The following is a 59,135-nucleotide window of genomic DNA, read 5'->3' as shown; positions in this document are numbered from 1 at the left end:
CACGTGCATTTGGAGGACCAATTGTAGATATGCCAAGAGAAAGATAAAAAATAAAAAAGATAAGGTTATCTCATTGGTGTAAAATTTATAGGTTTTTTTTTACTAAATTAAAAATATTTCGGGGAATTCTCTTCTACCAATGAACTGGATGACCAATCACTTAGTTTAATTTACATGGTGAAAATATAGCGGGATATTTTTTGCTGTTTGGAATTTATTTTTAACTTTCTTTTTTTTAGAGTAAGAGATAGTTAAAATGACTAGTTTTGATGCTTATTTGGCAAAAATAGAAGACATTAGCATGGTGACGTGTCACTTAACAACAAAAATTAACTATAGGTTGAATTGTTAACGAAATCCAACTTCAGGGAAAATTATTGTATACTCTTGGTCCTTCAAAGTATCATAAATACGTACTTCATTCTCTCATATGAATAGTAGGTCTTACTAATTAAATTCATGATGTGACCTACCATTCATATGAAAGGAAGAGTTACATATTTATGGTACTTCGAAAGTACCTAACAATTTTTCCAACTTCGTATGTAATATCATGCTTTTGAAATTTTGGGTTGGTAATTTACAATTAAAAAAAAAAAATTGTCAAAAAAAAAAAACAAAAACAAAGTTCATAGTAAGCCTACAGCCCTAATTGGCGTGCCAAATGCTAACCAAACACCAAAATCACTCTTTGGATTTCGAGTTGATGTGTTACTAACAACATTAGTTGCACCCCAAGGCGTAGATAATGTCATAGCCGGAACACTGTTTCATCTTCACCGTCTCTGCCGGACTGAAATAACACTGCCACTGCTACAGCTTCATCTTCTACCTCAAGAGGTAAAGAAGTTTTCTTCTTTTCCTCACAACTCCAACACATTTTTATATTTGTTCATCCTAGTTAATACTACTACTATGAAATTTCATTGTACACTCAAAATGATCACAAAAACACTGTTAAACCCTCACACCAAGTCTTATACCCATATCCCTTCTGATATTTATGCTCTCAATGTTTACTTCAAATTCAAGCTCTTTTCTTCAATGCCAGCTCTTACTTCTTCACGCACTCACATAGAAACCCAATTAAGGTCCCTCTGTGAAAAACCCAATTCTCAATTCTCTGAGGCTGTTTCACTCTTTCACCGTGCTGTTGATTCTAGCCTACTGCCTTCTGGGTCAACCTGCAATTTCCTTATTGATGCCCTTACAAAGTCGAAAAATTTTGACTTGGCCTTTTTGGTTTATAGTAAGATGACCCAAGTTGGTGTTTCGCCGAGTTTTATATCTTTGAGTGGTTTAATTGAATGTTTTTTGAGTATCCGTAAGCCTGAATTTGCGATTGGGGTATTGGGGTTGATGGTGAAGCGTGGTTATAGGGTTAATGTGTTTGGTGTGAATCTTATATTAAAGGGGTTGTGTCAAAATAATAAGGTTGGGAAGGCGATGGTTTTGTTTCGTGAAGTGGGGAGAAATTGCGTATCACTGGATATTTTTAGTTACAATGTTGTTATAAGTGGACTTTGCAAGGCGAAGAAATTGAAAGAGGCGGTACATTTGTTTGTTGAGATGGAGGCAGTGGGTTGTCACCCGAATTTGGTGACATACACGACATTGGTGGATTGTCTTTGTAAGGATGGTAGAGCTGATGAGGCGGTGGGTTTGTTGGAGGAGATGAAAAAGAAAGGTTTGGATGCAGACGTTGTTTTGTATAGTGCACTTATAAGTGGCCTTTGTAATGAAGGGAGTTTTGATAGAGGGAAAGAGCTTTTTGATGAGATGTTGGCAAAGGGAATTTTTCCCAATGTAATTACCTATACTTGTTTGATGCATTGCCTTTGTAAGATGGGGCGATGGAAAGAAGCCATTGCAATGCTGAATGACATGACAGAACATGGAATTCGCCCGGATGTTGTTACTTATACAGGGCTAATTGATGGGCTTTGCAAAGATGGGAGAGCTACACAAGCCATGGATTTGTTGGATTTGATGCTTAAGAAGGGTGTAGAGCCTAATACTGTAACATATAATGTTATGATTAATGGACTATGCAAGGAGGGCGGGGTTGGAGATGCTTTTAAGATACTGGAAATGATGACTAAGAAGGGGAAGAAGCCAGATGTGGTTACTTACAATACATTGCTGGTAGGTCTTTGTGCTGATGGGAAGGTTGATGAGGCAATGAAACTTTTGAAGTTGATGTTGAAGGATGAGAACTTTGTTGAACCAGATATTACGATATTTAACTCATTAATCCAAGGATTCTATAAGGAAGGCTTCCTTGATGGGGCTGTGGAGGTCTATCATATGATGGTAGAAAGGGGGATCTCAGGTAGCATTGTAACTTATAATTTCTTGATTGGGGTTTATCTGAAGGCAGGAATAATTGACGACGCCTTGGAACTCTGGAAACATGCACTGAACTTGGGATTTGCTCCAAACTCGACTACCTATAGTATTATGATTAATGGGTTCTGCAAAATGCATATGCTTAGTTTTGCTAAAGGACTTTTTAGTAAAATGAAAGCTTGTGGGCTTAGTCCTATGGTGATTGATTACAATACACTGATGGCATCCTTGTGCAAGGAAGGTAGTTTGGGGCAAGCTAGGGTGCTGTTTCAAGAACTGAGAAATGCAACTCAGGGACCAGATGTTGTATCATTTACTACAATAATTGATGGAGCTCTCAAAGCAGGAGATTCCCAATCTGCCAAGGAATTGCTAATGGACATGCTTGGAATGGGTTTAGCTCCTGATTATGTGACCTTTTCCTCATTGATAAGTAGATTGTCAAAACTTGGTCAATTGGATGAGGCTAAAAGTGTTTTTGAGAAAATGATAGCTAGCGGTTTTACACCAGACACCTTTGTATATGATTCTTTACTAAAGGGCTTAGCCTCAAAGGGAAAAACCAAGGAAATCATTGACTTACTTCGTCAAATGGCAGATGAAGGTGTTGTTCTTGACTCAGAAATCATTTCTACCATCCTGACATGCCTTTGTGATATGTCAGAAGATCTTGATGTTATGGAGATTCTGCCGAATTTTTCCTTAGAAGCATCAAAAGAAGCAAGCATTTCATGTGAAAAGCTTTTATCAAAACTGAATAAGGCTCACCCAGAACTTAAGTTATGTGCTGCATGATATTCTCCATCTCAAGACAGGTTTGCTGATGCCAAAATAGATCTCCAAAAATGCTCTATTAAGTAAGTCTTTATGCAACCTTTTCCTTTAAAGCACTTTTTTTTTGGGCAGCATGCACTCTACATTTTTTTATAAGTAATAAAATTTATTGGAATTAAGGATCTACCTCATGTACATAGGTTGTATACAAAAAGTTAGCTTAAAGAAGTATGACAAATGTGAATTACAATTGAAATGTGAGGGAATCAGTGAATTCTACACAAAGGAATGAGTATCACTAGGACCCAAAGCATGTGATCATTCAAACAATGATCTAATGAAATATATATACAGTCGAACCACCAAGTTTTCCCCCATCTTCAAAAGTGCAGTGGTTATCCTCTCTCAACAATGTCCACAACAAGCATAGGGGGGGGGGGGGGGTAGATTCCAAACTAAAGAAGCATGCCAAACCAATTTCTCCAACCAAACAAAAGATCACCAACACTTTTTGATTAGGAGGTGGTATCTCATGAGACCACCCTCTCACATCATGTGTGGGTTTCATGAGATTGTTTCATAAGAGATTATTTCATAAAAAAAAATTCCCCTTAGGTAGATCCATAGGACTCCAAACATGAAGAAAACATGTCCACAAAGCATATGCAATATCACAATGTAATAGCAAGTGATCCACAGTCTCATCACTGCATCTACACATGCTGCACCAATCTACTAGAGTAATTCCTCTATTCATGAGATTATCACATGTTAGAATTTTCCCCCAAGCTATTGTCCACACAAAGAAAGCAACCCTTTTTGTTGTTTGAAACATCAAACACTTCCAAGGGAAGTATATATCACTCAATCCTCTCAAGGCCTCAAGATAAGAGCGAACGTCAAACCTTCCATTACCATTCAACCTCCACCTCATTTGGTATATTGTTTTCTTATACATAGCCAAAAGCTTTCTTATGAAGGATTTCTTCTGAGATGCAAGATTTATTAAAATGACATATAAATTTATAGTAGGTCACAAATATTTGTTTTGTTTTTCTACCTTTTTTTAGTTGGGATATATTTTGAATGGTATCATTATATTGCATTTGGTTGGCTCAGGTTGTTTTGTTTCTTCGCATATTCAATCATTTGTGCCTCCCTGCATTGCTTCTTTCCATCCAGTTTATACCAGATAGTGTTGAAAGGAACTTATTCTGTTTATTTTGTTGTCTAATGCATTGGTTAAGCAAATGATTTTGAACTTAAAAGGAAGAAAAACAAACTCCAATGGTTCTGTGAATTAAATAGTAGCATTACATCCTCTGCAAACCATTATGACCTAATTGAGTAGATTCTGCTCTCATTTAACGTATGCTAGTGCTGCTTTACCCATTACATTCTATATATTTTCTGTGACAGGGTCTTAGAGCTCTGAGAAGGTTCAGTTGTGCTGTAGTGAGAACTTTGGTTCTGAACGAGAAATAACTTGGTATCCTCTTCATATCTGAGTGTTGTGCATTGGAAGGTTCTAAATGAGGTTTAGCACTTCAGTTCAACAGATAAAAAAATACCATACGTCAATCCAGGATTTGCATGCAGAGTTGCTAAAACTAAGGGTAAGAAGGAAGAATGAGGCGGTAAACACCAATGTTTAAAATCAGATTTCTGACCAATATATATAGCCAACTGAGAGAGAGAGAACTTTTATTGTGGTTGGAACATAATGCACTACTGAAAGATGGAATTTTGAGTAGATTCTTATCCATATGAAGCATTAAAGATGAGATATCAAGAATCTCAAATGCAGTTTCCATAGCAGGAAGACAGCTTACTGAATATCAGGCTGCAAAGTTTCAAGGTGAGGTTCTCAACATAAAACGGGAGAACAACAAGGTTTCCAAATTAGCTACAAGCAAGCCTCAATTTTGTGAGAGTACTGAAGGTTGACATTGCAAAGATACTAGTGCAATCAGATGAGGCACTTAGAATTTCAGTGTCAAGTAAACTCTTAACAAGTCAGGCTTGAATTCCCTTGTGTTTCTTTACCGTTGGGGGTTAAGTTGAAGAAGTGCAAAGCCAATAATATTCTCATGTGTGGATCCGGCATTGCAAAAACAATACAGCAATCTAGCAGCTGGAATATGTGGATTAGACTTTCTGGTCTTGTTTTGCATTATGTTATTTATTTTTTGTGTTTCAGAAATTATTGGTTGGAATCCTTCTTGATTCTGATAGTACTTTTGTTTATACAAATTAGAGGTTATTGTTGCTCTTGTTATTTTGGTGTCTAACCAAAGAAAATACGCTTCCTTATAGCGTGTTTGTTGTATAAATATATGGTTTATCAGTAAAGTTCTTCTTCCTTATGAATATATGGTTTATGAGTAAAGATCCTCTTCCTTAATACGATCTCCACTTTCGTTTCAGTGAAATGAACAACTTTGCATGTCTTGTTTTTTGTATGCTGATATTTTTATCTTCCCATGGCTTTCCAGAAGTGTATATTCATATGCGAAAAACATGATTATGCAGTTCACATGACTCGAGTTTGGTTCTACCATGCCCAAAAAGTTTAGGAAGAGGATAAATTTGAATACTCTTTTAACTGTTGATTGATAACAGGTCAAAATTGTTATAACCGCTAATCTATCTGTGACTCTTTGAATCGTAAACATGAAATCTTGAAGGTGAGAATCCCTTGCACATGTTTGCACCACCTTGAAGTGCATTTAAAGGCACTAGAGTTTTTATTCTTGGTTACTAAATGAAAGATAGAAGGATGCTACCTTACTATGCAACTATATATGAGAAATGCTTAAAATTAAGACAAAAAATTATGCATGTAAACATATCTGAAAAATAGAGTAAGGCACACAATTGTAGGCCACGATTAAGGAGGTCTCAGAATCAGGAGGAAGAGTGAGATCACGAGTTTAATCTAGTAACGCTGTAATGGTGCCTATCTAACCTAGGCATTTATTTCTTTCAAAATACACAACACCAGGCTCTTTTTTTTTTTTTTTTTTTTTTTTTTTTTTTTAAAAGCATTCCAAATTGCATTGCTCTTGTGTGTAAACACTTTTGTCCAACATATAAACACCTCAACCGTTTGAAGAGTAACCAACATAATCCCAAAAAATAAAAGCCCGTATCAATCTACAATAACAGATGATCAACTGTGTGATCGCAAACCCTTTTAGAAATATAAATAAATCAACATTAGTCTTCTTATAAATTCTATTTATAACAAAATGTCATGTTTATTATTGGTGCATTTCTAATTGGAGATTGCAATTTGTAAATTGTAACTCCTGCTTCCTGCAATTCCAGGTTCATGGCAATTCTTTAGGGCCTAAATTCCAGCTATTTACTTATTTGAAAACACTAGTTTCACTATCAGCTTCTTGCAGAAAGGTCTAAAAGGATATTCCTGTTGACTGTGCTCAAATGCATCCCCAGCAATACCATCACCCTGAACATAATGGGGGAAAAAAACTTGCACCATACAGATACTCGCCCATAATTTAATTTCCACAATATAATTTTGACGTTTAAATTTATATCAACAAAATTTCCTAAAAAAAGCAAAATAGGACCCAAAACAATTCTGTCAATTTGCACAAGTTACTTAACTTTCTCTTCAATCTCATTGCCAGACTCTTCTTTGATTAAAACCTCCAGCTTTTCATTGCATCCATCTGCTACCATGCTTGGCAAATCTGCCTGTTTCTCATTTGTGCCTTCATTCTCAGATTTCACCCTAGGGGCAGATTGATTGTCATTTCTAACTGGTGAACCCCTCATTTCATTATCATTTGCATTTTGTCTAGCTTCAGCCTGTCTCTCAATGACAGCTTTGTGATTGCTTTCAGCTGTCATCATGTCCAAAGAACTACTATTACTCTTAATCTCAGTCGTTTGTTTTTTGAATTCCACTTCCATATCTGCTGATGCTGCTTTATCTTCTTGAATTTGCTCAATACGTGCATTTGCTGAGACACAAACTCCATCTCCTTCAAGTTGTTCTTTAGGTGCACTACGTGACTCAGAAACTTCAATCTCTTCTGCCCTCTTTATTTCTTGCTTTACCAAAAGTTCAGAGGGCAGACCAGAGCTAACAGAATTAGTTGGTTCGGATGATGTATTTGATGATGTGGGGAAAGCAGATGCAGTACGCTGAACTATTGGTGAGGCAGCTTTCACTGAACTAGGATGTGAAACGGTAGGTGCAACAGTAACAGCAGTAGAGGAGGAACATTGTGTGGCTTTTGGGCCAGTAGAAACATAATGTACATTAGTTTGGGTCTCTGAGTGAGTTGACACACCAGCAGGCATGGATGATTTGGTTGAAGAACCACCTGTGGGTTTGAAATGGACAACATTTTTTGTCTGAGTAGCCTTGAAAAATGATGCAGCAGCTGATGGAGAAACAATGCGGGCACCAGCTGCAACTGCAGTTGCTCTTAACACAGAATCTGAACCAACAGTAGGCTGCATTGAAGACTTTTTTGAAGATACTTGAGATTTTGCTGTGGGGCCCAATGATCCTATGGGAGGTGGCTTTGTAGGGATCGGGCCTTGTTGAGAGCAGCCTTGGGCTTGTATAGAGCTGCTGCCAACCTTAGCAGCTTCAGCTGTTGCAGTAGGAAGCACAGATTTACTTGCTGTATTTGTGACAGCTGTTCCAAATTCAAGAAAGAGTCATCCAAATATGGAACAAATAAGTATCAAAAACTAATTGCGTTAAAAAATCAGAAAGAAAAACATAGTAGACAGTCAATCATGTAAATTAAGATAATCAAATTAAATAAACTTTGTAAATCTGTGAGTTCAGCTAAAGTAGTAATATTAGAGCTTTAAGAACCATGCATAAATTATCTGATCCTCTCAGGAATCATCATCCGGTCACCTTGACAAAATCTTATCTAATCAGTCATTGTGGACATTTATTAAATCCAAAATACTTGATCTTTCTCCAATTGGAAAAAAAAGGTAATTCAAACACAGCTAATTGTTGAAGCTATCACCAAAGAAGCTTGAAAACATTGGCCTTAACTGGACAAAAAAGGCTATGATGAGAAAACTATATCAATTGTTATTGTCTATTGACCTTCCACCACAGCCTTAGTGTCAAGTAACAGCTTATGGAGGTTTTCAAACACACTGTCCCCCATGAAAGATGTGATGTGCTCACCAAGTAGTACCGCAAATGGATCCAACAAGAATGAAAGACGGAAAAATCAATAAATCATGCAGTGCTAGAATATTTCATAATTTTATTTTGGCCAGGCATTTCAATAAACTAAAAACAGAATACAATGGAGAAGAAAATTACCAGGGCGTGTTGATGTTAAGTTTTTAGCTGGCATATCAAGGGCCAGGGACATTGCATGATGAGCTGCTCGCCGTGCCTCGGAAAGTTGTGAGCCAGCGGAGTTGGGTTCCAAATTCAGGTTGCCCTTTCGCTTCCTTATAATGTTCCACCTCTGCATATGTTGCAAAAATCCATAACAAGCACTAGAAAAGAAAAAAATAAAAATAAAAACCCTAAGAGAGAGGGAAAGAGATAGAGATCAGAGGATTGACAGAGGTTGAGTTTCACTGGTATGACCTAAACCCTACCACAGGTTCAGATAATTACCTTGATCATTAGTAGAAAAAAGGTAAGGAAAACTATGACTGCAAAACTATCACCAAGAGGTAAATGCACAACTTACCTTATTCTTAAGATCACCAAATGGACAATTAACAGTATCCACTAATGAAAATCAAACAAAACTGAGAGCAGATGCAAAACATCCATTGCCGGGATTTGAACCCGGGAAAACTGGGTGAAACCCAGACATCCTGACCGGACTAGATGACAACGGATTTTTGTCGTATAGTAACTAAATTTCAATCAGTGCAATTGACAAAACTCATCAATGACAAAATAAGGAATGCGAAAAAGAGAGTCACATTTGCAAATAATAAGTTCTGCTATTACATTATCCAACTACATACTAAAAATATTAGTTTTAAGACTACAATAAAAATACATTGTTAAGATACAGCCTAACTATTGGAAATAATAAAAAGTGTCTAGAGTCAAGACCCTTTAAAATCTACACATGATATTTTCAAATCTAATGATAGCAACAATAATAAAGATGATGATGATGAAAGACAAAACCAATCATTTTATATCTTATTCTAGAATGTCCCAGACAGCACAGTTGTTAAATCCTCGATATTTCTCATTTCCTTTATATATACATATACACTTTGTATTTCATAATTTATAGCCACCCAAAAGTGTGAATAAATTCATTTATATTTGCCAGTCATACACACAAGTTGAAAGTCTATTTATCTAATTTGATGCGGAGAACAACAAAACTGCTCTACAATATTATTATTTATCTATTACATGACATGAGATAAAGGGATCCTTAAAATCCAATGCACTGCAACTCTTTTCCCATGATCTTTTTACGGACCTGATTTTGAACAAAACAACGACTATATACAGATAGGAAAATTCACAGACCAATAAGTATGAGAGCAAAATTCCAGTTTTTATAGCACGTACTCAATTCCTCCCTAGCAATGTTGTTGCTAGTGGTAATCAGTGACCAAAACAAAAAGTACTTTTTAATTGTGTATAGATTAAGTTAACGTAAATATACACAAGTATTAGGGTATTGTCGGCTGTCAAGCCATCACATGGAACTTTGGTGGCTTATTAATACATTACAAAAAAGTCAAAGGACAGTAATTGAAGAAATTTGATGTCATCATCAAAACATATAGGCAGGAGATAAATTCTAGGATTCCATAAAAAGCCACAAATTTGAATATGAAAGACCAATTTGTGTGGCAGATTCCTAGGGCCCCATTAGAGAATTAGTTTGTACTGAGGTCTATTGTTTAAAACACAACAGGGAGCTTTAAGTTTTGTAAGTCTTCCAAATAAACCATCAAGTTAATACCGATTTATTGTAGTTTGTTTTGAATTTGAGATCCTGATCACCCTAAACTTGGGGCAGGTGGGGGGGAGTCCCTTTTATTTTTTCCTTCAAGGAACACGATTGACACTAGTCTAACTCAAGGATCATTCAATACAATTTAATTTGTTTTTCCTTTCTGTGGAAAGTATGAGAAGTGGTGGGTGGATGATACAGACCATCCACCTACTCTTCAATAGCAATCCATACACAAAAGATATTTTCTAAAATTAAAATTGAGGACCAGGGCCTAATATTATTAAAAATTAAACATTCATATGGTGAAAATTAAAACTGCAACTTGTGACTCATTTTACAAAGAATTTTCAAAGTGTTAAAAATATGTATTAACATATCATATGGCCCTAAATTGTCAAATCGGGTGAGTCCCAGCTTATGCAGTTTATTAGCAAATGATATTTACGGACAGGCAGGAACCACTGTAAATGCATCCAGCTGAAGTAAAGTGCTTAGTAGCCTATCTACCAGCCAGCACATCTCAGTGATTTCCTTAGAAATGAAACAACCATCATCCACCCCTCGGCCAAAGTGGTTCAGCAAAACCACATAGAGCAACTAAATTGGAAATAGGTATACCATAGAAAAATTCAATTAATTACTAATCTAATGGTTACTAATGCACGAGGAGTGTTCATTGATGTCTATGTAACACAGTACTCACTGGGATAAAGAAAAGGCATTGATGAAAAATACATAGAAATGGTTAAAAAGGGTTAGGTGGGCTAAGGAAAACAACCTGAGACAGCTGTGAAGCTGTTCTATCGCCCTTGAAGTCTCCCTTTAAAATATTTGCCCAATTTCCTTCCCCACATTTCTGCACGGCAGCAATCAGTTCCTTATCCTCTGCCTCTGACCATGGTTTTCTTTTCCTTCGAGGAGGAAAGTTGCCACTGGCTGGTCCATTTCCATCCAAAACTTCAGCAGGTGTAGATGTAGCTGCAGGAAGTGGCATTTTCTGAACGAAAACAGGAACAGTAATGTTTGTACCCTGCATTGAACAAGTTGCTTCTGAATTTTCCAGAGGAGCTCTAGATGACAGCCCATTAGGTATATTTATAGTTATTGGAGCCTCAACTATTGAGCTGTTTGGGAGACTAGAGTCACTTAGTAAACCAGAAGCAATCAGTACCTGTACAAAGCAACCACCCTTAGAAAATAAGCAGAAGGGAATTAGAAGAAATGAAACTTTAATATCAGAAAATAATTCAAGTGCTACGATTATTCAGAAACATCAAACCCGTATCAGAAGTGAAATATGATAAGCCAGCCAATGTATTTTATCTAAATTACTGAACAGATAAATGATATTCTGCCTTCTTGGCATACTCCAGAAGTTAGTCAGATGGATCAGAGCTGAACTATAGAGTTAAGATAACCATGCTCAATAAAATGCAATCAATCAAATTGTCATAAATACCTATAATCAAATCTTTTTTGAGTAAAAGCTCAGCTGTAGCCCCATCCACTTAAGGCAGATTGCCAATAAGATAATTTACAATCTACAGAAGACAAATTTCACCCTTTATGCATGGTACAGATTTGGGAGTGGGTTGGGTTAGAGGGAACATTTGTGGCTTGTTCCTTGGCCCTTAATTGATGTCACATACCCCGGTCTCTGGCCATAATTTATGTACCGTCTAAGCTTGAATTTTTTTGCAAATATTAAAACCTCTCCGAAGAATATGTGCATATCAAAATTAGCAAGTCATTGGCAGTTATTTAGAACCTACTTGGGCTAGTATGTATACCTTAAATAAATTTAAAAAATTACTCTCCTACTGTAATTCCAAACACTGATATTTACTACATCAAAAAGGTTTCTAATTACTTCTAGAAACATACACATGTCTAGATTGGATGCTAGATTTTTTTTTTTTCAAGAAAGAATAATTCCAAACAAAGAATTGCTAAGGCTATTTGGCCATCAACATAAGTGCAAATAGAAAAATGAAATTCATCTAGCTGACCCCACTCATTAGAAGAGTTTACCTAGAAAATGCAAATGAAGAATTCTAAAGCCAATAATTCATTTATTATGCAATTTATTTAACATACCTTCACACATGCTGCTGCCTCAGTCGAAGCTTCACCACTTACAGAGGGAAAAGTTTCCACTTCACATTCTAAATCACTGTCATCATCCTGCAAGCCAATTTTAACACCATTGTGCTATGAAAAATATGTGTATCTTAAATATAATGATGAGCATGCGTTGAATTTTTGTTTTAAGAAAGTCACAAGCTTGCAAGATAATTTATGGATATGTCTCTCCTGCAAGAGGTGGGTGTTAATATTTATCTGAATTATGACAAATTCTATGATAATTACACATCTATGCAAAGGACAAGTATTCTATTATTCCATAATTGGACTAGACTTGATTATCACTTTGAGTACATGGGTGTGCAAAAGATACTAAATTTCAAAGTCAAGTTAGCAAAGCTATAATATATTCATAATTAATACTTAAAGAAAAATTCTAAAGAATACGTTAGTGAATAGCATATAAAATTAGTGGCAAAAACTGCTGTGATTGGATTGAATCACTATCATCACTTAAAATCTCCAAACAAACACATTTTCATTGCAATGCTTTGTCTCATGATTAGAAATTTAGAACACTCCATATGGTATTTCCAAAACAAGCAGAAACTTCAGTGTCTAACCAAAATATGATTATAAGTTGGCCATCTTTTGCTGGCAATCCAAGATAAATCACCGATTTGGGCCGTTGTACTTTTTCGAAGTACCCACAGATAACGTCACATCACAAAATTTTAGCTCAAAACATCATACTGAAGTTAAATTATAGATCCAAAAGCTATGCCTAATACCCAAAAATAATGATGCTCTTCACAGATTTCCCCAAAACCTAAAACACATTACATATTTAACAACCTAGCACATGCCAATACAACAAGTTAACAACAAGACCTTAGCCCCAAAGATCTAGCATCCATTATGGATCCTCAACAGACTAACTGGGATCAACCCCATGAATTCTTCACTACCATTCTATTATATATAACCCAAAATTATACTCTCTGTCAACCACATGCCAAGACAACTAGTATTCAACAATAATTTTGCATCAAACTCAACCAAATTAACACAAAACAATAAAAAAAAAACAAAACATAAACTTCAATACTAGCAATCATGACTGTATTCCAACAAACCCCATTTATAAATAGTGACAACAAACAACTACACCCACCAAATTTGTTAACTTCAGCACTCAAATATTGAGTACAATAAAATAGTTCTAGTTAAGAAATTCTATAAAGGGAAAAAAAAAAGAGTGAGAAACTAACCAGAGGGTGAGGGGCAAATTGGAAAGAATCAAGCAAAGAGTGGTGATAAGCTAAATGGCGCCATAACATGTGATACTCCCTAGCATCAGAAATCCCAGTTGAAGAATTCTTAACCAAAGCGTCCCAATCGATTTTCGAGTCCGCACAATGTGCCACTTCTTGAAGCAACGTTAGCACAGTCGTAGCGTTATACCTGAGACCAACCCAAACCCCAATAATAATAATCTAATATTAAAAAAAACCCAAGACAGAAAATCTTGAAAACAACAAAAAAGAAGAAGAAGTAAAGTTGAAACCTTTGAAGAAGATTGGAGATGTCATCTTGGGTTAACGAGGATGTCTTGTGCTTCTTGTTGGTATTAGTATTATTGGTTTTCTCAACCATTCTTCTTCTTCTTTTCTTTTCTGTATGATGAAGGTAGTAGAAGAAAAATCATGGGGTTTTGGTACTCCTCCAAAGTCTCAACACTCTCAAACTCAAAACTCAAATTGTTTTGTTTTCTTGTTTTTGTTTTTCGAGAGATTGAGAGAGAACGCTGTTTCTTGGTCGGGAAGTAGTGTATAAATGAAGAGAGAGAGAGAGAGAGAGAGAGACGGACCGTTAAAGAGCGTGGTGGGCACGCGCTTCTTTGGGGATTTTAAGGTGGTCAAACCCAAATAGAATAGGTCGGGTTTGGAAATCGGATGTTATCATGTACTCTAGAGTATCAATCACAATCAGAATAGTGATGAGTAGGCACGCGCGTTTTTCTCTATTTTTACGGCGCGTTCTTTTTATAAATAAATAAAAAAAAAAAAAAAAAATTCACACGGGACGGGACTCGCTATACTATTATTGGACTATTCTAAATTCTAGTTAGTAAAAATGCGTATTGTACGCAAATAATACGCGTACCTCCGGAACATTAAAAAAAAACTCCCGTATCCCCGTCTTCACTCAAACTGTACGGAAAACGGAAGATGTAAATTGTAAAAGACGGTTTATTTTAGTAAATACGTTGGTTTTTCCAGCTTTCCACAAAAACGTTGGTTAAGTGAATTACGAATTCTGGCGGTGTCAAACACTGAAACAGGAGGTATGAACTATGAAGCGTAAAAAAAAATCTCAAACCTATTCGGGTCAAACACATAGTTTATAGTTTAATATATTTTACTTTATTGAATCCTATATCAAATAAAAACAAAAGCTGCCACTCACTTTTGCTGTAAATATGGCTCATGGTTCCCAACACAAAATAATAATAATATATTGGGTCAATTTGTTAAGAGTTTTGCTAAATACACAACAAAATGTTAGCAGGTGTTAGTTCACTATAGGTCAAAAAAATGAAATAAAAAATATTATATTAAAACCCACTGCAACGAAAAATAAGAATGTTGTAAAAGTAATAAGGATTTTTTTTTTTTTTTTGGTCCTTAAACTTTCACTTTTTTTATGATTCAAAGATAGGAGGAATGAAGATTTCTAATTTCAACCGTGATTCTACATAACTCGTAATAATCATGGTTAATTTTGTGACCATGATTACATTTGGATGTTCCAATAATTATATCATACTTGGCAAGAGTTAAAACGTCATGATTTTGGATTATTGTATTTATCTCCAAAAAAAAATATGGTAAATATTTTTGTATTTTTTTTATGTATTTTTAAAAAATAAATGTATTATACTCGTATGGTGGGCCTTTTTATGTGCTAGGCCAGGTTGCTCCTGCCGCACTACGGCCCAATGATTTTGGGATAGGAGAGTCGAGACTGGCTTAATTGAAACCTACCTTAGGCCAACTTATGCACAAGTTAGAACCCTTGGTAGGAATCTTGATGGAGTCACGAGTCCATGACAGGAAATACTGTCACAAAAAGCGTTATGGCAAGAAAAACATAATACGGTAGGATGACTAAAATGTTTTAGCTAAAGCACTTCTTACTAATAGAGATGATGCTTAAACAATTTCACAAAATGAAAAATACGACAATGTAATTATGACAAGAGTAAATTAATAACAAGAAAATAGCATTAGTCCTTGAACAATCATAACAAAAGAAGGAAGAGAATTAGTTTGCTAAGCTTGGCTCCTTGTAGGTTCAAGTCCAAGAAGGGAATCAATCTCCAATGTGGGTAACCTCAAAAGGGAGTCCTGCTATAGAAATTGCTCACTTTGGAGAATGGGCCTAGGTGGCTTAACCTCAGATTCTTAACTTGTTAGAGAATGGGCTATTGAGAGGGAGAGAAACTGGTAGCCTATTGGTGCATGCTTTTTCACTCCTATCACTCTTATTTTCTTACTCACTCTTGGCTTTCTTTGTTTTTTTTTTAGTTTCCTCTATTTCTCTGTTTTCAGTGTTTTTTCCTATTCCTTCTTGCTGTTGTTTACTATACATGGCTAAGGCATTTTTATACTGCATGTCATGATAAGATTTACTATTTTTACCCCTCAACTACTTTTGGCTTGTTGTGGGTGTCCTTCCCGAACTGCCCATTGATATGCTAGTTGCCCAGCCACCACCACTACCCTGTGTTGGTCGCGCTGCGCTTCATTCCCAGACAAAAGTAGTTTTGTTTTATTTTCTTGCTTCTCTTGGCATTCTCATCCTGGTAAGGGCTGAGTTTCTCTCTTACTAACTCCTATAGCATGCACCTAGCAATTCCAGCTCATATTTTCCTTATTTGGGTGGTATGTCATCCCAGCAAGACATTTTTCCCAAAAGAGCTTGAATGGGAACCCCAAAATAGGCTCCCCTTTCTCCCCACAGCCAGACCACACCCTCTCTTACCTCTGACTTGTGGCCCACCTCTCCTATATTAGCTAGGTACAAGTAGGTGGTGCCTGAGCCTTATTCGTGCTCCACTCCCGTATGAGTTCATTGTTTTTCTAGCGTTCATGCGTTTGTCATTGCCTGCAGGTTTGTCTAGTCTTGTTGCATGTTCTGCTGCTTGTTTAACTTTTGTAGCGTGGATGAGTCATTGGGTTTTCATTCTTTGCATCTTGTTTCTTCTTTGGGCTGGGCATTGCTTGGGTGTGGACTTTTTCTTCTTTAATTTAGCCCCTGTCTCCTTTCACTTCTAGTTCATGGTCTAGCTGGTACTCCTGCCATGCCATTGCATTGTTTTTGCCGCAATATCATTTAACTTTGTTTGCTAGACTTTCTTTAGGCCTATCATGCCAGTTTCATGTGTTATTCCTTTATTTAGTTCATATTGCCCAGTATTCCAGTTGGGTCAGTCCATATAACATCTTGGGCTTCCTCGGCCCATTTTATTTCGTGGGCATCCTCGGCCCGTTTCATTCCATGGGGCATCCTTGGCCCATTTCATTCTTCCTACTTCTTACGTTCCCATGGGCTTTTACTAAATCTTTTGGGCTTTCCTGACTCAATTACCACATCATTTACTTTTGGGTTTATTGGCCTTCGAACTAATCCCATTTACGAATTCCTTTTTATGGGCTCTTCTGGCCCCTTTTTGCTTTCTTTTTATTTCTTATGATACCCATGGGCTTACCATTTCATTCTTTGGGGCTTCATTGGCCCATTTGCTTGCTTTGGAATCACTTTGTTATTTTGTGGGCTTGTGGACCATTATTCCTACCATTCGAGCTTTAATGATTTTTACTTTGCTACTTTTTCTGTCTTCACCCCTTTTTCATATTGTTGAATTTCTTTTGTCATTGGGCCATTTTGCCAAAATGGGCATTAACAACCCGTACCATACACGTATAGTTTTTTCACCATTTTCATATTTTTATGTCGAATTTTTGAAACGTACTTATTAAAAAGATGTCAAATAATACCTGTTCGTATATTTACGGTATCAAATGTACCGTATTTTACTAACTATACTAATATTGAGTTCCATCGAAATTTTATGAGGTTTTATTTTTGAAAGGGAACATAAATTAAATAGAATAGAAAGCCTAAGATAAGAAACACCCCAAGTATCAGTTAATAATTGGTGCAAAATACAGAAATTATGGTGTGAATACAGAGCAAAACTATCGCTAGGAGAAAACCCTTCCTTGTCCAAAATGTCCATACATTGGTTCCCTTTGCAATAGGTATGGTAGATGTGAGCTTCCTCAAAAAGCTAGGAAAGGGACCTGCAATCAAAGATCAAAGCACTATAAGGATGAGACATAACAATTTGAGAAATATGGGATGTAAGAATTGTAACCACAACTTTAGCATCAATCTCAATTAAGAGTAAACAAAAAGCTATTTATGAGAATTTGGTACCATAGTTAAATGCATAATTTTTGCCATGGTGGAGAAAAAAAAATAATGGGTTTATTATATGGAAGAGTTTGACTGTTAGATAAGAGAGTTGTAGCAAAAGTTGTGAATTTGTTTGTAATACTATAAAAACTCAAGAAATTCTTTAGGAAATAACTACATCAATCATTGTCACCTCAATTGAATTTAGTGATGGAGAACTTGATTTTACAAACATCAAGTTCAAAAAAAAGGACTACTACCATATGTATTTAAAAAGAGAGCTATTTGGTGCTAAATAAGGCTAATTGGCCCAAATTTCTTGAAGGAGAGAGATGGTAGATGGGAGATTTCTCATCTTAAGCCCATTTTTCCTGCAAATTCAATTTAGGAAGCAATCAAAACATTCACAAATGTAGGCTTAAGGAGAAAATAATTCTCCCCCAAAATGACCCCCTCCAAACACACACCCCCACCTTCTTTTCTCTTATTTTCTCTTATGCTCAACCAATCAACCCCTTAAGTGATTGACACTTGCCATTTTCTTATTGTTGGTTATAACCTTAGGTTACAACAAAACTTTTAGCCAAACTTTATCCATTTTTAAAGGAAAAAAGTTTTGTCTCCAAACATGTTTGAAGCTATTTTACTCAAGCCTATGACATGACAATTAAAGAGATCACACATATGTAACTTTTTTTTTTTTGAGAAAGAGCATTGTAATTTTATTGATGAATAGCCAAATTGGCTTGAATTACAAAAACAAGGTGTGGAGGAACATCCTCCATCCACACCGTAAACTCGCTAACATGTCTCGCATGTCTAGCAATGTTATGAGTTGCTTTGTTCGCTTGTCTTGGCACGAACTGAAACTCCACTAAATCCATTTGGTCTGCCACCTCTTTAGCTTCACTCATCAGATGACCATACTCGTTCAGGGAAGAATTCTTGCTTAGCAGACCGTCAATGGCCATCTTCGAGTCACCCTCCAGGATGATTGAATGGAACCCGAGATCTTTGGCGAGCTGAAGGGCTTTTTTTGCTGCTAACACCTCTACTGCAAAAACAGAGAATGGAAGATGAAAGCTCTCTGCCATAGATGCACACACCCTGCCCACTGCATCACGGACAATGACTCCCACCCTGGCGCGTTGATTCTCCCTAAACACGGCTCCGTCGAAATTAACTTTGAGTTTTGGCCATGGTGGAGGCTTCCATATGGGCCAAGAAATAGAGTGAGGCATCTGTTCAGGAGGGCGAGGCTGACTAGCTCAAATAAACACTGATCTTGCCTTCTGCATTTCATAATGCACTTACTACATGGGTACATGTTTCCCATTTGTTCTCATCGTGTTTCGTCTGTACCGGATTGCCCAGACTGTTGTGGCAAACGAGTTTAGGTCCTTCCCTGTTTCAATGATAGTTTCCACGAAATCTTTGAAACAAGAGAAACGTGGGTTGGGTCCATGTTATCCCACACGTTGTTCTAAGTCCAAACCAGAGAAATGGAGGGCACAACCAAAGTGCAAGGAGCACATCCTCGGGTTCACCATGGCAATGATCACAACCATCATCAGTTAGAACCATTCATTGTTTAAGATTTTGTTTTGTTGGAATAGAGTTCCTGATGGCCCTCCACAGAAAGTTTCAGACCTTAGGCTGAACTTGCATTCCCCACACTTTCTTCCATAGTTTGTTGTCATCTAGTTGGTAATCTCTATTATCCAAGCTCCTTGAATTGTAGAGGAATCTATAACCAAATTTCACAGTATAAGACCCGGTTAGAGTGAAAGGCCACATCAAAACATCTTCCATCGATTTGCCACACAAAGGAATTGAATTAATCAACTCCTTATCTCTTGGACTGAACAACAAGTTCAGTGTGTCTTGCCTCCACCCCTAGTTAGAATAATCTAGTAGAGAGGCCACTGTTGCCTCCTCCTAACCCAGCACCATTGGACAAGAAATGAACAACAAGAAAGTTGAAGGCAGCCATGGATCAGACCAAATACTGATTGAGGATCCATCACCAACCCTCCATCTCATACCCTTTTTTAATACTTCTCTTCCTTTTAAGATACTTCCCCACGCATAAGAACTAGCTTGAGCATCCGATGCCTCTATGAATGAGCAATTGGGGAAGAACTTTGGTTTGAACACCCTATAGAGTAGAGAGTTTTTATTTTGGAGCAATTTCCATGCTTGGTTAGCTAGGAGTGCATCATTGAATAATGCTAAGTCTTTGAAACCCATTTCCCCTTCACTCTTTGGCTTGCACAACTCTTCCCATCTAACCCAATGTATCTTCCTTTGATCTCCTCTTTGTCCCCACCAAAACCTCCAAATGAGCCCCTCTAGTTCATTACACAATCCAATAGGAAATTTGAAACAATGCATGGTATATGTAGGGATGACTTGGACAACCGCTTTAATGAGGATTTCCCTACCCGCTTGAGAGAGTAGTTGTTCTTCCCACCTTAAGTCATAGGATTTTTTTAATGAATAATGTGATTTGTTTAAATAATACAAATCATTAGTCTTATAAATCGTTACATAGTTGGTTGGAAAAATAACTCATAACTGATTTAAAGCTAATGAATCATGCATTGGTGGAGATTTCTCAAAACTGGTTTTGAGGGAATTTTTGTCTTTATTATTATATATATATTTTTAAGGGATAATTACACATAACCCACCTGTGGTTTGGGCGAAAATCATGTTGCCTACCCGTGGTTTGAAAAGTATCACTTAACCCACCTGATGTATGTTCCGTTTGTTTTCCGTAACCCACCTCTATTAAAATTAGGGGTAAATAGATATTTTTGCTTACATTTTATATCTCTCTCCTCCCAAAACAAAAAATAGAACAAAAATGCAAAATGAACAAGATCAAAAATTGGAATTTGTCTATCTCTCCCTTCACACAAATTTTGAACATGAAGAACATGAAGAACCCCAAAGCCATCACCACCACTACCACTGAAACACCCAAAAGAAAAAAAAAAAAAAAAAACACCACAACATCGGCCACCACCATCGAACCACAACCACCCACAAATCACCTGCCACCACAACTACAGCATTAACACATCACAAACCCAAAAATTCCAACAAAATTTCCAACCCACAGAACCACAAACAACCACCAAGATCCACACCCATTGCCACTGCCAAACCCACCGCTGAATCACCAACCACCACTGCCAATCAAACACTATGACCCAAGACCAATCTTCAAAACCCAGAAACATTGATCAAACCCAAGACCCACAACCTACATGATAAAACCATCGATCAAACCAAGAAACCATAGAAACATCGATCTAAACCCAAGACCCACGCGATATAAACCCAGAAACGACCAATCTTCAAGCCATCGCCGTTAGTCTTCTAGCCTCTACCGTCGCCTTTGCCGTTGCCATTGCCACCGAGATAGACTTGGCTGACATGGGAGAGTCGATTATGACGACGTTTGACAAAACCCAGATCCAACCCAACGTCATGCTCCTCCTCAAAACCCAGACCCAATCCAACACTGTGCTCCTCCTCAAAACCCATACCCAACCAATACAGCCAACTCGTGCTCCTCCACAGTCATCACCCAAGCCACCACGACCCAAAGCTACTGACGATCTGAACTGGAGTGTGAAAGATGAGAGACATGGACAGAATAGAGAGAGAGAGGGGCAGAAAGAGCGTGAGGAATAAATTTTTGTGTCTTCTCGGAGAGTGAAAGACTGTACAATAGAGTGAGGTTGGTGAGGTCGATTTCAAGCTCAGGGGTTGGGTTCTCTCCTTTCGTGTCTCACTGTGATATTCTCTCTCTTTCTCTTTCTCTCTGTTTGTGTGTCTGCGTGAGGAATAAATTAATGTATTGAAAAGAAAATAAGTTAACGTGATAAGTAAAATTTTCCTTGTGTTATTTTCTTTTGAGTGTGTTACAAAAATATAGTTTGTGATTTATTGGAGTTCTTGAGACAAGTTTCTAAATTCTTACAAATAGCATCTTTTGATCTTATTTTCTCTTGTTTTAGTGTCTTTGTTTTGTTTTGGGAGGAGAGAGATATAAAATATGGGCAAAAATATCTATTTACCCTTGATTTTAACAGAGGTGGGTTACGGAAAACAAACGGAACATACCTCAAGTGGGTTAAGTGACACTTTTCAAACCACGGGTAGGCAACGTGATTTTCGCCCAAATCACAGGTGGGTTATGTGTAATTATCCCTATTTTTAATTTTTAAAGAAATAAATGCAAGGATGCTATTTGCAAAATTCCAGTGAGTCGTAGGTCTGCACCGAATGCCATTTTTTGGCTTCACAGCAAGGATGGGGTATACTCTTGCAAGTCTGGATATCAAGATTGCAAGGGAGCCTGGTTGGACTAAATGCTCCACGGGTCCAGCAGGAAGGCATGTATGGCAGAAGATTTGGAAGCTTGGAGTGCTGAATAAAATTAAGTTGTTTGGTTGCCGTGCTTGTCAGGAAATTTTGCCAACCCGTGTGAACTTGGCAAAAAGGAAAATCATTGAGGATAATCTATGTTAGTGTTGTGGGAGAGAACCTGAAACTGAAGCACATGTACTGTGGGAATGTGGGGCTGCACAAGATGTTTGGGCAGGATGTGTACCTAGGCTCCAAAAGATGCTAAACAGCCATGGCAATATCGTTAAGCTTCTTGAGACTCTGTTAGACAGGCTTGAGATCTCAGAGGTTGAGTTGTTTCTGGTCCAAGCTTGGTTCATATGGAACCAGAGAAATACGGTCTTATATGGAGGAAGCTTTAAGGATCCAAAATGGCTTAACAAAAGAGCTAGCGACTACCTAAGGGACTATCAACAAGCACAACGGTAACTTGTTGTTACTACATCAACAACACAGAGGACCATCTGGCAGCCACCACCACATTCATGCTTCAAACTTAACTTTGATGCAACTATCTTTGATAAGCAGAACTGTTCGGGATTTGGTGTAGTAATCTGAAACTACAAAGGAGAGGTAATGGCTATTATGTCAGCCAAGGGTCCGCCGGTGACAACTAGTGATGATGCAGAAGCATTAGCTTGCAGGAAAGCGCTTGAATTCTCAATCGATGCGGGTTTTCTGGAGCTGATCATTGAAGGCGACAATGCGCATGTTATGAAGATTATAGGCTCATCACTACCAAATCGTTTTTTGCTGGGCATAATAATAGAGGATGTTAAGTGTCTTATGAATGGGATGCAAAATGTCTATGTAAACAGTATTAGGAGGGAAGGAAATATGGTGGCCCAAGGCCTTGCGAGATTTGCTAAAAATGTTTCGGAAGATATGTATTGGTTGGAAGACTCCCCGCCTTCGGTGGTGGATGAATTGTACTTTGATATGCTGAATTTGAATGAATGAAATTATGCTGGTTTGGCTTTCAAAAAAAAAAAAAAAATTAACCCAATTAATACTAGTTAATAACTGTAAGGACATAATTTGTGACGACCCATAATAGTGTTGGGTTCGCACATAAAAAGGCCCAAACAATATCATTTATAGAGCGTGGATTTGAAAGGCTAGGCCTTGGTCACCAGACAGTGGTTTTTCGTGGTGTTCATACATAATTAAATCGTGTTCGCTCTAGGAGTCTTTTTCCTGGAGGCGGGCTGGGAGGCTCTGGTTTTTGGCCATTTTTCCCAGCCTCCTCTCCCGGATTGCTTGTCTTTCTTTTTATATTAGCCTGTGTTCTTTATCCTTCATCCACGTGTAGGATCGACTTTTCCAAGACTGATACTTGTCCCATCAGCCCATACCCAGAGTGGTTGGGGGTGGTCGTGAAAGTTTAAGAGCACGGCTCTGTCATGTGCAGAATGTTTTATTGTAGTTTTGGCAACCTTTTACTTGTGTTGTTCCCGCTTTGTAATCACTTTTCCTCTTAGGGGCATTTATGGCATGCCGAGTAGGAGCTCGTCCTCGGCCATTTCCTTAGGCCGTTCATGACTCTCATGATGCGTCCTCGGCCCTATATCTCCTCGGCGCAGGCCTTGGGCCTTAACATGAAATGGGCTGGAGTCACAAATTCTCTGGCCCCACAATAACCAAATTAAACTTTTAACAATAGTTTACCTGTTAGTAATTTATTCTAAAAGCTATTTCTACACCAATATGAAACCTTAAAAAAAATGATAAAATTGATAATTTAAATCAGAATATTAAAACTCAAAATTTATTTATTTACTTATATAAGTTACATTCATTCAATGACCGATAAAGTCGAAAACCAATCCCAGGTTTCCAGAGAGAACAGTGTGAGCATCGAAGTCGAAGTCGAACAAACCTTAAATGCTGCGTCACGCTCGACTTCTCCTAAGAAAACCCTCTTCATCTTCATCCTCTCCTAATTTCCCTAAACAAAGCCCTTTTTTGCTTTCCGAAAACACCTTTTCTAACTCGAAACACATACAACAACAATGGCTATTTCGACATGTTTCCGGGTTGGCCTCGAGCCCGAGTTTATCGATATGGAGAAGAAAGAAGGAGATGGGCAAGGAGGGTCTGATAGTGGCCAAAGAGCTCAAGAGGCTCCGCTCCAACTCGGTCCGACTCGACCGCTTCATTCGCTCCCATGTCTCTCGCTTGCTCAAGTCTGATCTCTTCGCTGTTCTCGCCGAGTTCCAAAGACAAGACCAGGTCTTCCTCTGCATGAAGGTAAGTTTAACAATGGTTCTGTTTGGTTGCCAAGAAAGTTGTGGAATAGAGAATTTTTTTGCTGTTTCAATACTTTTAGTTTCCGATTCGTATTCCATCTATTGCACTACTGGGGGTTGTTTTTATTGGGTCATGTTTTTGTTTGGTTATTGATAAATATGAAATTTTGGAAATTGGGGAAATGGGAAAGTTCAGATTTTTGAAGAATTGTTCTTCTTCTGCTTGATTTTTGAGAAATTGTAGGAAAAGGGAAAATTTAAGAATGGATTCAAAATCTATACCTCTATTAAATTTCAATTTGTCTTCCCAGATATGGAAGAGCATAGCATACTAAGTACTAACTAGTAAGTTCATTTGTTAATTTAAGTGATGACCTTTGACAGATATCTGATTCCTTAGGTTTCATAGTGATATTTGAATGCAGTGTTCATGCCCTTCTGTGTTTATAATAGTAAGATAAATACAGCTGGTTGGTTTCAAAGGCAGTGTGGTTGTATTTGTCAGGTTTTGTAACAACAATTCTTTTGTACTATGCTAATAACAAATGCAGTAACTTAACTAGCATCTTTCATTTCCTGATGGTTTTGTTATCTCTAACTCATAGAATTTGACGTCTCATAGCTTTGTAATTGAGGAATAAGCTTCCCTGCAAGTACACTTTACAATAAGTTATCTAGGATATTTGCTGCATTTTCTAAGCCGCTGAGCTAATTATTTCTATGCACTACAAGTTGCCACAAATCAAAATAACTCATAAGAAAAATTGATTTGAATTGCTAGCTGCTCCTCTCTGTCTCAAGCATTCAGTAGGTCTTAAACATTCATAACATCACCCTTTACCCCATTCTTTTAAGGAGTGGAGGTGGTGCCATTTAGCTAGAACTCATTTATTGTGCCTTTTTTAATGTTTCATTGGTGTGACTATCTTGTAATATATGCTTCTCAGTTATATGATGTGGTGCGAAAAGAAATTTGGTATCGGCCAGACATGTTCTTTTACAGGGACATGCTTATGATGCTCGCAAGGAACAAAAGTGTTGATGAGGCAAAAAGGGTTTGGGAAGACCTGAAGAGAGAAGAAGTTCTCTTTGATCAACATACATTTGGAGATCTTATCAGGGCCTTTTCAGATAGTGGATTGCCCTCAGAGGCAATGGAAATATATGATGAAATGAGACAATCACCTGATCCTCCAATCTCATTACCTTTTCGGGTGATATTGAAAGGGCTCATTCCATACCCAGAGTTAAGAGAGAAGGTGAAAGATGACTTCTTAGAACTTTTTCCTGGTATGGTTGTGTATGACCCACCTGAAGACTTGTTTGAAGATCAAGATTGGCGAAGGGAGAGTGAAGATGATTAGATGGTGCTGCTGCTTATGTGCTCATCATGTTAACTCCACTGGAGACTACTCTTCCTTAGGGAAGGTTGCCATTGGCAATGGCGAGAAGCAATCAGATGCCTGTGATAACTTGGTGCAATTGTTGGTGGTTTATCGTGGTTGATGTGCTCCTCAATGCTGTAAAAGCTCACTCATGGTCTTTCAGAGTGACTTTTCATGGCATGCAGTGATGTGAGGATTGAGGGATGGCCTTTATAGAACTCCTCAGCGCATGAGTTGGTTCATGACTCGTGATGCAATTTTGAGTGACTTGGTTGAAGGTGTATGTTGAATCATATTTCTTTTATATTTCTTATAGCATTTTGTCGTTTTATGTAAAGATAGTGTATGATAAAAGAAATTATAAACGCAGTTAACAAGAAGAAAAAATTCTATTGCGGGAGGAATGCAAATTTAATTGCGCTAGAATAGAAGTTAAAGACTTAAAGAACAGGTTTTTAATTCTCAAGGTAGCTTGGACGCATATAACTATATAAGTCAATATCTAATTTTTGTTTACAGATCTTATGGGCAATATATCATATTCCTAATTCCTATATCGGTTCATTTTTAAAGAGGGAGTTGCATGTTGGAGTTGTCTTAAAAGTAAGGGAGTCGATTCCGTATCTTACTGGCCGGTACGGCCGGTATATACCCTACCGGCAAGCAAACCGGTACATATAACTCCCTGTTTCGTACCGGAAAAAATACTGGCCATACCGGCCAATTTTAGGCAATACTGGCCAGTACCAGCCAATTTCGAGCAGTACCGGGCGTACCGGCCGGTACAGAAAAAAGTTTTTTTATTTTATTTTTTTAAGTTTTGTAATTTTTGAATTTTTGTTAGGGCAGAATGGTAACTTATTTACATTAACTTATTAGTATTATTTGTTTTCTTAGTATGCAATGGTAACTTTTAAGCTTTCTATTTTTTATATTGTGTTTTTTATTTTTTTTTAATTGATACTAAAGTTTAAAACCATGAATAATTAGTTTTGAATTGAGGAAATGTTTTATGGTAAACTTTTATATTTATTATAATACACACACACATACATACATACATATATATATATATATATATATATTTATTTATTTATTTATTTATAAATATAAAAAATAGCGGTAAACTCGAAACGGTATACCTGTATTGACCGGTATCCGAAATATATCGTACCGTTGGCCAAACCGGTATAGCCTCTGGTACGGTATTGACTCCCTTGCTTAAAAGGGTAGAGACGCAGAGTACTCCTTTAGAAATGAAATGGAGGAGAGAATTTATAAAATAAATCCAACCGAATGAAATGGAATATGGTATATTTTCTATAATTTGTTTTGAGAATTTAAATGGAGGTGTCGAGACTCGAAAGTTAAGAAATATATAGTTTTATTATTACCATTCAACTTATAATAATTTTATTCTCTTATTACCATTTCAATCCTTTCTATTAAATTTCTAAATAAGGGAATGAATGAAATATTATTTAAAAAAAATCTCAAACGAATTGTAGTGTAGGGCCTATGCCCAAAAATATAATATTAGGCCTTGGACCTTGGTTGAGGACGTTGGGTGATCTGAGGACAAATAAACAGTAATGAGGATGTCAGACTCAGAGTCTTGTAAGTAAGTTACAAATGAGAAGGACGTGTGTTCAAAGTGTATTTCCTATCGTCCAAAGTGTATATCTTATCATCCAAAGTGACATTCCAGGAAATTCTACTGATAAGGACGTGTGTCACAAAAGTACGAGGGGGATGGGAGCTAAGAAATATCTAAGAGGAAGCTGCTACCACCGCATTGAATGCTCTGTAGCTAACTCTCTGGCCGCATTAATGAAAAAATGATATTTGAACAGTGTTTTTCAGCCTTACAGCTACTCCCAAAGACTTTTGGAGGGTGCTGATGGGATAAGGATCAACCCAAGCAATCTACCATCCATATGGAGGGTAAAGATGAAGAGGGAGAAGTAATATAAATTAGAAGGGAAGCCCTAAGAGAAAGGGATCGAGAAAAGAAAGAAAGAAAGGACTGTAGCCATTAACACTGTTATGTAATCAATTCCAAGTAATATATACATGAATTGATCTTCTCGGACTGTGTCAAGAACGATTTTCTTAAGATAATACCTGTCCACTTTTACTTCACTATGATCTGAATCCATTGTAATTGTTATCTAACTCATTAGAACCTAGTTTTCCAACACATTTTCTACAAATTCATAGTATTGGGCTTTTTGGGTCTAAGTTCATTTATCATTTGGGTTGGAGACTCAAATCTGGTCCTCACATGTAACATTTAGTTTTTTAATTGGAAAAAAAAAATCTAAGAAAGTTAGGAAAAGTACAGGAAAAAATTGTTAGCCTACCAAGTTTGCACTAGAGGCCATATTTATATTTTTAACCAAACCTCAATTAGGGGTTTGTATTTAGCTCACCAACTATAGCCAACCCAGGCTAATCTTTTTGGTGCATCAGGTTGGCCTTTTATAAGTTGATGAATTGGGCTAGATTATAAGTTTATATTGAGGTTTTGGGTTGGGTAGACAAAATTTTCAATCCAAGTAACACAATCCAACCCATTATACTAATATTTTAGATTTGTTGTTTTATTTAATTAAAATTTAAGGATTTAGTTTGAATTTGTTAGTTTAGTTTATTTTGATCTTTAATACTAAATTTGGATGAAATTGAAATATTATGCCCAATTGTATAAATTGTATTTATTTATTGAATGACAAGCTTAAATAAATGATTGAAAATCCTTTTTTTATTAGGACAACCAAATTAGCCCCTAAGCTAATGACCCAAACCAAGTTGATGCTTTTGGGTTGGGTTGATTTTTAGAGTTGGCATGAATTCTATTGAAGATTTCTCAACCCAATGAGAGCGGGTTGGGTTGGAAAATCTCCCGAATCCAACAAACTCGACCAATGCACACTATTGTCCACTGGCGGAGAGAGGGGGAGGGGGGGGGGGGGGGGCAGAACGAGGCCATGGCCCCTTTGGGTTTTGATAAAACCCCCCCTCCTCCTTGTATTTTCTATGAAAAATAAAAAATTTATATTAATTTTTGCACATTAGTCCCCTAAAAAAATAGTCTGGCTTCACCACTGCTATTGTCTAATATGTCCATGAAATGTGTCTTAAATTATAAGGATACTTTGAAGAAAAAAAGGGAAGTCAACGTACATACACAAATTGGTGCTATTGTATATGGCCACACCTCCCATTTTGTTAGAAATATTATGAAGAATGGGCACGGAATACCTCTTGATTTGCCAAGTATACTAAAAAAAATGATTTATAGTAAATTTAATTACGAAACAATATTTTATGTAACGTTGAGGATTAAGACATGACTAATGAAAGGGAAAAAAAAATTTGATGACTTAGAAACATGGATGATTTTGTTATCTTATCTAATGTTAATTAGAGAAACGACAGAGAGATATTAATTAGAATAATATGACCAAAAGAAAGAACAAATTTGACTACTCCTAATGAGTTGTTGATGAGATCATAAGAATTCATAATTAATCTCGACTTAATTGAGATTACAACTCAACACCCATTGTTTTGTTTTGCTTTTGGCAATAGCCCAAAATTATTATAAACTTATATATTATTAAAAAAAATGTTAGGCCACGTCAGCATCATACCAAGCGACCTGTGCAGAATCTCCAACCAGCTGTCAGTCCCTCATTGGTTTCAAACAAAAACAGTCCCTTCGTTGACAAAACGTGCACAAAATTCCAGCCAATAATCATAAGTACACGTGGCAACACAGTTTAGATTTGGCCGTATCTGATTGCCACACAACCCCAAAAAAAAAAAAAAACTCATTATAAACAGAACCCATCCAACACGAAAGAAAAAAAATTACTGAGACAGCGAAGTGTCTCAAAAACTCACCTATTTTTCTCTCTCACTCTGAAAAAGATTTGAATCTTTTGTTTTGGCTTTTTGCATAATTGAAAATAAAAATCATGACGTCATATTGTCACCGGATAACCGCCGGGGCGGGCGTGTCGAACCGACCAATTCGGCTGAGCAGGATGACGACGTCATCGTCACGGACGGTTGAGATTTCGCGGCTCCCTCAGAATTATTGCTCGAATCATCATTTGAGATCGAGGAAGATTATTAGAGCGGCGGCGGTGGTGGAGGCGGTGGGACCGTGCGGCGATGGGGAGGATAAGGCTGCGGCTGCGGCGGCGGGGCCGTGCTCGTACGCGGTGGAGAATTTGTCGTCGTTGACGAGGGAGGAGGAGGAGAAGAGCGAGAGCGATCAGGATCGGACTGCGGAAATAGAATCAGAAGAAGAGAATGAGGAGAAGAGGAATAAGAGAATGGATCAGAGTAAGAAGGTGAAGGTGGTGGTGGCAGCGGCGGTGACGGTGGTGATGGGAGTAGGGAATCGGGTGTTGTATAAACTGGCCTTGGTTCCGTTGAAGCACTACCCGTTTTTTCTCGCTCAGCTCGCCACTTTCGGGTACTTCTTTTCTTTTCTTTCTTTACTATCTTTTTTTTTTTTTTTACTACTTTCGAAGCTCATTTTGGAATTTTACTAGTTTGGAACCTCGAGTGAAAATCAATGCGTAATAACTCATTAAAATTTTCAATCTAGACTAGTACTTCATTTTAATTTTTTAATTAAGACCCAAAAAAAAAAAAAAAAATCATGATCGTTGGATTAAACGGTTGTGGCGGGAGATTTAGATCGGACTAAGTACTAGCACATTCCATGGCATATTATTTCGTTTATTTTATTTTATTTAATTTTTGGGGTTAGAATATTTAAAAAGTTTTTGGAAACTGGGTCTCATATTCCAGTTATGATTATTATGCATGGATGTAATAAGTTAAAAATGAATTAGATAATTATTGCTTGTTATTATTTTCATACATGTCATAAGTTAAGAAAACTTTTGTGTATATATAAATATTAATAATTGGGTTTGACTAACCTATGCCCTTAGGTTTATTGGTTTTATTATATATAATTTTAGACTTGGGGGGTTGTGCTTTTATGTTCAAGTATAGATTGATTTCTTTCTCAAAAAAAAAAAAAGAAGCTTATATAATATTAAATACATTGTAATTTTATTATTATTTATGTTTTGTTTGTGGAAAATACTATTGACTTCATTATATTAAAGAGACAACAAAGTTTTGTACACAACCTGTCACAAACAAACCCACACAGCCAGAATTGAAATAGACAAATATTGATTCATCTATAGGTGGATTTAAAAGGAAAAGATTTTTATGCTACCGGTAGTAGGAATTTTTATACAACCATCTACACATAGCAATATTTAAAAATGAGTCATATGATTTACAAGGGTTTTTTTTTTTTTTTTTTTTTTTTTAACTTGTCACGTGGGTACGGTGGGTTTGATAAAAATTCTTTGCATAAAAAAGTAACTCTTTCAATAAAAAGTAAAAAGCTTTAAAGTTCCTATAAAAAAAAAAAAAAAAAAGCTTTAAAGTACTGTGATTGATTTGTGACCATTTGTGTCAGAGTGTTCGCACATCTATTATTTTTTTACTAAAAGAATATTGCAGCCGCACTTGCCATTTGGTTCATAAAATATTTCTTACTACTATTATAAGTTATAACTAATAAACTTTTTGCTTCACTCATTCTTTAATTTGTTCTTACAAAAAAAAAAAAAAGATGCCATTTGAGGCTAGCACATTGCTACTTCTTTAATTTATTAATAATTAAGAGCATTAGTATTGGTAGTACTAAAAAGTCATATTGTTATTTTTGACACCACAAATACTAAAAAACATGCTGCAAGGAAATGCCCAAAAAATTAGTTGTTGAGCTATAGTACACTGTGGCTAAGATGGTAAAAAAATATATATATATTTTATTGTGTTAATGGTGGTGGTTGTTGTTGTTGTTTATTTATTATAATAAATATATTATTTTAAATGATAAAATAAAACTACTAACATGATATTGGATGTTTTGTAAAATAATATAATAAAATAGTTTTTTATGACGTGAAATTGTTAAATTTTTGGCACCATCATTGCTCTTACTACACGGCACATTTGCTTATGATGTTTTTATTCTCACCCGCCACCTTATAGCATACTGTATATATAGCATATCGTACGCCTAAAGTAAAATTTTTTTTTTTATTTAATTTAATCTTTTGAAGCCACGCACCTAAATGCCAAAGGATTTGTTATCTTGTATAACATGCATAAAATCCTATAAGCACAAAATCCACTCCATGTGAGAGACGATTTTGTATATAATTATTACACTACCACTACCACTACCACTTTCACCTAAGGTTAACTGTTGTTTTATATCACCGTTATACATTTAACGATACTTACATGGATGGGTTCCTTAAGTATAGAATTTACTTCTATGCGAGAGATGATGTTATATATAACTGTTACAATGTTCTAAATTCTCACCTTATATTACGATTTTTATTTGAAGTTTTATAATGTGATATATGAACTAAATAAAATTTTTTTTTTTTTTCCTGATGGGCAATAAAATGTTTTTAAAATCAAGTGAATCAGACAAATATTAAAATTTGGCCTTTTTCTTCTTCGTGTTATTATTTTTCATGTGACCACAGCCTTGGATTCAAAGTTGCCATCATCCCCGACGGCCAAAGTTTAAAATCCATGCTTTGCACGCTACATTTCTTTTTTCGAATTTCCATTTGTCTTTTGCCGTGGGCTGCCGTGCCCAATTTCCCGACTCCAACCCCAATTTTAAACTCCACGCTTTACAAGCTGCATTGCCATATGCTTTGAAGCTATATATTGATGAAAGACCAAAGTGATGTCTATCAAAAAGCATAACCTTTGAATTTGGTTTGATGTGACACTCCAAATGCAATGAATGACATTTTAATTTGGTGAACGTATCGGAGGAGTTATGTACTTGCGTGTTTTGTAGACATCACTTTGGTCAATGGGAGTTGTGGTGTGAAGGAGATATTTTTGCTCATCATATCGATAATATTATATAATATTAGTAAGAATTAATTAGAAAAATATTAGACAAAAAAGTTAAAAAATACTAGTATTGTAACTATTGCTTATTAATTAAAATAATTCTGTTAGTGTTAATTTTTATTAGTAGATTCCAATAGTTACCTATAAAAAATTACTAGTAGATGTAAATATTTTCAATAATTTGATGTATATATAAACTTATTTCACATGTATTAGTACAAATGGGTAGTAGATACCTGGCTATGGCTTTAAAAAAGCTTCCATTATTGTCATGGTATATACGGAAACATAGAAAAGGTTGAAAGGTTCAACAATTGAGAAAAAGAAAAAAAAAAGAATTATATTAAAAGGTTCAACTCTTTTTGTTGTCCTATTTGGCACAAAAAGAAAAAACAAGAAAAAAAGAAAAGAAAAGAACATTTGAGAAAAAAAGTCTGAAAAAGAAAGACGCAGCGACCGCGAAGTGTTAAAGTCCAAATTTAGTGGTGGGCCCAACTTCAATAGAAACCATAGATCCATGGTGAGACATGGTGGGCCTAAATTTTGAAAAAAGAGTCTAACGTCGTAATGTCAAAAGCCCACATAAAAGGGTGGTGGGGGACTAGGGTGAGATGTGATATAATGACCTGCGGTTACTTTCTGCCTTTAGATTTTGATGGTTACCATAGTTTCCTGGTGGGCCACGTGGAAAATTCCAATAATAGAATCTGCCACGTGTTTCTCTATTCCTTTTCAGCTGAGTCAGACCCTTGTGTTTTTGGCTTTTGCTGCGGTCCGGCGAAAAAGAGTCACATTCAATTTTGGCCAATTTGCATAATACCCTCCTGAGATTCTACAAATTACAATTAAAGTCCTTATTCTTTTGGTGCTTCCCCATTAGTTTTCTAGAAGAGTGATGTTAGTCAAGGGTGTCAATTCTAGTTAGCGTGTCGGGATCATATCGTGTCGAGATAGGGGTATTCGACTAAATGGTTTAACCCTAATCTGACCCATTTAATAATCGTGTAATGATCCTTCAATCCTAACCCAACCTGTTAATAAGGCGGGTTGACCTTACCCAACCCATTTCACACACTTGATAAACGAGTCGTGTTCAATTGACACGAATGTAACACAACCCATTTCAACCTGCATAATATTTAATATAACATCCCTCTAGAAATAAATTTTTTTTACATCCCAAAAGCAGTGCATATATTTCAAGTTTTCAATCCACATTCAAAATAATATAGTTCAACAAAAATATAATATTCATATAAAAATAAGTTCTTTACACTCTAAAAGAAGTGCATATACTTCAACTCAAATTCAAAATAACATAGTTTAACAAAAATAACATAGTTCAACAAAAATATAATATCTTTGGAACTCACCAAATGCTAAGTATCAATATTGAAAGAATTGGAGCAAACAGTAGACTAATCCTGACTATGACTACGATTATTATCCAGAGAGAGAGAAAGAGCAATAACCGGTTTGAGACTTTGAGTTTGAGAATTGGGCATGAGACTATAAGATAGTAGAGTGACTAGCTGGAAAAAAGAAAAAAAGAAAAAAAAAAAGAAGAAGATATTTATAATAAGGTTTAGAGATTTAAGGTTTTTAGGGTTTAGAGATCTAGGGTTTGTAAATTTTCAATTTTTAATTATATCCCTTGTAAGTTTTTGTAATTACTTACTTTTCTTTTTAAATTTAAAATATGTGTTGGATATAAAAGGTATTTGATAAATCTAAAATAAAATGAATATTTATTTGTTATATGAGTTAAACAGGTTGTGTTAAGTGGGTCATTTTTGGTTGACACAAATAAATTGGTATGTCAAACGTGTCTATTGTGATTTATGCGGGTTGATCCGCTTATGACATGTTTCTTATCATGTTAAGTGGGTCATTTCGGGTTGACAAAAATAAATTGGCGTGTCAAACGTGTCTATTACGGGTTATGTGGATTGACCCACTTATGACACATTTTTTATCGTATTGCTTTCAAGTCGACCCGTTTATGACCAAAACCTATTAGGACACAACCCTAACCCGCAAAAACCCATATCGGGTTCGTGTTGTGTTCGTGGGTTGGGTCGAACATTGACACCCCTAATGTTAATTAGGATATTGACAAATTTTACTCAAATAAGCTTTACAAATTTAGGTATTATAATAAAAAGGAATAAAAGAAGAAGAGTAATTTAGAACATTCAAAATATATATGTATATTTATATTTGGTTGAAATTCACCAATTATATTCATTGTTACGTTAGTTTGTAAATCTTATGTGGCAAAATTTGTAGCAATTTTAGTGTTTTTTTCTCTCAATAATAATTAATGACATATACAATGTCAAAAAAGCAGCTTTTTTATTTTCCTATAAAAGTTTCCTAAAATAGTTTACTAATTAGTAGTAAAAATATAAATAAAAATAGGAATAAAAATTATATGAGAAAGAAAAAAAAAGGAAAATTGTCAATAATTGGTCTTTAAAGTTTGAAATACATATACATATATATATGGTGGTTCAGTGGTTGTGCTTTTTATATTTATACATTGTAATTAATCTTGCTTTGATCTTTGTTTGTGGTGACATAAGTCCCTTCCTACACCTTTGAATTCTTCTTTACTCTGATTTCTTATAAATTGATCCTGACTCCTTGTTTACTATAACTGTTTTATGTAATTAATTAAGGTTAGTTTTTTTATTTTTATTTTTATTTTTTAATTATTATATGTAATTAATGGAATTACTCTGAGGAAGGATTAAATACTTTGCCTTCACTACTATGGACTAAGTTGTGTTTTACTGTAAATTTTGTTTTTCAGATATGTAATTGTATACTTCTCCATATTGTATCTCCGATACCATGCTGGCATTGTTACAGATGAGATGCTTTCCTTGCCAAAGGCTCCATTCCTTGCTGTTGGTCTCTTGGAAGCCCTTGGTGCTGCTACTGGAATGGCAGCTGGAGGTAATGCCCATTTCATTATGCTTTTATTTGCTTCATGGGATTATATCTACGGACATTCTTGGTTGCTAAATTCTAAATGTTTTGCTCTATATGACCTTATAGTACTTCTGTCTTTCCATCAAACATTCTGGTTGCTTGAGAATTAGAAATTCAAAAAAGAAAAACACATCCTGGTTAGTTATTTGATAAATCCTGCACGTCAAGAAGCCATTACCATACTCGACAGGAATACCAAAGAAAGGCTAGATAAGATGGGTAGATCATAGCAGCTATGTAAGGCTCTTTTTTGCGCAAGGCCAAGTGTTGTAACCAAAAAGTCTGTCAAGGGGAGGGCCATAGCAAAGCACCTTGCTCAACATCCTATTAAGAAGGAACAGGAGTTTAAGGATTCTTTTATATGAGAGGTTGTTGTCACCGTAGAAGAGGGCAGGACAAGGGAATTTTTACTTTGACCGTGCACAATGTTCTATCAAATTTACCCAACTTTGGGAGTTCAACATAGTAGGTGAAGAAACAACTGCTCTGGTGTAGGCTTTGAAAATTAATTTACTCCAAATTTCCTATATTCATATATTATCCATTGCTTGAAGATCTTATAGATGGATTTTTTTCATTGTCAGTTAAGCATCAGTCCATGCACATTGCATTTGTCTTAACATTTAAATTTCTATTTATTTGCTGATTGCATAATGAAATCCTTATCTACTGCTGAATCGGGGGGCCTCATTTTTGTGGGCTTGTGGTTCTCTCTATAGTGCTTCTTGTTCATTTAGTTTTCTTATATTTTACTTTTTGTTTAAGTACTTATGATAGGGATTCAATTCAAAGGATGCATGTAAATTTATCTTCGTCAGCTATCTATTACTTCTTGGTTTTTGCTAAGATAATCGAGTTGTGTTATGCTTTTATTCCACATACAATAGTCATTAAAATATCATATATTTTATTTCTTGTCCTTCCTTGGATCAGCAATTCTTTCTGGAGCATCAATCCCAATTTTGTCTCAGGTAAGAGGCACTAATGATAACTTTCTTAATTTTGTTTTATATATTTTTTGACAAGTAAATTTTTTATTCAAGTAGAAGAAATAATTCATGCACACATGACACACCGTATATATAATAATTATTAAATATATTGATGAATTTCTGTGAGTTCTCTAGTCGTAGTGTTGTGTTAAAACGCATTGTTTTGAATCTGAATGGCTAAAGCTTGCACTTTGTGGTTTAACAAGTGATCCAGCCGGATGGATTGCATGACAGAAATATAATTGATCATTTTGTGTCTCTAATAGGGACAATATATACGTGGAAAAGAAAAATGTAAGTAAAAATTTATACTTTAAAATTACTTTAATGTATATAGGTGAATACAAGCACTAATATAGTGCATACCATATATGTTTAATAGTTTTTATATGCTACCAGGTTGCATAATTAATCATTCAGCAGTTCAGGAATCCAGTATCCACTGAATTCTGGTGGCGAAGTTTTTCTCTGGAATACCCAGTTGGGTTGTTCTGTGTTTTAAAGCACTACATAAAAATAATATTAAATAATTATATATAATAATTAAATATATATTGATGAATTGCTGTGAGTTCTCTAGTCATAGTGTTGTGTTAAAACACATTGTTTTGAATCTGAATGGCTAAAGCTTGCACTTTGTGGTTTAACAAGTGACCCAGCTAGATGGATTGCATGACAGAAGTATAATTGATCATTTTGTGTCTCTAATAGGGACAATATATACGTGGAAAAAAATGGAAGTAAAAATTTATACTTTAAAATTACTTTAATGTATATAAGTGAATACATTCACTAATATAGTGCATACCATATATGTTTAATAGTTTTTATGTGCTACCAGGTTGCATAATTAATCATTCAGCAGTTCAGGAACCCAGTATCCACTGAATTCTGGTGGCGAAGTTTTTCTCTGGAATACCCAGTTGGGTTGTTCTGTGTTTTGAAGCACTACATAAAAATAATATAAAGAATAGTGATGATGGGCACAAGCGTAGTGTAACTGAAAATTTATCTGGAGTGGATTGGCTCAAAATGTAGAATGCGATAACGCTTTTGCTCTGGTTCCATATTTATTTATGCAAAATCTAGTATTCATATTCCCAATAGCTCATGCAGGCTTGAGACCAACCAACAATGTTTCCTTTTCAAAAGGTAGCTCTGAACTTGAATAATCAAAATGATCCTGAATTATTTTGCAGACCTTTCTTGTGTGGCAAATTATTCTGTCAACCGTTTTTCTTGGAAGGAGATATAAAGTCAACCAACTACTTGGATGCTTTCTTGTAGCCATTGGTGTAATCATAACAGTGGCAAGGTAAGCCATATATATATATCTTCAATTAAGATTATTGTCTCATGTTGATGCTCATCTATTAGCTATTGATGATCATAAAGTTTGAGAGTATAGGTTTAAGAAAAAATACCTTGAGGCAGTAATATAAAGTGGGCAAGCTCTCAAGTTTATTGTCTGTCTCATTCATGATTCATGGGATTGTAATCTAATAACATGCAACACATCTTAGGTCCTATTGGACCAAGATATGGGTGAGATATGCTGAGAGACTATGGTATAAAGAGTTTCAGACTCTAAAACTGGTTAGCATTTTTAATAACAATGGTTCTACATCTTCATCTATTGATGCAGGTTGAAACTAAAACTCGATGCAGGACGGAAATTGAAGTACAAAACAATAAAATTAACATAAGAGTTAGCACCTAAGGTTGCCAGGAGACAGAACCAAGCGAGATAGAAAATGTAGGAGTAAGCATCAAGTAGGAGAGAACAAATATAGGAGTCAGCACCCAAGGTTGGCTGGAGTTAGACAATTGGAAAACTCCAAGAGAAACATTATTAATCAATGTTGTTATCCATCATCTTTATAGGAGTACAATATTGTGCTTATATAGGCTACCTAGGACTAAAAGCTAAGTTTAACTCTAATTGACTTAGGAAACCTTATGATAAATGTCTTGGAAAATCCCAATTATAATTACAAAAATAACCTGGACTTTAGGAAATCATATAAAGTACTAATTACCTAATTAACTTCTAAAGACCTAAAATAAAATATAATCAACAAGTAAAAAGATAATTGACTCCAAAAATTAAATAAAAATAAATTAGAATATAGTTTCCTTCACGGTTCCCACATCATCTTTGCCATTGGATCAGATGATTGAAACATTTTCTAAGTAATTTTTCTTAACTCCTTTCAAAAGTTTGAAATGAACTGAAGCAAAGGGCTGGTTGTGTCTTATTAATAATTCCATTGCCCTTATTACAGTAAATCCTTTATTGGTGAATGGTGACTAAGAAGAAATCTTAGGAAGAATGCTTAACCAGATAAACTAAATTAGAATCCAACTTGTAAATTAATGGACATTTTTACTAATTTCAAGTATACTACATATGGTAATCTTTAGAATCTTTACAAAGTAAAGTAGTAAACCCCAAACCAAAATCCATTTGCTCATAATAATTGTTATTACAAATGTCTTACAATTTTACTTTTTGATTGCTTGACTCTGTTTACTTCTCAGTGGATCTAGTGCTGGACATTCATTGAAGGAAGCTGGTATATTTTGGAGTGTTTTGATGGTAGTTTCATTTTTATTTCAAGCGGCTGATACGGTGCTCAAGGTTGTTGGCTTTTCTGACTGATTATTGATTTTTCCCAGTTTTCATCCTTGTATTGTTCTGCAGTAACAGGCAACATTTTTATCATTTGTAGGAAGTAATCTTTTCAGATGCTGCCCAACGTCTAAAGGTCTGTATGGTGGGCTCTTTTAATCTTATATGTTTCTAGATTGAAAGTATTTCTCATTTCCAACTTTTATATCATTTTGAACCATCATCAAATGATGACAACATATCGAAGGGGTCAAATATATTGCATGACCAAAATTAACCTTACACAGTCAAGGAAATATGAGATGACTTTTCAATTTCTCAGTTAAACAGAAATGATTTTTTATTTTTATTTTTTTTCTCATGCAAGATTCAGAAGCTACCCAATTGTATGCATGTTGGTGATGTTGTAATTTTAAACTTTCCAATATGTTTGTAATTATTAGTTATTTCTCTAAAATTTTAGTTATGTTGATACAATTCCATTTTTCCTGTTATAGGGAGGTTCAGTAGACCTATTTGTTGTAAATTCCTATGGATCTGCCTTCCAAGTAGGTATCTTATGGTCATATGGGATCATTATCTCTCTTTTTTTAAAACTATTTTCATTGTCATAACTAAATGGTAGCCTAAGGTGCTTGGATCTATGTTTAGTGCAGGCCTTCTTTATCTGCCTTCTTTTACCTTTTCTGTCAAAATTATGGGGTATTCCATTTAGTCAACTGCCAAATTATCTTAAAGACGGTGCTGCTTGCTTTCTGAACATTGGAACTTTGTCAAGTGGTAAGCTACATTTTGTTTGCAAAATTATCTTCCTAAATCTATTAGCAAGCAAAAGAAGGCAGATAAATACACCTCATTCAACACTATCAATACACTCCCTCTCTTGACATCTGTTAAGGAATTAAACAAGATTGATATCTCAAAGCCAAACTAATGCAATATAGAACCTGAGTTAATTTTGACAAAGAAAATAAGGTTTATTCAGTGGATCATGCTTTTACTGGGTATGGGAGAGGTTCTTGGTAGGCAGCCTTACTCCCAAGTTTTGGAGAGGTTGATTCCTGGACTCAAACTCATGAACCATTTCTTGGGAAGGGTACTTGCCACCACCAAGGTCTGATCTCTCTCTCTCTCTCTCTCTCTCTTCCCTAGAGTGAAACTTCACCTTTATAAAGATGGAAATCTTATAGAAGCTCTTTTAAACATCAAACCTTGGTGTTCGCTGAGTTGAATCGGAAATTTCTGCTAGACTATTAGGCTTTTAAAGATATGGGGTGGAGCCCTGCTTGTAGCAACATTGCCAATTATGTCTTCTGTACCTCATAAAATAATTTAATTAACATTTCTATTAAAACTAACGTATATAATATGTCAAAGAAGAGTAGGGAAATTTGAGAATAATACATAGATTTGCCTTTACAAATGCTTGCTATTTCAATTGTAATTTGAATGCACAAGCATAGGGAAATTTGATAATTATACATAGATTTGCATTTGCGGCCAGAAGGGTTGTAATCCTCTGGGTTTCAGTTATGGTTTCACCAAGATAAATAAATTAAATTGAATCAAGTTGTGTTCCTTTTATTTCACCTGCTACAGTTATCTTTCTGCTATGATGGAATTTCATTTTAAATGAAGTGATTCATTCAGTTACGTTCAAATTTCTGGCTGCAGGATGTGATGGTGCTCCACTGCTACCTTTACTGTTTATTGTTGTCAACATGGGTTTCAACATATCATTGCTCTATCTGCTCAAGATCTCTTCTGCTGTAGTTTCTAGCCTTGCTTCCACATTTTCAGGTATGCCATTTGTTTTGTCAATGCAAGTCTTGTACAAGGTCAGTAAGCTCAACAGTAATTGCTCCAGAGGGTGCATTATCTGAGACCACTAATGTAGCATGGTAAAAACAAGAATTAGACGCAAATGCATTAGTTATCTCAAAGTCATCTGGGAGTCATAAAGCATTAGTTAGTGATTTATAGTTGCATTAAGTACACTCCATAGCAAATATCCCTGAGGACCCTCTTGACTTGAGCAATATTCCCACTTTTCCCTTCTCTAGAATTGGCCAAGCTTAGACAGAAGTCAATTTCAAACCCAAATCCTCACAAATATCGAAGTTCTGTTTCACAAGGAATGTTTGCTTGTGAAACACTGAACATATTGTACTCAATGAATAATTTTAATTAATATGTTGGCCTCATCTCGGTTTTTATTTTTTATGGCAGTGCCAATATCTGTTTATGTGTTCACGTTGCCGCTACCCTACCTTGGTGTTGCATCATCCCTTCCTACAGGCTTTGTTGCAGGAGCCATAATTCTCGTTATGGGCTTGCTCATCTATTCTTGGACACCATCAGTTCCCACTAGCGCCTCGCCATCACTTCCCAATTAGATTATGATCATTATTACTACAGCCATTGTTGCTCATAAGTGCAACAGGAAAAAATTGAGGAAGAGGAAGACAAATTCTATTTGTAATTGTAATTTTGTTGCATGGAAATGAAAATTTGCATTTTGGGGTTTTCTTTTTTTTGGTGAAAGTAGGTAGGGGGTTGAGAATTTGGTGTAATTTTAATGCCAACAAAAGAGCAAAGAAGAGTGAACCATAACGGTTGGATAATTGAGAAAATATTGCGTTGTGCACCATTTTTTTTTTTTTTTTTTTCTATTATTATATATTTTAAGTGGGGGAAGGGGATCGAACTTTGGTGTTTTTCGTTAGAAACACTATGAAATACAAGTTAATCTAAATAATGAAAATAGAATAAGGTGGTGGTGCAATAAATCAGACAATCATACTATTGCGGATTTGAGAGATAGTGTAGTGATTCCAACAACTCCTGTGGTGTTTGGGTATTAGGGTTCAAATCCCACCTGCCTCTCTCCTATTACCTCGCCAAAAAAAGACAACCATACCATTAACATTTTTGTAATATTGACAATTACCATTTACTTTTACCTAGAAAATGTTTAAAATATTAATTTTGTGAAGGAGCCATCTTGATCTGCCTATATCCTGAGAAACCGTCCACGAAGGACATTAAAGCACTACCAGCGGTGTTATCCACTAAGACATCTATGTGAGGCAAAGGGAAGTTGTCCTTAGGACAAATCTTGTTTAGATCTCTAAAATCCATACACATTCTCACTTTCCCATCCTTCTTGGGTACATGCACTACATTGCCTATCCATTCGGCTTGGTGCACAGGTTTGATGAACCCTACTTTCAACTATTTTGTGACTTCCTCTTTGATCTTAAGAAGCCATTCAGTTCTCATACTTCTCAATTTCTGCTTGACGGGCACCATGTGAGAATGAGTATCAATGTGATGTTGTGCTATCTCGAGATCAATGCCAAGCATATCTTCATAAGACCATGCAAACACTTCTTGGAATTCTATGAGAAATTTTTTGAGATCTCTTCTTTCTTGTTGATTTAGGGTTGAGCCAATTTTAATTAAGCGTAGATTCTCATTATTGCCAAAATTAATAGTTTCAAGAATTGGTTCTATAAGTTCAATTTTCTTTTCCAATTGTTTATTTATTTCATTTTCAAATTCATTGGAATATTTAAGTGTAGAATTTCAATACTATGGGACACATCAAAATAAGTCAAATTAGATTTCATCTTATTAAAAATGTTGAAAAGTACATTGGAACTTGCATTACAAAATATCTTTTTCATGCTATTAGAAAACCCAACCCAAGTCCAATTGCTAAGTTGCCCATCAATAGGCAGGATGAAAGCAGAAGGATCACTTGGCTTCTCGGTGGTGATGGCGAGCACGTTCCCCTCCACTTTTAGCATAGTTCCCATTGCTTCAGTGTCCATGTAGTCCATCCAGTCGACCTCTCCTTGAACTTCCTTGATTATCATAGTAGACTTCTCCTTGAAAGTGAGCTTCTCTTTAAAGAATATCTCCCAGTTGAGATTCACTTTCCCATCCTTATCTACCCAAAGCTCGGGAAAGCCACAGAAAGGAAAGTCGCCTCCTTCCTTTACAAAGTTCCAATTGAGTCTAACGGGTTTTGATCCTTCCTCCACATTCCTACTAGGATGATCCTTCTTCAAAAAGGATGGTTTCTAATGCTTCCCACTCCTAGTGATATTTGCCACATTGTCATTTGGGACCCTTTTCTTCAATTCAGACATTCCTTTGGGAAGTATCCCCCATACGGCTATAGCACTCTTCAAATTCTCATCTTCTTCATCTCATATTTCTTGGACTTCCACTGTGTTGACCTTTACACTCTTTATCAATTTCGAACAATCCTAATCGATTTCTTCCACTTGCACCCATTTTTGATATGGGGGAGGAGCTCAGTGGTATCGGGTAAAGGATTCTTCCTAATGTTAGGCTTGGTGATGATATTTGGGTTTGGGAGACTCCCATTGTTTATCAAATCTTGTATCTCATGTTTAAGGCGAAAACAATTGTCGGTCTTATGACCAAATTTCTTATGTAAGTGTCAATATTCAATGAGGTTCCAAGTAGGAGGCACAGGACTAGGCATTGGAATGGGATCTAAGGGTTTAAGAAATCCTTTAGAAGTTAGGTCCTCATATGACTGGCAAGGGTCATTCCTAGGTTGGAAAACTCTTGGTGGGCTTTTTTTGTGAAGCTTGGATAGACTAGAGGTATGATGGCACTTACGTTTACGAGATTGGGTGCTTCAGAGGTGGTTGCTCCTCCCCTATATGTCTTCTTGATTGGAGGCCTGTTCTCCCCTTTCTCTAATTGCCCATTGTTGATGGCATCCTCAATCCTAGTCCCACAATCACACAATTCTCTAAAAGAACTAATAGATGATGACAATAGCCTAATATTGTATGCTGGAAGCAAATTCTTAATGATTATGTTGATTTGGTCCTTCTCATTTGGCCTATTAACCATCTTGGATGCTTTCCCTTTCCACCTTGTCATGTAATCGGAGAAAATCTCAGCAACTCCTTGCTTAGTGGTCTCCAAATCCCTTAAAGTTACATCAATCACAATATTGAAAATGAATTGTTCCACAAACAATTCTACTAGCTTATTCCATACCATAGTTTTGCTTGGATCCAAGCTATAGTACCATCTTGATGCACCTCCCGTGAGTGAGAGAGGGAATGCATGCAAAGTTTGTTTCTTATCTAACCCTTTCATTTCAGCAATGCTTATGTATAAACTAACACGTTGCTTAGGATCTCTAGTCCCATCAAACTTTTCCACATTAGAAATCTTGAACTTGGAAGGCAATGCAATAGGAGCCTTGGAACTCAATCCACCCATGTTGTAGAGACAATCATCCATCCCTTGAGCCTTGCGGAATGCTAGTTGCATCTTCTCCATTTTCTCCTTTATAGCCATAGTATTTGCGGTGAGTTTCTCAAATTGCTTGTTCCTTTCATAATTAGCCTTATATTTTTTTGTCCCATTCTTCCTTTTCCTCTTCATCATGTATCTCCACATGTACGGGTTTCTTTATTTTGCTTTCTTCTAGCTTGGAGAGGTGGCCTCCCATTTTCTTGAGAGCTTCAACTTGATCTTCTATAGCCTTGTATATCTTTTGTGTAATTGGAGCAGCCATTTCTTTCCAAGGTATTTCTTCTTGAAGTATCTTTTCTTGAGGTGTGAGTTCGACCTTAATCAAGCATCTTCTGTTACTTTCTCGAACCCAAGTTGAAGTGGGGATGTGCTTACTTGATCTTGGTGGTGTAGTGGTGCTTGAAAAGAAGTCCCATTTTTATTAAGCCCATGTCCCAATTGAAAGCTTATTTTATTTAGATTTTCTTAGAAAGTCTTTAAGTCCATTTTAAGGAAGGCCTAATTACAAAATCACTTCCTTTCCCCTCATGAACCTTGCCCCTTGTTTCTATGGGCTTGGCCCGTTTACAATAAAGTTCTTATCTTACTCTCATGGGCTTCCATTAGAATGTGCTTAGAGATTTTCAACCATTTGTCTCAAATATGGGCCAACAATGCATTCATCACCTTTGGGCTCTTCTTTTCTTATATTTGTTGTCAATTTTTTTGAAGTAGCCTTCCAGCTAGAATATATTGTGGCCTTCCTCTCAAGGCCCATGGATCTCTCATCATTTTGGGTCTTGGCATGCAACAAAGAGGCCTAGGATTAGGGAGATTCATATTGCCTTTGTAGGATGTTGGATGCTAGGTCCATAGTATATTTGTTACCTTAGGTCCAATGTTCTCCTTTTCAAGAGGCCATTGATTTTGGGCTTATGATAGCAACTAGGCTATGGTTCTATGAACCTTCCAAGTTAAGATATACCTTCAGACTTTTGGGTAAGCCTTTTATATGTGAGAACTTCTTTTCTTTTCATCCCAATATCTTAGGGCATGCCATAAATTTTGGGTCATCCTTTCAAATTTTTACATCTTTTATTTGTCCTTTAGAATTAGGTGAACACAAGATATATGGTTGAACAAACAAAAGATATAAAGGGTACCCTCTTTTGATAGGATCTAAGATCTCTCTAAGTATGGGTAAGCTCCTTAAAGCTAAAGAGATAGATCAATAGGTCACTCACAACTAGGTGGGCCATGATTCCAACCTTAGGCCTAAAGGGACCGTAATGTATTGGTGGCAAACCATTAATGTACTTAAAGCCCATTATAGGTGATGGCACAAATTGTGAGTTGGTGAGATGAACTTCAGAAGATTTTGGCCCAAATGGAGACTCTACCTTCCCACTCATCACTAGCCATGGCAAATGGACAAAAGAACCAAGTGAAAGTGTGTGCAAACAATCTTAAACAAGCCTTTATCAAGATTAAGAAACGAAACACATTGGAATTAAACTCCCTATCCCCAGCGGAGTCGCCACTGTGGGCGCAAGCGCCCGCGACATGGTGTCATCCTCGTGATTGGGTATAAATGAAGTCGCCACCTAGTTTAGGTTTAGTAACCATAAATATAGCGTCCTTCATGGAAGGATTGATCTTTTGCCAAAGCACGTGTCTGGAGTTTACGAATGGGAATGGAAAGGTGTTAGTCACCCAACCCCACTTAACCCATGGGTCGGCTTCCGCTCATTGTGTTCCAAATCTTAATCTCATTAAAGGCAATTTTAATATGTTATTCTAACCCCCACACACACTAGCATGCATCTCCAAGGGCAGAAACACCACATGGTAGAATCAAACAAGCATGTTATGGCATCCAGACATCAAAGACATGGTCAATCCAAGAATATTTATGTTATTTAATCAAAACAAACTTATATTCAAACCAATGCATGTTCTTGTGAATGCATGACTTACCTCATCGCATCACAGCACCTATGCATCAATGCATTTTTATATTTTATGCATGTTCATGACATTCAAATGATCTAGAACCCTAACAAACAAACAAAAATATAAAACAAAGCAAAATAAGATAAAACAAAGAGACAGAGACTCAAGGATAGACAACATATGGAAAACAAATTAGGGTTTCTAGTCTTGAGTATGCATGCACATCCCAACTGTATGCGTATGCATACTTTGAGTATGCGTACGCATGTGTAAGCATACACACTTGAAAACCTAACCCAAAAACTTAGAAAACAGAAAATCTAACAACCTAACATATTTAGAACACAAACACAAAGTAAACCTAGACTAAAAAAGCATATTAAAGCAGATAAAACACATATAAGAACACAAAATTAAAAGAAAAGCAAGGAAAAGCAAAGGGCTGAGGTTAGAAACTTTACCTTAACACTAGAACTCTCTAGAGCTTGATTTTGATCGTTCCCCTTAGTCAATCTAGTCACTACCAATTCAAAATAAGTTATTAAACTTTAGAACTCAAAGATCAAGACCAGAAAAGGTCCCAATCGAATAAAACTGGACTTGAGGGTGTTTTGTGAAAAATTCTCTCTTTGATTCACTATTTCCTAGTGAATCTTATGTGTTTTACCACCAGAATTCGTCCCATTTATGGCTTTATATAGTTGAAAAATAGGGGTATAAGGCGGCTCCAAGACGATGTGGGCAAGGGTAGCCCAACATTATTGGGGGCCAAAGGCGAAAAATTTATGTGAGGCTTTTAATATATAAATATTAATTATATAAAATTATTTAATACTAATCAAATCAAGGTTAATTTGATACATTAAATACATAATTTGATGAATAATACTAACTAAACTAATGTTAATTTCATATAGAGAATTGAACATTATAGTTGAACCATAAATATTAATAAAAGAAATAAAAATATATTACAATTAAAAAAATACTTTATTTTGGATATATAATGATACATAGTTAAGTAAAGTTAAAATCTAATTTTTAAATTTATATCTTGTTTTTAAGAGAGGGAGATAGATATTATTTGGTGTGTGGCTTTGTAAGATATCATTTTACAGAAATGTAAGTCTCAAGCTATTAGGGGAGATTACTTTATAATTGATAATTTAACACATTTGCAATATTTTTTTTTGAAACATTTTAAAGTTTCAATTGGGTTAGGGTTCTATTTGTCTCGTACATTAAGCGTCTTAATAGAAATAAAAAGGAAAAATGCACTTAAAGCACTATAAAATGTTCATAATATGATGTGACATTGACTCTCATTGATGAAATTCATCAATCTAACTAATGAATGTTTAAATCACTTTTTTGTGATTAGTAACATGGCAATTTGTATGCTAATAGTAAAATTTATAATATTCTTAACATCACTAATAAAGAAAATGCACAAACTTTAAAAAATATAATTTTATAAAATTTGGGCCTTTAACCATTGGAAGTGAGGCCTTTTTCCCTAAGGGGATTTTTTTTTTTTGGGTGGGGCCTTAGCCTTGGGCCGGCCCTGGATGTGAAATTCATTCCAAATCAAGTTTTAATGCAGAAAACCTTTCCTTTCATAGTTTCTAGAATTCTAGCATGCGCATGCATGCATGTGTATATGTATGCATGCATGAGCACGTAGAGCTTGAGCATGTGTGTGCATACGTGTATGCATACGCATGCCTTAGGGTTTTCGTGGTCTTCATTTTCCAAAAATAGTTTATTTGGTCTAAAAATAAGTTATATTTTTTTCATAAACACTTGCCTTAAGTTAATTTTGATATGATCGGGCCTTAAACCAACCTTGGGCTTTAGAATTCTAACATCATTAGGGAATGGGGGCCTGAGTCATAAGGGGTAAAAAAATGTGGTGTCTACAACCTCCCAGAGTTCGGGCTCAAAGATAGCCATTGAACGTCATTTAAGGGTTCCCAACTAGAAGCTGATGTTGGTGCTAGATGGTGCTCCTCTTCCCTCGGATGCCTTAATTATGGACTTTGTCGAAAGGAAGGCTGACTATGTGGCTAATGCCATGGAGCAAGTGCTTTTTCTTCCTCAGGATATGATTGAGCTAAGGAACCTCAAGAAGCATGAGGTGTTCCTGTCCTTCAAAAGGGACCTAGCATTGGTAAAATTTTTAGTCCCAGTTTTTCTTTTTTTATACTTACTGTTACTCCATGTATGTGTTTTCCATACAATATTAAGCCCTGGGCTAACTACTTCTTGGTGTTTTCTTTTTGTTAGGCTGTTCAAGCATCCCATGTTACTAAGGAATGGGTGGATCATGCCATGGCTCAACTCAAGGAGGAGGAGTCAAAGAAGTTCGTGGCCACTAAGGCCCAGGCCTAGGCTAAGAAAAAGGCCAAAGAGACCCTCAATTGCTTGATTGAAAGAGAGAAGGCCAAAAAGAGTGCAAAGGCTGTTGTGGCCGAATTTGAAAGACAAGCCCAAGAGCAGCATGGTCACCTTTGAAAGGCAGAGGAGTAGCTAGCCATCATCAAGGAGATCATCCAAGCTTTAAAGAAGGAGTAGGAGGGCAAAAAGGAAGAGATAAAGAAGGCTGAGCAAGTGGCCTACGAGCTTGGGCAGGTAGAGATCAAAATAGCACTTCAATCTCAACTTAAGGAGTTTTGCCAAGGGTTATGTCAAGAAGTCTAGGCTGAAGCTCTGAATGTGGTCGAAGTGGACTCTTCTTCGGAGTTAAGGAATCCATAAGGGATCATCTATCCCTTTGCTCTTAGAAACAAGGGGGTTAATTCATCTGCCCTAGGGATGAGCTCTTCTACTCCAACTCCTCAACCTCCAATTGAAGGAGGGCAAAAAGAAAGTGTGGCAAAGAAAGGGATCGAGGTTGACAAGTAGGGACTACGAGGGTAGGTTTAGGTTAACATTCTCTTGTAATAGGACTTATGATCCTATAACCTACCTTCCTTAAGAATCTTTTAAATTGTAGCTCCTTACCATATAATTAATGAAAGTTACTTTTTTCTTTTAACATGACGTGTACATAGTGTATTGTATTACTCTTTCTTTTTACTTCTTCCTTTATTTATTTATTTATTTATTTTTTTTTAAGGAAGAGTTGCCAAAGAATAGGCGATCAAAGCCATCGTGAATATCTTAAGGGTCCAAGAGCCACATCAATTTCCAGGTCCTTATGTGGAAATTAAATAAACCAAAAGTTCATTTAGCATTTATAAAGCTAACTTTAAGCAAGGTAGGAGTCCTAAGGAGTCAACCAACCGATGCTCTATTTAACCCTTAACTTATTTTTAGAGCTAATTTACCCAAGACAGGTAAATTATCTTTAGAGAAACTAGTCGAGGAGTCAAACCTAGTCGAGGTTCTATTTCACCCTTGGATTATCTTTTAGAGCTAATTTATCCAAGGTAAGTGACCTGAGGAGTGCCTAGCTGTGGTTCTATTTAACCCTTAGATTATTTTTAGAGCTAATTTACCCAAGATAGGTGACCCGAGGAATCGAACCTAGCGAAGGTTCTGTTTAACCCTTAGATTATTTTTTAGAACTAATTTACCTAAGGTAGGTGACCGGAGGAGTCGGACCTCGCTGCGGTTTTGTTTAACCCTTAGATTATTTTTAGAGTTAATTTACCCAAGGAAGGTGACCTGAGGAGTTGAACTTAGTCGATGTTCTGTTTAACCCTTATATTATCTCTTAGAGGTAATTTACCCAAGATAGGTGACCCGAGAAGTTAAACCTAGCCGCGGTTCTGTTTAACCCTTAGATTATTTTTACAACTAATTTACCTAAGTCTGGTGACTCGAGGAATCGAACCTAGCCGAGGTTCTGTATCACCCTTAGATTATCTTTTAGAACTAATTTACCCAAGGTAGGTGACTTGAGGAGACGAACCTAGCTGAGGTTTTGTTTGACCCTTAGATTATCTTTTAGATCTATTTTACCCAAGGCAGGTGACCCAAGGAGTCGAACCTAGCTGAGGTTCTATTTAACCTTTAAATTACTTTTAGAGTTTAGTGTATGGGTTGGCCCTTATTGTTCCGAATTTTGCTTTAGATCTTGGCAAGCCTAGTATTAATAATAACACACCAAGACAACGTGAACTTAAACCAGACACAAAGCATGAATAATATTAAGTCTTTTCATTAATAATAATACCTACGCAAGTTATTTACATTCCATGGCTGAGGGAGTGTGTTTTTGTCAAATTCTTCCATGTGATAAGCCCTAGTTCTTGCAACTGATGTGACCCGATAGGGCCCTTCCCAATTGGGGCCTAGCTTTCCCCATGCTAGATTCTTCATATTTCCTACAACCTTCCTTAGGATTAGGTCCCTAGGTACAAATGCTCTTACCTTGAGGCCTTTATCATACCCTTGTCTGAGCCTTTGCTCATAATGAGCTAATTTGATGATGGCAATTTCCCTCCTTTCTTCAATCAAGTCCAGACTAGCAAAGAGGAGCTGCTTGTTTCCGTTATCGTCAAATTGGTCAGTTCTCATTGTCAAGAATCTTGTCTCTAGGGGGATAACTGTCTTAGAACTGTATGTCATAGAAAAAGGGGTTTCGCAAGTCGATCTCCTTGGTATGGTACGATATGCCCATAGAACGTGGGGTAGCTTATCCACCCACTTGCCCTTTACCTCGTCTAACCTTTTCTTTAACCCATCCATTATAACCTTGTCGATGGCCTCGGTCTGTCCATTACTTTATAGGTAGGCTGGTGAGGAATATCTGTTTCTTATCCCCAGTTCACAACAGTATCTTTGAAAAGCTTTGCTGTCGAACTGGAGACCGTTATCTGAGATGTGAGTGTATGGTTCACCAAATCTTGTGACAATATTCCACCAAATGAACCTCTTTATGTCCTAATCTCGGATATTGGATAGGGGTTCTACTTCAACCCACTTGGTGAAATAATCAGTTTTGACGAGGAGCCATTTACAATTCTCGGTTGCTTTTGGGAATGGTTCAACAGTATCCAATCCCTACTGTGCAAAGGGCCATAGATTGGAAAGAGGGTTGAGGATTCCTCTCAGTTGATGGATGTTTAGGGCATATTGTTGGCACTGGTCGCACTTCTTAACAAATTCTTGGGCAGATTTTTGCATACTGGGCCACCAATACTCTTCGGTAAAAGCTCCATGTGACAAAGATCTTCCCTTTCTGTGACTTCCATAAATTCTTTCATGAAACTCTTCTAGCAAAGCTTCTACTGCCTTAGGATGTATGTACAATAGGTATAGGCCCGAATAAGAGTGCTTACAATTTTTGTTCCTTGAAAAACTAGTATCGTGGGCCTTCCTTCTAATCTTCTTGACCTCTACTCTGTTTTTGGGAAGTGTCCCATTTTTTATGAATGACACCACTAGGTCCATCCATCTTGATCCAACGTACACCGCGCTTATTGATACGGGAGTTCTGTTGCCATAACTCGAGGTTGATAGGTTTTCTACTATTATGATCCTCGACAAGTTTTCTCCTATGGAGGTGGCTAGGGTTGTAAGCAAATCAGCATGAGTATTTTTGCTCTTGGATATTTGGTTTATGGTAAAGGTTCCAAAGTTGGCTTGCAGCTACCTTACCCGGCTTAAATACTACTACATTCTCTGATCTTTGGCTTCAAATTTTCCTCAGACCTGTCCCATTACTAGCCTTGAATCACAAAAGACTTGAATGGATTTCCCCTTGGAGTTTTTTGACAAAGTCCAGGCCGGTCATAAGGGCTTCGTACTCTACCTTACTATTGGTGGCCGAGAAGTCTAATCTCAAAGATTTCTCGATGGTGATGTGTTCTGGGGAGATCATAACTATCCCAATTCCTAAGCCCCTCTGATTAGCGGCCCCATCCATGTACAACTTCCAATGTGGCAGAGGGGATGCTGAAATAGCCATTACACCTTTGGCTAGCATACCATGCTCCTCGCTATCTCCATTCTTTGCTCCTTTAGTGAATTCGGCCACCAGGTAGGCCAGAACTTTCCCTTTTATGGTTGCCCAAGGTAGATATTTGATGTTAAACGCTTCTAGTATGGTTCCCCACTTCGCCACTCTCCCGGTGAAGTTTGACTTTTGGAGCAAAGCTTGCAAGGGAAGTTGGGTGAGGATAACAATCATATGGGCCTGAAAGTAATTAGGTAGCTTCTTCATGGCATGTATAATGGCTAAGATGGCCTTTTCTAAAGGGAGATAACGGGTTTCTGCTTCCTGAAGGGACTTGTTCACATAATAGACGGGTTTTTGCACCCCTTCTTCTGTTCGAACCAAAACTAGGCTAATTGCATGGGTCGTAACTGCTACATAGGCATACAAGATTTCTTCTTTTTTAAGTCTGTATAAGATTGGAGGATGAGTCAAATACTTCTTTAATCCTTTAAAAGCCTTGTTACATTCCTCAGTCTACGTAAAATCCTTCCATTTGTGAAGCAACTAGAAGAATGGCTTACATCGGTTAGCTGACCAAGATATAAATCTATTTAAAGCGCTAGTCATTCTAGTAAGGTGTTGTACCTCTTTCGAGGTTTGAGGTGGGTACAACTATGAATGGTTTTGATTTGATCAGGATTAACCTCTATTCCTCGGTGGGTGATTATATATCCCAAGAATTTTCTAGATCCCATTCCGAAGGAACATTTAGAAGCATTCAAGCGCAACTTGTATTTCCTTAGGACTAATAAGACTTCATCCAAATCTCCTAAGTGCTTAGATACTTTTTTTCTCTTCACCACCATATCATCTATGTAGGCCTCTACAATATCCTAAGCACAACAGTATTGGCTAGCAATTCCGGATAAAAGATTTCTTTGATAGTCCCTGCCCTTTTCAGCTTATTAACCTTTTCTTTTATTGCAACTGCGTGCTACTTAGAGGAATATCGAGGTTGTTGCTTCATTGGTATTGCTATTGGGTTCACATTAAGGTGATGGCATATAATCCGGATCGACCCCTAGAACTTCATACATGCTCCATGTAAAAACATCCAGGTTATTCCTTAGTAAAGCAAGAAGTTGAACCTTCTCGGCTAACGGTAGTTGTGTCCCTACTTGAAAATATTTCTCCTAGTTCTCCTCAAGGACCACTTTCTCCAATTCTTCACACTGTATATTGGCTCCCCCGTCTCGTTTAGGCCCCCATTCTCATTAGTTGCTAATTACTATGCAGTAAGGCTTGGGTTTGGATGACTAATTTGCAGTGCCTAATGCGTCACCGCAATAACCATGAATTGCCTTGCGACCATTTGACATCCTAATAACTCCCCAACGTGCCCCTCGGTTGGGTACTTTACTTTCACATGCAGGGTGTAGGACACAACCCCCATTACATGGAGACAAGGCCTTGCCAAAATAGTAATGTAAGGAGAATAGGCATTTAGTACAATGAAGTCCACTTCAATTGTCTTTCCATCAAATCCAACTAAGGGGATATCATAGGGCTTTAACCTTAGCCTTTTGTATAAATCTGGATACATGACCTTAGCTTTACTTCCTTGATATACCATCACTCTTTTCACGTCAAATCCTTTGATTCGAAGCGTAACCACGAGAGTGTCATCATTGGGTTGGAAAGTGCCCACCTTATCTGCCTCGCAAAAGCCCAAGATTGGCTCTTCTTTGCTTTTACTCCACTTGGACTCCCTGTGCTCTTCTCTAGCTGTCAGCTATAGAGTAATGGTCATTACCCCAGATGAGGTACCAACCTCTCTTCTTGGAGCAGCAAAAATAACATTGATGGTCCCTAAGGGTGGGCGCAGTGCCAAATCCCTTTGAAGACCAGAGCCTGAATGCTTTCCACGCCCAGATGGTTGGTGCATGAACTACTTCAACTTTCTAGCTTTAACCAACTGATCCAAAAATCATGCAGTGTCCTACAACCTTCGGTCGTATGACCTTAGTTTTGATGATACTACCAATATAGGTTCTGGTTTTGCTTGGTGGGATGCTTTCCATCTTGTTTGGCCATTTAAAATACAGCTTGTTTTTTTTTTATCTTCTCCAGCACTCGGTACATGGGCCCTTGAATACATAATTCACTGCCTGTGCATTATTTTGGGGTGCTTGATTGAAAAATCCCTCGTCAGCCTGTTGGGGTCAAAATGATCAGGCTGAAGGTCTCTTTGCTTGGGCATAAAAGACTTTGGCCTTTCCTTTACCCTAAGATTGGTCATCTTCCACCCTTTTATGCTCCTTTACTGTATCCATTAGTTGGTGCATATCCCTAGTAGGCTTCATGGTAAGGGATTTTCTTAAGTTTGAATTCATCGGGAGCCCTATTTTAAAGGTTTGGACTGCCACGTCATCAAAGTCTCCATCAATCTCGTTGAAGAGTTCCCAATATCTGTCCGAATATGTTTTCAAATACTCCCTCTCCCTCATTGCCATAGAAACCAGGGAATCCAAGGGTTTGGGGACCCTACTACATGTAACAAATCTAGCATCGAACAACCACGGTAATTCTAAGGCTATCCACAGGTCGGTTCGGGTCGGGTTTGTGCCCAACCCGAAATCGATCCGCCGGAATCGGGTGGGAAAAAAATGCACCCGCCGCCGACTCGCCAGAGTAATTGGGTCAAGCGGTTCAAATCATCAACTGGTGGTGGGCGGGTTGGTCGAAGTCATAGATCTGAGAAGATGGCGAGAAAACGGAGAAAAAAACATGGATTCGGCGAAGAAATGCAGATTCCGGCGATATTTCCCTTAGGTTCTGTGAGATTTCGCTAGATCCGGCGAAAATCTCACTGGATTTGATGAGATTTCGCCAGATCCGGTCAAAATCTCACTAGATCTAAGGGAAATATCGCCGGATTCTAGGTTTCTTCGCGGGATTCTGGAAAATTATCGTCGGATTTTGGAAATTTTGCCGGAATCTGGAAATCTTTCGGTCGGTTCGGATTTTTTGGGTTTTAGGGGAGGAAAACCGAAACTGACCCGCCGGAATCAGTTTTTGGTGGTGAAGACCCGCCGCTGACCTGCCAGAGAAGTAGGGTCGGATCAGGTCGGTTCTTCGGGTGGGTCGGGTTGTCGGATCAATCTGGACAGCCCTAGGTAATTCTTCATATAACCCTATGGACTCTTTCTCCAACTTATCGAACCATCTCATGGTCATGGGGCCGAGGCTAGAAGGGAAAACCTTGCATATGAGGGCCTTGTTTCTGGAGTGAATGGTCATCTTCTGATTAAAATGGCTTACATGCTCCATTGGATATGTTTTTCCATTATAAATGGTGAATGTTGGCTACGTAAAATGGTGGGACAACTCAGCATTCTTAATATAGCGAGAGAAAGGGGACTAAGAAATCTCACACAGGGCTTTACTTATGGCATCACTCCCCAAGTTTCCTAAGGGAGGTGTTCTATGTCTTCTATGAGGATGCCTTTCTCCCCCCATTGAATGAGAGGGTTTTGCATGGACCTCACTTCGTGGGCTCTTAGTTCTCTGTCTATAGCTCTGCTCATCTACGGAGCTGGAACTTTTCCTTGGTGAATGGGTCCTGGACTCCCTTATGTGCACTCTTTGACGAAGCCATTGTCGTAGGTGACAAACCTCCACTCTGAGATCATGCATCTCCTGGTTTTTTGGAACGTGCCTTGAGGACACATAGTGGCTTTGATTTGTGTGATTTGAATGAACAGGTGCATCCCTTATATTGAGAGACTGAGCTAGAGCTTAATCCCTTCTATGTTCGAGGTTCATAAACTCATCCTTATGCCTGGTTCCTACTGACTCTTGTCCTTCGCTTTGAGCCATAGTTCCACTTCTCCTTGAGTTTGCCATTTCTTAGTCACTCAAAACTATGAGTAAGGATTTAAGGTAACCTTCCCACAGATGGAGCTAATTGTAGGGGAACCAATGATCAGGCCTAATTAAAAGAGGAATGGGCTGAAAAGCAAGCTCAATGCAATTAATTTGTAGAGGTGGATTATTGAGGTCAACCTTTCGAGCCGTAATAGCTTCACTTGGTGATTTAAAGAAAGGAAATTGCTAAGACAATAGTTTAAGAAGAGAGTGATAGAGAGAAAAACAAGGATTTTTATTCAAGTTCTTCCTCAGGCTGGCTGAGGAGCAATGGTTCTTTGGATTATACACTTCTCAGTTATACAATTCTTAATTCCTCTCTCTTTACTTTCTATTTCTTTTTCTAATCCCCCTTTTAGGAGGATCTTCCTTACTATATATAGCTACTAGGATTGCATCCTAGCCTTCCACTTGGATGGTCGTTGATCCTTCCTTAGATACTTGTCCCATCGTTGCTTTGCTGGTGTGGTAGAGTAGGATGCAAGTTGTGGGGCACTGTTCAAGGGCCATTCTGCCATTGATGCGGCAAGCTGAATTGGTACAGTGTATTAAATGTGGAGGTGATGGGTACTTTATCTGGAAACTTCCTCCTCTCATTGCTTACATGTCTCTACTTCCTTCCTCGACCTTCAGTCCTATGGCCTTGGTGATTTGTCTAAAGTCTCTCGACGCTCCTCGGGAGGGCCGCCTTCCTCGGTTTCACTATCTGGATTATCTTGATTGTGCTACGCTTGAGTTGGTGAATAGTTGGGCCCAATTGCTCCTTAAGTCGACTCGATTTGATGATCTTCCTTCTTCGGGCTTCCCCCTTCCACAATAATATATATATATATATATATATTAACATTAGTAAATAATGTTGTAGGAGGCAAAATTTTAATCCAATTATAAAATGCCACATCAAAATTTAATGACAAATTCCAAATTTATGTGTCATTAAATTAATTGAATCATATGATGACATGTGTCATCCAAAATTGATGGATAATTATCTTTATTAACATAAATAAATAAAATAAAATAAAGATAATTATTTATCTTTGTTAATTATTATCTTTATCAAAATATGATCTTTATCAAAATAGATAAATAGAGATAATTATCTCTAAACAAAATTTGGCTTAATTAGAGTCTACTACATATCATCAAGCATATCAATTCAAAATGGAGTTTATTCTCTGAAACCACTATAAATAGACTCAATTCAAAAGTAGATTTGTAAAAATTGTAAACCCATATTCATGAATGTACTTCCTTTTGGTATGAACGGTAGAGTACACTGGTAGAGTACACATTCGAGTGTTGCAACTTTCTGCCATAATCCATGGCAAGAAAACCACCAGTCCACCAACACCAGAATTCAATATCAGAAATCATTTTTTTTTTTTAAGAAATAAATACCTTTATATATAATTTTTCCCAACTGCCACATCGCCTCAAAAAATCAGGCTTAGTGCTTCAATTGAGAATTTTAAAATTCACCACTCAAAAATGTCCTTATAAGAGGGCAAAGTGGGGGAGCTACTTCGTAATTTTGAGGAGGCACATGCTGACATACACAACTAAAAAAAAAAAAATAATAAGATCTAAAAAAACAATCTACATATTGAAATTGAATATTAACCAAATGAGGTTGTGCACCATCTGATCTGCGACCAAACAGAGAAAAAAAAAAAAACTGCCAATAGGTCTCGAGGTTCTCATCACAGAGGGCAGAGACGCCATTGACTTAGTAGCCTTTTTCCCCATTTCTCTAAGGTCATCTTCCACTATCAGCACCTGATTCCCACCAGTAACTTTCCCTTCTCTCTCCCCCTCATGTCAACTCATTTGTACTAGTTTTAATTTCAAAATTTTGGATGTAATTGTTTGGAATTTCGATTGTAATGTTCATCACTTTTTGTAAAAAATTCAAACCCTAACTCTTTGATTCGTTTTAAATTTGTTTTAGTCTTAGAAAAGTGTTTTTAAAAGAGGTGGGTAATAGAAAACTAACAGAGATATTCTCAGGTCGGCAAAGTGTTAAATTTTAAACTACATATAGTCAAAGTGCAAACGGCCATAAATGGGTTTACTGTAATTTGTCATTTTTATAACCTAATTCACGAACATGCATTAACTTTTTTTTTTTTTTTTTGAGGGGGGACATGCATTATCTTGATAGAGAAAAAAGGTATTAATATTAATTACCATAAGAGGTGGAGATCCTTTCAAGATATGGAAGTTTGAAAATAATAATAAAAACATGACAACTTTTACAGGAAAGTTTGAGTAATACAATAAATAATTTTTTCCCCTAGTAATACAACTTACAGGATATGTTGTTATTAATTTATTAATTTTCTAATTATGCCCCTATTTTATTTTCAAAAGCATTTACAAAAAAAAATCTCAACAAACATTTGAAAATCCAACTAATTGGGGCACCTTTTTGTTGCCTGATTAAAAATAACATTAAAAAGAAGGTTATATTGGTCTAAGGTGAGGAATACACTAGTTATTGTTCAGAATGAGAATTTTATAGGCAATAAAATATTGCCAATAATTTTCACTTAATTCTTTTTTTCTGCCACCATAAATGAAATAGTTAATCCAATCACAGCTTGGAGCCAATAAAGTTTGTGTGGGGGGTCCGAGGACCGAGGAGGATTGGACCAGGGAATAATTTGCTTAGTCCAAGCCCGAAGAGATAAATGTGTTCTGAGGGTTTCACCCACACAAGGATGGAAATAGAGTCAAGACAATT

General features: G+C 36.7%; 5 protein-coding genes across 5 annotated transcripts; 3 read left to right on the top strand and 2 right to left on the bottom strand.

The window, feature by feature from the left end:
• Window positions 1–631: 631 nt before the first annotated feature.
• LOC126723811 (pentatricopeptide repeat-containing protein At4g28010) lies at window positions 632–5,495 on the top strand. The gene is made up of 2 exons (XM_050427621.1): window positions 632–3,206; window positions 4,543–5,495. The coding sequence occupies exon 1, from the start codon at window positions 916–918 to the stop codon at window positions 3,142–3,144; it is 2,229 nt and encodes a 742-aa protein (XP_050283578.1). The 5' UTR covers window positions 632–915; the 3' UTR covers window positions 3,145–3,206; window positions 4,543–5,495.
• A 1,124-nt stretch (window positions 5,496–6,619) lies between these two features.
• On the bottom strand, window positions 6,620–14,099 carry LOC126723806 (uncharacterized). Its single transcript, XM_050427606.1, has 6 exons — window positions 13,741–14,099; window positions 13,445–13,637; window positions 12,186–12,272; window positions 10,867–11,259; window positions 8,459–8,609; window positions 6,620–7,802 (listed from the first exon to the last, which is right to left on the bottom strand). The coding sequence occupies exons 1-6, from the start codon at window positions 13,827–13,829 to the stop codon at window positions 6,748–6,750; spliced, it is 1,968 nt and encodes a 655-aa protein (XP_050283563.1). The 5' UTR covers window positions 13,830–14,099; the 3' UTR covers window positions 6,620–6,747.
• A 4,280-nt stretch (window positions 14,100–18,379) lies between these two features.
• On the bottom strand, window positions 18,380–18,898 carry LOC126725739 (uncharacterized). Its single transcript, XM_050430649.1, has one exon. The coding sequence runs from the start codon at window positions 18,896–18,898 to the stop codon at window positions 18,380–18,382; it is 519 nt and encodes a 172-aa protein (XP_050286606.1).
• Window positions 18,899–23,879: 4,981 nt separating this feature from the next.
• Window positions 23,880–26,163, top strand: LOC126723795 (pentatricopeptide repeat-containing protein At1g62350). Its single transcript, XM_050427595.1, has 2 exons — window positions 23,880–24,329; window positions 25,276–26,163. The coding sequence occupies exons 1-2, from the start codon at window positions 23,964–23,966 to the stop codon at window positions 25,690–25,692; spliced, it is 783 nt and encodes a 260-aa protein (XP_050283552.1). The 5' UTR covers window positions 23,880–23,963; the 3' UTR covers window positions 25,693–26,163.
• A 3,417-nt stretch (window positions 26,164–29,580) lies between these two features.
• Window positions 29,581–41,980, top strand: LOC126723787 (protein CLT1, chloroplastic). The gene is made up of 10 exons (XM_050427588.1): window positions 29,581–30,202; window positions 35,525–35,670; window positions 36,640–36,677; window positions 37,898–38,013; window positions 39,240–39,339; window positions 39,431–39,466; window positions 39,828–39,878; window positions 39,987–40,110; window positions 41,005–41,130; window positions 41,560–41,980. The coding sequence occupies exons 1-10, from the start codon at window positions 29,697–29,699 to the stop codon at window positions 41,724–41,726; spliced, it is 1,410 nt and encodes a 469-aa protein (XP_050283545.1). The 5' UTR covers window positions 29,581–29,696; the 3' UTR covers window positions 41,727–41,980.
• The last annotated feature ends 17,155 nt before the right edge of the window (window positions 41,981–59,135 follow it).

The sequence above is a fragment of the Quercus robur genome, chromosome 1, assembly GCF_932294415.1.
Source record: "Quercus robur chromosome 1, dhQueRobu3.1, whole genome shotgun sequence".
NCBI classification, from domain to species: domain Eukaryota; kingdom Viridiplantae; phylum Streptophyta; class Magnoliopsida; order Fagales; family Fagaceae; genus Quercus; species Quercus robur.
The sequence above is the reverse complement of the archived record's forward strand: the minus strand, read 5'-3'. Positions and strand labels throughout refer to the sequence as shown.

What these genes read in the sequence shown, in the direction of transcription:
- LOC126723811 (XM_050427621.1), top strand. Translation starts at nt 916, where the DNA reads ATGAAATTTCATTGTACACTCAAAATGATCACAAAAACACTGTTAAAC.
- LOC126723806 (XM_050427606.1), bottom strand. Translation starts at nt 13,829, where the DNA reads ATGGTTGAGAAAACCAATAATACTAATACCAACAAGAAGCACAAGACA. An exon ending in ATCTCCAATCTTCTTCAAAG is followed by an intron (nt 13,638 to 13,740) that starts GTTTCAACTTTA and finishes GGTTGGTCTCAG; the next exon opens with GTATAACGCTACGACTGTGC. An exon ending in AATTTGCCCCTCACCCTCTG is followed by an intron (nt 12,273 to 13,444) that starts GTTAGTTTCTCA and finishes ATTGGCTTGCAG; the next exon opens with GATGATGACAGTGATTTAGA.
- LOC126725739 (XM_050430649.1), bottom strand. Translation starts at nt 18,898, where the DNA reads ATGCCTCACTCTATTTCTTGGCCCATATGGAAGCCTCCACCATGGCCA.
- LOC126723795 (XM_050427595.1), top strand. Translation starts at nt 23,964, where the DNA reads ATGCTGCGTCACGCTCGACTTCTCCTAAGAAAACCCTCTTCATCTTCA. An exon ending in AGGTCTTCCTCTGCATGAAG is followed by an intron (nt 24,330 to 25,275) that starts GTAAGTTTAACA and finishes TATGCTTCTCAG; the next exon opens with TTATATGATGTGGTGCGAAA.
- LOC126723787 (XM_050427588.1), top strand. Translation starts at nt 29,697, where the DNA reads ATGACGTCATATTGTCACCGGATAACCGCCGGGGCGGGCGTGTCGAAC. An exon ending in GCTCAGCTCGCCACTTTCGG is followed by an intron (nt 30,203 to 35,524) that starts GTACTTCTTTTC and finishes TTTGTTTTTCAG; the next exon opens with ATATGTAATTGTATACTTCT. An exon ending in TACTGGAATGGCAGCTGGAG is followed by an intron (nt 35,671 to 36,639) that starts GTAATGCCCATT and finishes TCCTTGGATCAG; the next exon opens with CAATTCTTTCTGGAGCATCA.